Genomic DNA, 72,089 nt, shown 5'->3' with positions numbered 1-72,089 from the left:
GTGAATTTCTATGTCGAGTTTTGCCCAGTGCTGTCTAGAATTGTATTATGCATTACAAAGGCGAACCACGTGATTCCCAGTCCCCGGCTCACACCCTCTCAACATCTGTTTTTCTGGGTGTTTACAGTAAGGCTTTGCTTTGTTACCTGCTACACAGTGTCATGATTTCCTGTTCTCAGTTTTCCTCTTGGACTGAATTTTAATCACGTGTGTGTGCAGGTGTGTGCATGTAGTCATGGATCCATGTGTGTATGTTTAAATGAGCTTCACTAGCTTCAAAGCCATAGGAAATACTGTTCCATGGATAAAATGGTTTTATTCACCATGAACAGAAGAGAAAATGGTAAGAATTAGATAACTGAACTGGGCACAAAACTGTAGTGAAAAGGTAACTATAGAGACAGGGATTTCCCCTTGTAAAGAGGAAATAAATTACCAATAAAACTGGGCAAAGGTTCCAGACTAGGATTAATTTCTAAGGTCCCTGTCTACAAGACTTTTAATTGACAGGCTGGTGGTTTCCTGCATGATCTCACCTCCAAACACAAGAGATATAGCAGTAAAATGAGTGGTATAAAATACAGATGGATTCATCCATGGAGGAAGTCTGGCAAGGAGGGATTTTGACTATTTGCTTCTGTAATTAAGATGACAAATTAAGTCTTGCATCAGGAAATCCAAGGTACTCTGTGTCTTCTGAACATCTAAGGAGAGATACTTCACTCTCATAGCCTCCATTAAAGCCCTAAATCCAGGTTTTGGCCCCTGTAGAAAGTTTCTCCTTTCAGTTATTGCAGGGATTATAGCTGAGACAAGCACTGGCTGCTATGGAAGGTGTGAGAGGCAGACAGAAAGCATCCTGAGAGCTCACCACAGAGCCATAAACCTATCTGAGCAGAGACTCTCACAGTGAACAGCAGCTTGAGCCAATGTGTCTGAAAGAGAAGATTGTCATGTAAAAGGAGAACATGAAGTAGCCTTATTTTTGTTACCTGGAGGTGAGGCCCAGGGAAAGACTAACAAGGTTGTTAAGGAAGGCTACCCAAAAGTGGTCAGAATCTGAATTTCCTACCAACTATTACAGCTTTTGTGTTATTGCCCCTCATTGCTGTCAGTGTGACCCAGGGGCTGAGCATTTTGGAGGTGAAGATTTGGCATACTTGTGGAGGTGTCACTTTCTTCCTTAGAGCTTTCAGAAAGACATGAGATTTGCAGGATCTGTTGGATCCATTAGAGAACATGTCTAGTAGCCCTCTGCCAGGAAATCCAGATAAGTAATGGCACAAGTTGCACTCAATGCTGGACTCTTCTGATGGCAGGCTGGAGCCAGGGACAAGGCTGACAGGGAGGGAAGACTTTTTGTCCAGACTGGGCGGTGTTGGACCATTTTGCCAGCCTTCAGTTAGTTCACATTTATAATTCCTGTGGGGCACAAATGTCTTTAACATCAAATGCTTGCTGGATGGGTTTTACTGGATTCCCAGGGCTACAAAAGTGTGCATATCAATGGATAGCCAGGAGAAATACCGTCAAGACCCTTCTTCACGGCAGTTTCTTTTGACAAAGGATACCAGATTCCTAAGCTTGCTCCTCTGACTCATTTTGATTCCAGAAAGAGAATCAGTGCATGCATGCCATGCTCAAGTGAGCTGCTCCTGCAGAGAGGCTGTGTGTGCCTAGGTGGAGCCCCAGACCATCCTAACTACCTCACTCAGTAAACTGAACTGTGCTGGTACACTGGTGAGTGTTGAAATCAAACCCATCAAGGTGCAAAAATAGACGATCCCTACTCTAACCAAAAGAGTTAAAACAGGCAGTGCAAAAATACACCAATTCATACCATGCAACAGTTTGGCGGGGTTTTTTGTTTGTTGGTGGGGGTTTTTTTGGTTTGTTTTTTTTTTTTTTTCTGTAGAGCTGGCAGAGTGGCATGTCTTGAACTGTGAAGGAGTAGATGCAATTTAGAGATTTAGATGGTGACCTCAGTTATCCTGCTCAGTCTTCACACAGCTGTGCTTTGTCACTTGGAAGTGAAAGCTCAAAGGCAGGAACCAGGCATGAGACCAGTCAGGAGCAGCAACAAGTTTGACCATACTCAAAAAAAAAAAAAAAAAAAAGGTGGGTAACATTTGATTTTTCCAGTGTTGCAGCTGGAGATGGACATAGAAGTAATGCCACAGGTTTACTAAACCACATTTTGACAATTTGCCTCCTACTGCCTGTGTCAGTGATCAAAGCCCATCCTGTATCCCTGTGGGAGACCCTCAGTAGGGAGGTGGTGCTGTGTGACCCACCTCTGGGGGGCTCATGTGAGGAAAGGGCCCTGTGCGGACACTGACATCACATTCTCAGAGGCTGAGGTTTCAAAATCAGGACTTCAGGCTTTTCCACCAGTGTGAGTCAAAATCATCAGAAGCCTAGTCCTTTTTTTTTTTTTTAGGTATCTGCTCATTGCCCAGGTTTAATTGACATAGAGCTGAACTGGTAACTCTGGTGCACAGTTCACAGACTTGCAGGTTCACAGAAGGGGTGAGGCTGGAATGGCCCCCACAGTGTGTCACCCGGCTCGAGATTCCTGCTCAGACAGTACCATGCTGGAGCACGTTGCTCAGATGTGCTACCATTTATTTGGTGATATCTTTTACTGCTTTGAGGAATGAAAACGAAGTTGTCACTATGAGCTGCAATGGCAGTGCCGCAATGGCAGTGGTGCAATGTTGTTTACTGATGTTTGTGCTCCAGTGCAGCCTTGAAAATCCCTCACTGACAGTCGTGATGCTCCCTATCCAAGTGAGGTAAATCTGATGAGATGGGGCAGTTCGTGCGTGAGACCCGTGCTCTGAGGTGTCTCTACGCGGCAGAAGGAGTGCCAGCGGCCAGGCGGAGGGCTGTAGACTCCCGGGTGGGTCCCGGTTTTCCCCTGGGAATCCCTGGATCCCGTTTTCTCACGGGAATCCATGGATTCCCACCCGCGCGGGGCGGGCAGCCCTTCACGGCGGGCCGCCAGGGGGCGCCAGAGCGCCGCGGGAGCGCCCGGCGAGTCCCGGCGACTCACGATCCCTCGGGATCGCAGCTCCGGCTGCTGCCCGGGGGTGCTGCCCGGGGGTGCTGCCCGGGGGTGCTGCCCGGGGCTCCTGCCAGCGCGTGCTGCCCGGGGCTCCCCGCGCTCCCCGGGGACTCGCCGCCCAGCCCCGGCCCATGCAGGGGGGCAGGCTGCCGGCCAGCAGAGGGCGGTCTTGCCCGGCGGCGGGAGCCGCTCCGCCGGCTCGGGACGCCCCGGCGCTCCCGAGGGCGCCGCACCGGGAGGGGTCGGGCCGGTCCCAGACACGCTCCCCTGCCGCTGTACAGGCCTCGGAGCATCCTGCTGGAAGTGCCCTCCCCGCTGCCCCCGGGCTGTTCGCCCACACCCCTCCGCTGGTATCAGCAATTTTACACTCCTGTTTATTGACTTCAGACATCTTTTTAGTAGGTTTTGTTTCGGACAGAGGTTTTCTGTGTATTTATTGCCTCTTCTAAACCAAGTGCTGTGCGTAATATTCAGATACACTGTGAATAAGCAGGATTTGTTAGCCTGTTAAAATTAAGTGATTCCTAGTTAGCACAGGGTATATCCTATACTTTGGCTTCTGACTCACATTTATTTGGCAGCACAACTTTTTACCTTGGCCACACGCTTCCAAAGTAGTGTTGGAGGTGAGACACCGCGTTGCTGCTGGCAAGAAAAGCTTGCTTTTGTAGTAGTAGTGACTAATTTACACGCCTGCCCCCGCTCTCTTTCTAGCCTTCTATTCATAAGCAATATATCAAGGGTGGACGAATGCCAGCAGAACAGTCTGTCTTCAGAAAAGATACTAGCTTTTTTTTCACCCTTGCTTGACTCTCTACTTGTGCTGGCACAGAAAGTCTGTCAGTACAACCTCCATCGTTACCTTGTTTTTCCCTGTTTCCTTTCCTCCTACTCCAGTTCTCTCCAACCCTTCAACTTCTTCCTGATAAATATCTTGATGCTGAGGAAGGTGCTAACAGGAGTTTGTGTGTGTGTGTTTTAGTTTAGAAGTAATTCTTTCTGAGATTGATTTCGAGGAACCAAAAGTCCCTTTGTAACTGTCACCTGAATATTTCACATCTGATACAAGTGCCTTCTCTGTTTTGCTCAAGTTTATTACAAGCTGCTCTGTAGCCACAAAAGTCTTGCTGAAATTGCACTCAGCCATCTCTTCCCGCAAGAAGAGGGAGAAAGGAGATCCACAAGAGTTCACATTAGTAATGACTCTAAATGCCCATTTCCCACACATCTTCGCTAGCACAAACAACAAAAATAGTCCACTTGCAGAGAATCTGATTCAGCTTTCTTGCATTCCGCAATAACAGATGGACAGCTAGACTGTTTACTGTTGCTTCCCACAAACTTCCTGTTAGTAAACTCCTGTATTATTTATGAAACAAAAAAATTACAAAGAAGTATCTTAGCTGATTACTGCCTGCTGGTGAACCACTGCCAGAGGAACTTTTTATACAAATATGTGCATGGGAGCAAAGTTCACTCCCGCTGCAGTTGGTGGGGTGTTATTTTTACAATTGTTTGTTTCACAATATTCTGTGACCCTGTTGTGCTGTGCTCTGGAGCAGGTATTTCCTGCACTTGGACATTGAGAGTTGAGATACCTGTGAATACGTGGAGGAATGAGGAGGGAGAAAAAAGCAGCACATGTGCATGTTGCAGAGATCAGCTATGAACAAAAAATGCTTAAAACCTTTCTGGTTTACATTGACAATAATGAATGAGACGTTACCAATGTGATATTAATCTCTGGTGACTCAGCTTAGAAAGCCGACTATCGTGGAGATTTTGGCAGAAAACGGGGAACAGTGCTGTACTGATCAGCCTTCATGCTACCTCTGACATAAGTAGGTACAAATGTGAGAGAAACTTTATTTTCCTCTCAGATTGGCAGTTAAACTTCACAAAACACAGGAGCAGAGAAGAGCACTTTGTTTGTACTGCATGCTGTAGGTTAGCCTGATTTCTGACTCTCAGTGATGTGAGAGAGGAGGCCAGCCTGAAATCTGTTTGTATAATATTATCAACAGAGCTAGTGAATTTTAAAAATAATCTGTAATAAAAAAGAACAGAATTTAATGCAGAAATATAAATTTTGTATATTACCAAAAGCTCTTTTAGTGTTTTTAAAAATAACATTTGACCTAACATAGTAATTCTGTTTTTTAAATAGTTGCTATTATATTTCATTGAGATTATGTTCTATTTATGTATTCTGTATGAATGGATTGGCTGCTTCACCTGATATTTATGATTGTAGTCATGCATTATATACACACACAGAAACAAAATGAAATTTTTCCTGATCTGAGACACAGATAATTCTTCCTCACGATTTTTTATTTCATTCCCTAAACCAAAATCGAAACTCAAAACAGCACTGCAGATCAAGCACTTTCTCATGTCAGCCCTGCTACACGGATCATTGATTGCATGAAGTTTAACAAAAAAAAGCTGTTGTGCATTGTAGGCAACTGCAGGATGCTGATTAAATCATCATAAACCTTTATAAGATCTGCATTTGCAAAGAACTTGTATGAGACGGATCTGGGAATTTGCTGATACTGGGGCAGAGCTCATTTCTAAGTGTTTGTGTGAGACAGCGTCACGTAACCGATCACTCGTTTTGAGGAATAGTAAGAATATGTCTTGTCTAAGCAAACTCTTTACCTCTTTAAACACTCTCACTCAGCGCTCCTACTCTGTCTGATTCTGACAGAATCAGAATTCAACACTATTAAGGCAGATGATCAACGGCAGAATCTCCTGATGCTTCCAATCCACCAACAAGAATCTTGTGACAGATGTTTCTGTGCTTTATGCAAATAGGAACTTCATGGATCAGTTTTCTTTTCCTCCGTGGAATATAGGCAGCTGGAAAATAGAAATCCAGCTCCCTGGCATGAAGTGGGAAAAAAAAAAAATCATGCCACTGACCAAACAGGCAGCTGAGAGAAAGCAAGCTGTAGATGTGAAATCAATCAATTAAACTGCTGGTCCTTAGGATCACTTCTGGGCTTAATCACGCGGTGTACGCGGTGGTTTTGTGGGCTCTCTGCAGCAACACTGTCTCTCACAAGTTGTTTCTGAAACGGGGGGAAAAAAATCTTTCCTTGTTTTTACTGTTTTTTATATGCTGTTCTCATTCTCATGGTTGTTGTGAATAGCTGTATTAGATGTGATGCATAAATGTATTAAAATTAGGGAAGTTGTGTTTGCACATGAAGAAAGGATTTCAGCTTCTTATGTGTAATAAATCTGGTATAGACATTTATGTAAACTGTGTGGATTTAGTTGTGTTCATTGTAACAGCACAAAAACCCGGACATGTAAAATGACTGATGAAAAGAAAAAAGATAATTTCCTTCCTATATATTTAATAGAAAAAATAACTCTTAAACTTAGTGAATTAGAGGAAGTTTTAAGGAAAGTTTTATAAATTATTGTATAATATATAAATGAACATCTGTATTTATTAATTTCTGTAATATTATGCAATAAGAAAAAGTTGTAGAAACCACCTATTTTAACCCTAGAAAATCATGAAACATGGTCATCCTAAAAAAGCTATTTTTAAAAAAGCTATTTTTATTACTATTAATAAATAAAATCAATACCATTATTTTAGACTGTTTTGTTCTTTTTCTAGTTTTATGTAGTTCTTAAAAGATTTCTGTGAAACTATTTTTTATCATCAGATGTCAGAAAAAGTCTCATGAGTTGCTAATCAACATGTCTGTATCTTATTTTCTCAGCGAGGTTTTTGTTAATTTTGTATATTTTAGGTGGTTTAAAATCTCTTGTGGGCCATAGATTTTTTTCAATATTTCCATTTAGAACTTAATTCAGAGCCTGTATCTGGTACTGTGTAAACATTGAGTCAGGATCTATGATAAATTTTCATTATATATACACAAAACCTGGTTTTGTATCATGGTATTGTCTAGAATCTTGTCTTCATTTTGTGACTAGTCAAACGCTGGGAAGAGATCTTTATTCAATTCAGATGTACTATGTAATTTTGTTCGAAAGCCCCTTTATGTACTTCTTTTCTTCTAGTTAAATTTATAACAAACATTAGTGATCTTATGAAGATTTATTTTAATTGAGTTTCATTTAAAAAAACCCAGATATGAAATCAACACCCAAAGATGTAGTGCCACTCTTAGGAAAACAGGAAAGAAAGGGACTACATGTGTAAGTGACAATCATGTTACACTGAATCTAATTCAGATATCAGCAAATAATTGGCAATATATTGTACTTACTATATCATGTCTGTTAGTGCAAATACCTGTGCAGCTAGTGATGTTCTGCAGGTAAGGTACAGTTTGAGCTGACCTGTGACTGAAGAGTCAAATACAATCCTAGACTCAAGTATTAATAGAATAAACTTAGGGGGTTTTTTAGGTGCAGCTGCATTTTCTATTTAATTATAGGCTCCCACAGTAGTAATTTTTCCGTGACCTACTCAATCTCAAAAGTCAGAAAATTGCTTCTTTTTTAAAGCTGACAATAGCACGGTATGTTTCCAAAGGAAAAAGACAAATTACAGCAAATCATTACTTTAAGCATATTTAAATAGCCAGGAAGAAATCCTAATTGAAAAGTTTGCTAAAATGTGAAAGTTAACAGTGCTTTAAAAAAAATATTCTCATGTTTGTAACATTACAAGCTTCTTATGATATGATGCCTTTTATTTCTCTGCTCGCCCTCTAACGCCTTTCCATCCTTTCTGATAAGGTTAGACAAAACATCTTTAGGAATGAAAAATTGTAACTGGAGAGAAATTAGTCTGTAGATGTGTTTAATAATATAAGTTGATTATTCCTCTTGAGATGATACAAATAAAATGGGAATCTTTGTACTTCTTTGCATGGGCTCCAGAGCAGTCTGTGAGGCTTTATTACACAGTAGTAGCTAATTTCCCCTAATATTTTAAAAGAATTCTGTAGCCATATAATTATCATGATATATGTACAGGTGATATAGTAGTATATTTATGTTAAACTTTAACATAATTCAAGTCAATAATTGACCTAGAAATGAGCAGCATTTGAGTAATCTTAAATAAGTATGTGTTTAATGGAGTCACTTGGCTCGTGGGGTGGAGTGTGAGTGGCAGGGCTGGGGCTGCCAGGCAGAGCTGGGAGGATCGTGCAGGGGAGCTCCTCCCGCATCCCCACCAGCCGTGTTTGGGGGCACGGGTGACTCGTGAACGCTGTTTGCAGAGGAGTTAGGCAGTGTTGGGAGGTGTGGGGGATCTGTGAAGAGTTAGGCAGTGTTGGGAGGATTGCCACACTGTTGTTTGCAGGTGGGGAGCTCTGCAATGAGGGGGTGAGGTGGGGGTGACTTTTGGTGGCCAGTCCCTGTTTCATCCCCGTTGCTGCCCCCTGAAGGTGGTGTCTGGGCAAAGCCATCTGCCACAGGGCATGGGGTGCACCCTGTGGTAGGCAGGGCCAGGGCCACCTCCATGGCTCCTCGTCTCTCTGTGGCCCCCACCATTCTGGCCAAATGCCCACACAACTGCCCATTCCTTGTCATTGACTGCATTGCTGCCAATGAGGGTATTTCTAACCACAAATGTTCAGAAAGAACAATAAAGGATATCATAAAATAGACTTGACAGTCATGAAGTGCACCCCTGTCCTCCCAGAAACCTCCTCCCCAGTAAAACTGTGCTCTTCCCTCATTCTCTCTTGTTCTCCCATTGTTTCCTACCTCTGAGCTTTCCAGGGCCCAGGCCCTTTCCCTGATATCCTCCTGCAACAGTGGCAGCTCAACTCGAGTACCTGCAGCAGACCAGCTCCCACAGGGCAGAGGCAGGGCAGCTCCAGGCCCACAGAGGATTTTGGAAATGCTAGTGGGTACAGGCACCGTGGGAGAAGGTCAGCTGGCCAGCAGGAACCACTGCTGACATCTTCTCTTGAAAGAGAGAAGAAAAAGAAAGCTGGTACCAGGGTCCCTTCTGCTGCCACAAAATACCTGGAAAGAAGAGTTGTCTGCCAAGGTAGGTAGTCATGGCAATGTGCATTCAGCAGTTTCCCCAGGGGAGCACACAGAAGAAGGACTTGCTCTCCTATATCTGCTGAAGTACTTGAGCTCTTCCCCGTCCCTGTGTTCTCTGTTTTCTATCTCTAAATGATCAGAACTCTTAAAATTAGGTCCAGGTCCTGTGAAAGAAAGCAGTGATTAGTGTGATTCTTCCCGCAACAAAGAGACCCATTAGAAGAGGAATTTGCTGTGTTTTTGGCTTATTTTCCACCAACCACCAGCATGTGGGTCTCAATGTAAGACACACAGAATGAGTTCAGGACAGTATTGTTGCCTCCAGAAGAATGCTGGAAGAGCTCCATGGCAGTAAGAACGGTTGTAACTTTATCAAAACCCATTCCAAGTTCCACCCCGTGATGCAATGATCTGATCCAAGCCATTTCTGCATGAGGCACTTCAGATATACTTGTTAGTTTAAAAAATTTAAAAAGTTTAAATCTAAATTTAAGCAAATGCTTCAGGTTTTGACCCTGGTTAATCATCCAGTACATGAGACAGAAAATAGTCTTTTCAGTTACTTGGTTAATCTAGCCCTTGGACCTAGAGCAGTGCAAAGGGACAGTGAACGAGCTGGTTTGCAGTGTAAGGGGCAGCTTGAAGCGAGGGAAGGACTGTATCCTCCCTTTAGAGTCGTGCTGGCCTTGTTGTCCTGCATCTGTTTAGAGCTGGGATCCCTTGATTGGTCTGTTCTCTTTCCCTGTGCTACTCTTCTGGTTTGTACGTCAGAGGAGCTGTGTGCAAAACCAATCGGCATCCAAGGATTTTTTTTGGCCAGCACTGTTTTTCATTTAAGTCAAATGAAAAATGAGGTAAAGTTTGTCATACTTGCCTAATACTTTTTCTTTCTGCCACTTTGTTTTAATTAGCTGGTGTGAAAAAAAAAGGGAGCTTAAGTATGTAGGATGTGGATTTTTCTTGCCTTTTTTTTTTGTCTTATTTTTCAGTCATTTATCAGACTATACTGTTGTGTTTTCTGACCTGCCTGATCCCAGACCATGCTGATCTAGAGAGTCTCGTTTTCATGACAGCTGGCTGATCACCAGCATAGCTGAGTTGGGGGACTCAATGGAAGGACCTTGACCCCCCAGCCAGCATTTCTCGGGGAATTCTCTTTGTTGAGTGCTTTCAGCTGAGGCCTCCCCCAAAGTCGAAGGTGATTTCTATTTGCCAAAGTGGGAAGACAACAGGAGGAAAAATAAAGATGGAAATCTAAGCAGTCAGTTGAACTTGTTCATCCTGATACCAGCCTGCGGTATTCAGGCGGCAGCTAACCCAAGGTTTCCCTAACCTTGGTAGAAGTGCAGGAAATAGTTGCAGTAGGATGAAGTGTTCTTGAACTGTTTCTCCAATGTATCAAGCACAAGCAGGCTATTCTTCAATATTAAGCATGTGCCTCTCTTTTCTTCCCCTTTAAAGAAACTTTTTATTGTAGATTATAAAAGAGGAAAAAAAAAAATCAATCAACCTCTGTTTGTGGACCCCTGTGCTGCATCTATTCTATCCAAGGACAAAGATGCAAATCGGGACCTCCCCTGCATAATAGAATTTATAAGGCAAATTTCCTGCTAAAGTCTTATAGCAAAAGAAATAGCTGTGCTCAAGTGTAATTTTAAACAAAAAGGAAAAAAAAATAATTAACCACATTCTTAAAAACATCAGCTTCCCTGATTGGATCAGAAACAACATTCCAGATAAAAGCAGCATGATGTGAAAAGACCTGATCAGCAACAGATTGATGTCTGGGCTGGGGGACTAATGTAAGAACTTAAAGACTTGGCTAGAGAATATATCTTGAGAAGCATAAACATATAAGAGGATGCCAAACCATGAAAGGCTTCTTTTGCACTGAGAATTCAGAAATCAGCATGTTGACAAGCAGAGAAGCCAATGCTGCTAGCAAAGCACATAGGGCCATGAATAAACTCAGCCTTTGGGAGCCTAGGATGAGATCTAGAAAGAGGCCAACAAATTTAGCCATGATTTTAAGTTTCTACACCCAGTATTTAGGTGCTGTCAAGCCTCAGACCACTCTGTCCAGCTGCCAATGATGACGTTTCACAGACTGGGGCAGTCAGCTTTGAATCAGAAAGTGTGAGCTAGTTTTCAGTTTTCAGAGGGGATGGAGAGACTTCTAGACACTGATGGCACATGGCTGATTTGAGCCATTCGTTGAGGCTATGGGCAAGTCAGGTTTAATTTCCTGCTCAAATGCGCTGCATTTTCTGGCCACCGCTTAGCAGTAATCTCCTGGTGCCAGATATACCTCTTCCTGGGTGCTGGTTGAGACTTTGGAGACTGGGTGTGCTCTAAGCTGTTCTTTGGCTGGCACAGCATGTCCGAGGCAGATGTATGCCTCTGTAACTGTGATATCCCACTAGCCTCTGTGGAGCTACTGCAGTGTAAATACTAGCTTTAAACACTTGAGCAATGAGCAAAGTAAGCAAACAGATATGGCTTATGCTGTTCTTAAAAGTGAGACCTGGTCACCCTTTATTAACTGGGGTAGTCTCTCTGGAGTGCTAGAAGAGAAGTGATATTCTTCTCTTGTGAGGAAAAAAATGCAGTTTTCCTCTAGCTATGTTTCAAACTGGATAGTTCAATAATTAGCCTAGAATTACATATGACCAAGATAGCTGTGTAAAGGTAGTTATGAGGGAGTTAAATAGGTACTAGCTAATGTGCGGTCTGATTTTTGATGGATAAGCTAAGTTTGAAAGCTATATTCTAAGGACAATAGACATATCTGCAAAAATATGGGATGTGCATATGATGGGAAAAATAAGCCCTTTACCCAAAAGAGCAACTTGAGAGGGCAATCCATAGGAGAAAACACTAATGGCTTCATCTTTTGCAAGCCAACCATGCAACCATGCATCTTTTCTGGTTTGGAAAAGATCTTGAATGTCCTTCAAACTTGTTGACTTGCTCCACTTTTGCCAGGCCTTCCTGGTAAGCACACTGATCCAAACGCAATCATCCCTTGAGACTACTCATGTTATTGTCAGGTATGTCCTGGGGGCTGAGCACCTACCCTGAGAGAATGCTGGTAAGTACTGCAGGCACCTCTTCTTTCAGCAAAGCGATCAGCAACTATGCAGCTGATGGCTCTTGTTCTTGTTTGGTTGGCAGGGATGGTGTCACTAAACTTGAGCTCACTTGTCACAATGGAATTTAATTATCTGCTGGAGAGAAGCCCTGACAGCTGTGGCGTAGGTTTTTCAATGTGGATGTTGCCTGGATCGCAAGAAAAACATCAAGGGCTGGTGAGAACAGCCATGTTCTAAAAGCATCTCTGCCTGGGTTAGACCACTGCCTACCAAAGAGGTACGTGCGATTATCTTGAAGTTATTTATTGACTGTCATGTCAGATCATGGTTAAAGTTTATCTTTACTGAAAGTTGTCCTCAGGAATCCTTTTACTTCATCAAAAGTAACTTTTCTTTTCCAAGGCTTAGGTTGGAAGCACAGTGTTTGTTTACTGCATTGCCCTTGGGTTTGCCTCTGGCTTGTGCTTCCTGGGGGAAAGGCAGTGGGTCTGCTGCTGGTTCCTAAACCACTGTCAGTCTGTGATGGCCTTCCGGTAGTGAAACCATTTTGCTAGCAGCAGCATCAGGTAAGACCTCATCATTTTCTTATGATAATGATTATAATTGACAGACTAAGGAAATGTGGGTGACAAAAAGAGCGGGTGGTTTGTGTCTGTGCGTGTGTGCTTTTACTTGTTTCATGGTTTGTTTTTTTAATGGAACATTGTCTTACCTCATACACCAGAATACTGAGAAATTTTTATTTTTACCTTGTTTCTTTTTGTTGGCAAACAAGTACTCCTGCCAATAGCTCTTTAAGGTCACTGACACGCTCTGAGACACTTTTATAATAAACTCTGTTATACACTCGCACAAGTAAAGGACCTGTACTGTGAATAGGAAGGTGCCCCATTTGGCAATTGGTTGGCCCACTGCCAGCCTTGGAGGAGCACCCAACAGCCCAGATGCATACATACCTTTAGGAGCCCTAAAGGCAGACCAGGATTCATCCCCTGACTTGCATCCCTGAATCCGCCTATCTCCCAGCATCAAGAAACATTGTCCCTCAAAAAAAGGAGCCTCCTTTCTGTGGGAAATTTGTGGGTGTCAAGTTACACCCATGGTCCTATTTTCCCTTTCACATGCCAGAGGTTGCCAAGCATGCCTCCTGGGACCTCCTGCCATGTACCCTGAGCTTAGGGTGAGCTCACCCTAAATCCTGGAGTCCTGTCCTTCGCCTCCTGGGACTGCAGCAGAAAGCACACTTCCAGTGTGGAGGGGAGGCACTCCATAAGCTCCATTTAGAAGGATGAGGCCTTTTTGGCCCCAAAGATGTTCTTCTGTCTGAAGTTTTTCTCTATATTAAAGAACAGATGAATGGGAGTGTTGCTTTTGCATTCTTTAGGCCACTGTTAGATTAAACCATGCTTTGCACAAGCTGATGTTTCTCATGCCTGTCATCCTGGAGCTTTTTGGGCTAAGTTTGAAAGTTAAACCACACAGCTGTACTTCCCAGGACCAGGCAGGGGAAGGACATCCTTTGTCCATGCCCTGTCCAAGTGAGAGGAAAGGCACTTTTGTAAAGCTTTGTGCCGCTAACATGAGCTAAAAGGGACAACCTGTCTGTAGAGAGCTTTTGGGAAGGAGTTTCTTCTCCAAAAACTCCAAAAAGCGGGTGTGCTGTAATCTGTTTACTTTGTGTGCTGGCAGCTCTTGATGACTGCTGATAGGATTAGAAACAATTTGGAAATTTTGGAGTTAAAACTATGTGAGTTGCTTGAAGATAATACTTAATAAACATGAATACATGGTAGGATGTTTTTTTCTATCCTTTTAATACGACTTTTAGACTTACAAGCTTTTATCTTATTTTATGAGGCCATGTGAAATAAATTAAATGTAACACAAGATGCCGTTAAAAAAGATTTGATGACATCAAGAACTGATTCTATATTAGGACCAGATCCTACATAGGCTTATGGATGTGAGTAATTTTGCTCCCATAGATAAGCTATGGAGTCAGCTATGGCTAACCAGTTAAATGCTCAGAATCAGACCCTCATTTTGGACGCACTTCTCATTGTTAAATCAATGTGAAAGTGAAATCTGTCTCCTCTCAAAAGGAAATTGCCAAGACTTTCTACACTGAGATTTGGGATCTGTAGAAAATGAAGTCTTTTTATTTTTTCTTCCCTCCAATAATCTGTTCAGTGAACAAGCTGTGAAAAATAGTTCTATATTTTTTCCATGTGATGCAGCAGACGGTAAATTTCCATTTAAAAGAATGATCAGAGTAGCTGCTGGCACTGAACTCTGTTGTCTTAGTCAAATCTACTTACAAAGAGTTTACAGCAATACAATAGCTTATTATTTCACTCAACCAGAAATCAGATGAAAAAGGCAAAGGGGAAGCCTGAAGTAGGTTCATGGCCAGAATTCTTTTCTTTCTTAACATCTTGGGGTTTTTTAAATGCAGGAGTTGAGATCAGTAGTTTTATGTGTAAGGAGGAGAATATTTCTTTTCACCTCTACTTTTGTATGCTATGAAATAATCAGACTACACACTTCTATAGTGCCTTTCTTCTGGGGATCTAAAAGCACTTTACAAACATTAATTAAAGTCTCACAACACCCATGTGGAGGTAAAGGAGCATTGTTTGCGTATCTAATGCAGAAGGCTTAACCTGATTCTTTAAGTACTATACAAGAAAAGTAATGGACTAGCCAAAGCAAATTAATCTAACTGAATTGCTAGGACCATGTGTGTATATCTATATCTATATCTATATATATATATGTGTGTGTGTGTGTGTGTGTGTATGTGCATATGTATGTGTGTGTACGTGTGCAAGAGTGTGCCTGCAGATCTGTGTTGCTGTATGTCTTGGACTGCACTTCTGCCCTACATGTCCTGCCTGTTGTTGTCTCAGGGGATCTGATGTGTTCTGCTGCTTCTGTCTGCACAGCGCCTCAGGTCGGTTGACAAATGTGCATTTTCTAGGAAACCCAGGAAAATCTGTCATTGTCATTTATTAGGCTATGATTCCTGTAAAAAATTTAAAAGGCAGAAAAAGTCTTCTTTTTGATCACAAAATTTGTGAATGAAAATACTATGTGGGTGATGGGGACCCAGAAGGGGTCTTTCCACCTGAACTGGGGTGCCTGGACCTTCTCTGGTGGTGGTGCCAGGACCTCCCCTCTTTGATTGCCACTTGCTGTCTCTAGGCCAGGTGGCCTTGCCCTTGCTGCAGTTGTTTGAGCAGTCCCCCCCACACTGGGGAGTTTTGGGAGCAGCACTGCAGAGGGAGAGCTGCAGAGTGGGCTTGGCTCCTGCTGGGGCTGTCAGCTCCCCTCCGTGCCTGGAGGCTGAAGAGGAGCATCCTCCTACTGCAGCCTAATACTGGGCTTGTCTTGGCTACCCAAGGTAACAGTATCCACATTAAATTATTTTACTGACTTTATAGAAAGGGTGTTAACCCTCCTCCTTTTAGCATCATTCCTGCAGAAATGTATTCCTTGTACTTTGCTGGGTATGTGCCTGCCCCATGCCCTGAGCAAGTAAAGTTGTGCTGAGTATCTCCCTTTCTCCACCTTCACTGTTTTGATTTCCTGCTGCTGTGTCTCTTCAGGCCCAGCTAAAGGCCAGAGCCACCCCAGCCCAGTGTGTCTGACAGGGAAGGCTGATTCATTGTGGCTCTCTAGTTGCACTATCAGAAATGAAAATGAAGTGAGGGAATTAATCAAAATTACCCCAAGGAAACCCAAGCTGAAGGACCGAGCAATTCTTACTTCCCTTTTCAGTTCAGTGGTGCAGTACACAGGTCTTCCACTTGTGCAGCCCGGAAGACTGCACTGCTGAACTCTTGCAGCCTGACTTCTCCTTAGATAAATCAGGCAAAAAAGATATTTTTCTAGAGGTTACCGGATGCCATTATTTACTTTGTTTGGGTCAAAGCTGTGGAGAAATAGGTCCACATGAACACTGTGAGTCTGAAAGGAGATCAGATGGCTACTAAAAGCAAAATGGGCCCCGATGCCATGAGATTTCCTCAGCCCGAGTCCCAGGTGTTGTTACAATCTAAAAATGCTTTTGGGTCACCAGTATTAGATCCTTTTCTAAATCTTCATCATGTCTTCTTCCTTCTAACTTTGCTTTCTCTGTCTGACGTAGGCTGTAAGATCTTCAGTGTAAAGAGAGCATCTTTTATCTCTGTAGTGTCATGCAAACTTAGGGTGGTACGTAAATATTTAATAATAATATTAGTGATGGAGATTAGAGTCCTGGAGGAAAGTGTCTCCTTCCTTGCAGATGCAGAACACATAACAGGAATTTGTGTACGGTTTCATTTCCCTGGGGAGAATTTTTCCACTCACCTATTTTTCAATTGCCCTGTCATCATCTTGGTAAGGCTATGAGGGTACACTAATATTGACTGGGAATGGCTTAATTAGAACTAGGCAAATAACTGCTTTTTCACCTGAGACTTTGAAAGAAACTACCCTAAAACACAGGTTTCCTTTCATGTTAGAAAATCAGAAACTTGGGAAAAAGGGCATACCTTCTTGTATCTACCATCTTTATTCTGAAAAGGAAATGAAATGTGACTGCAAGTGATCTCCAAATCACATTTTAGAGCAGTAAATAGAAACTTTTAATTTACAAAATATCAGGAAAAAAACATACTGACTTTTCTGAGATGGTCACTTTTGGGCAATACCCTTTGCCTCATTCAGTTCCTATCTTTGCCTCGTTGTAGTACCCTGCCACCACCCCAAGGAGACAATGCAGAGCCTGACAACTGGCAGTGGTGTTCTGCAGTGCCCACTGGCCCTTTGGTGCCAGGAGCTGTGCCAGGGGGCCCTGCAGGCAGCTGGAGAGGGCTCCTCCAGGGAGGCACGGGGGCACCTCTGCAGGACATCACTCTGTTGCCTGCAGAGACTGGGCATGCAGTGCAACTCAGCCACCTCTGGGCAAACTGCTACACTGGAATGGCAGTTGTATAATACCTAAGAGCCATTCACAAAAATGTTTTCCTTTAGCAGGGATAAGCTGCATCTCTGAAGGGTCATTCAGGAGTAAAGGACTGGAAGAAAGCCACCTTTTTTTTTCAATAATGATCTTCTCATGACCATGCAGAGGAGGAACATCACAGCCTTCTGCTGGTGGTGCATGGCCTGATGGCATGCTGTCCCACTGCAAGGGCTGTGAGCAGTTGTGAGTCTGGGTTGGGTCTGGGTGGAAAACTATCTGGAGATGCCCAAAAAGGGGACACCTGTGAGCTCTCATGTTGCTGGAAGTGGCAGGAGAGAGGGTTGGTCTGTGCTCCCTGCCAGCAGTGGAGGGGCTTCAAGGTGCTCAAGCCTGGGGCAGCATCACAGGAGACAGGCTGTGAAGAGCTCGGAGCTGTCCTCTGCGCTCTTCAACTCTTCTTCTTTCTTCCTTTTCAGTAGTCTAAATGCTTTTAAAATAGTTTGGCTATTTAACTTGATTCACTTTATAAGAGTGAATGCTGCACCTTTCTTAAATCATAAATTTTCTAATGATTCTAGCCAATACCAATTAATTTGAAATAATTAAGACAAATATACACATTAAGTTGCCAAGTACCACATTTTTCTCATTCATTTATGGCTTAATAGATTTCATTGTATATGTTCACCCTTTACTAATTGCACAGTTGACAATTCTTTATGATTTTGAGGAGTTCAACATTTTCTGTCTTTACTGGCTGGATCCTCTTAGCGTAATCATAGTCTTAATTTTGTTTAACGTATGCTAAAGCAAAATATGAATCTAAACCACAGGAGACAAATAAAACATGTCATTGTACAGTTTGCTACATTTTATAAAACCATTTTACAGCTTGAACCATCCACCCGTTGTGTTCAATGGAGTAAATGGGATCTAACCATGCCTTAAAGACTGTGCTCATCTTTAAGCTGATTAGTTCCTATCCTTATTACAAAATGTAGGCATCTATACCAGGTCTAACGTCTAATTTTATATACAATTAAATGGGTAAGCCCTGATGCCTCCAGCATAATCATTTCATCATTGTTATTTACCTTGAGGTTCCCTGGGCAGTGTCTGGGACCCCCATCTCTCCCATGGCCATGCAGTGTGGGACAAGCCTTGGCAGGGAGGAAGCCCTTATGGTCCTGGCTGCTGCAGGCAGAAGGGATAGAGATGTGTAGGGTCAAGCTCATGGCTTGGCGTCAGTGGGAGATCAAAGAAGCCCGAGCCTCATGCCTGTTGCTGGTTGGGCAGCTGGGATAGGGTGGGAACGTGGAGGCAGGGGCTGGTGTGGTGCGGGGACTGTGGATGGCCATGTGCAGAGCAGTGCAGCAAGCTGTGCCTGCTCCACTGTGTGCCAGCTTTGGTGTGTGGTGGCCGTGCTCGAGACAGGACCCAACCAAAGGCTGTGTGGATGGGGTAGCAAAACCAAGCTGGTCCCTCATGGGCAGCTTCTGGAGGTGTGTCAAGTGGGGATGAGTGATGAATACTTCAGGGGATGCTGTGAAGATGCAGCTCTGTGGGCACAGCCAGGAGCATTCTCCTGCCCAGGGCACCGACACAGCGATGCATCTTCCCTGCTCTGCACCCGGAGCAGGGAAAGCAAAGAGTGCCTTAACCAAAGATTAATGCTTAAAAAAATCACCCAGACTCTCTCAGATTTTTTTTCCCCTCTCCCCAGGTAGAAGTGCCCAGCATTAATGTTCGAGCCAGCATCGTGCTGGGGTTGATGCCCCCGTTGTCCAGAAAGCTCCAGGGCAAGGAGGAGACTGGTGGGTCTGGCAGCAGCGCAGCAGCGGGGGCTGAAGGACGGCCGGAGCCCATTTGCTCATAGCGGCGCCTGGTTAACCCCAGCCTGCACGTGGCTTTAACCGAGAGCGGTGCAGCGACGCGAGGGAGGGGCTGCCTTTGGCATGAGGGCTCTGTTCGGCCCCGTAATGGGAGAGGAAAGCTGTAACTTCCACTGGCAGACAGGTTGTCTTCTCTATTGCTTACTCTTCTTCTTCTTCTTCTTTTTTTTTTTTTTTTTTTTTTTTTTGGAAATCGTGTTTAACACTTGTTCAATTTGGTGAAATTACAAGCCCATGATGACAGAGGGAGAAGCCAGTCTGTTTAAAAAATAAAAAGAGGACATGATTACTTTGCTGAAGCTGTACTTTCTATTTTCTCTTCCAAAAGAGACAAAGGGAATAAATACTTAAAACCCAGTGGTGACGACAGTGAAGCAATCATGCAGTTGCTGGATACCTTTGTCTCAGGGAAGCATGTAGTCATTTTTACATGTCTGCCACTGGGTGTCAAACCTTTCTTTTCTTCCCCTTTCCATTTTGGATGGCCAAACTGATTATCTAAAATAGAAAATTAGCACACAATGGCTTTACTCTGTGATACCCCTTATGCAACTAATGGGCAAAGCTTGTTAATTGGTTGTAAATGCCAGCAGGTTGCCAAGATAATACTTCAGAAATAAGCGGGTATTCTGATAATTACAGCAATCTTCATCTATAAAAGCTTAAGTAGATGAAGTACTGGCTGGCTTAAAACCAAGATTTATCCCGCTGCACTCACATTAAAAGAAAAAATAAGATGAAAACAATAATGTAGCAAAACAATTATATAGCAGGAAGCGTTGTAGGTTTTAGAGATTGTGAAAACTCAGAAAGTAAAACAGTGCTGTAATAACCAGTTATGGAAAAATAGGCCATTTACATTTGTGTATAATTAAATAGTAGGCTATGCAATTTCACTTTTTAAAGTAAACTGCCTTTCCCTTTTTTTATAGGGCAACGTAGCCATAATTGCTGCATTAAAGCTTTAATGAAAGAAAAAAGCAGCAGATCAAGATGACATGTAACATCCACATTTGTACTGTGGTGTTCTGCTTGTTTAGTAATGGGAAGCTACTGAGGAGATTAAAATTGCAGAATTCTTCATAGTTTTTTTTCCCTGAAAATTGCTATAGGAAGATCATTCAAAGTCTAAAATACATACAATTTATTTTTCTACCTTCAATCCACAAGGATTTAATGACTTTCTTAACTCTCAGAGTGTCTGAAAAAACACTTTCTTGAAAAACGGGGGATATTATTTCAGCTCATCAAAATTATCAAAAGTAAGCAGCTCACGAAGCATAGAAGTCTCACCTCTTGTTTTAGACTGTTATTGCAAATGCTGAACAGTATTTTTTAACTCAGGTCTGCTTTTCAGTTTTCCTGTCAGAATTATCAACAGGTTGATATATAATCTCGTTACTTGTCACTTTGATATGTTTTCTTTTTTAAAAAACAAATTGCAAAGCGCGGTAAATCCAGGCTCAGCTGTGTTAAAGCTCCGAAATACTAGTGTGAGCTTTCAAACCAAATTTCTGTCTATGATAGCCTAATAATACAAGAGTTGATATCGGGGAAGGAGAAAGACTTTTTTTTTTTTTTAAATGGTCTTAGGTGCATCTTATAGACTGCTTTTAAACATCAATGCCTCCTGTGTTTGGGAACGTTTTAGCAGGAGATGCTCAGAGGCAGGAGGAGCACAGGGGAGTAGTGAGGAGCAGCTTTGCTCAGGCTTTGCGGGAAAAGGCAACACCAAACTGAGACACCCGTCCTACTGGGTGTCTGGGGGGTCCATGTTGCTGGTTTACACAGAACAGGAGCCCGCCCCTGGTTTACTGCTGCTCTGCCAGAGCACTCACAAATCCTCATTGCCTCCTCCCAGCAGCGTGAGACCACTCAGAGGCACAGGGACTGCAGAGAGCCCTTCCCTGGTGGCTGAACGCGCGTGTCTGGTGTGGCCCTGGGTGCAAGAAACTGGCACAAGAGCAGCTCATGCTGGATTTTCCCACATATGGAAAATAGGCTGTGATGTGCCCTGCAGTAGGGTCAGCCTGGTGGAACACTGGTGGATATGCTGGAAATAAGGCACACCACGCTGTGGAAAGTTAGATATGGATGTGTGCATTGTCTCACATTAGTTGGCTTATCAAATATTTGATGGAGATGCCTTTCCTGTGTGTAGTCATGCAACATCACCCTGAAATGTTTTTGCACACATTATACATAAAAAATATAAAAAGAGCCTAGTGGGCAAGCAGGAACAATGTGCTGTCCTGACTAACCCCTTGAATTTTGACAAATAAAAAGGTGCACCATGTCACGTAACCCCTCTGGGAAAACAAGGTATGAGGGCACAGGGGCTGCCAGAGGAGTGGGGTGCAAGGCCAGCCCCACCACTTGCCAGCCCAAGGCCCGATGCCACATAATGGACTTTCCTAGTTAGTACATAATATATGGCACTTGTCCGAAGTGTGGCTGCAGGAACCAGCGGAGGAAGAAATAACTTGACGAGATCCTTTAATGGATCTGTCTGCCTTGTTTTCCAGGAACAAAATAAATAGGAGACTTTTTCAACCGGCCTGTATTTCCATTTATGCTTTAAAAATTCATGAGAATAGGTTTCATATGATGGTGTAGTTACTATGGTAATTGTTTATTAATCTGGAGGAGCTTGGTAATTACCACAGTACAGTTTATATAACTCGAACTCGGAGTTAAAGTACGGTATGATTTCTTTGCACATCCATCTTTTAGACACTTTTTCAACTTTTTTTTTTTATTGAACAGAATATGCATTTTCCCCTCTCAGTTCTACTTTTATCCAAGTGCGTACATTTCTGGAAGTGTAGAGAGAGTGTAAAAACGAAAGAGAAAAGCTTGCTCAGAGTTGGCAGGCCAGGACAGCCAGGAAAAAATGTGCAGAGTTAAGTAGCAGGTGGACATTTTTTTAATTAAAAAAATTATGTCTTTCTCTTTTCCCTGAAAGATAGCTTATTTGTGGGAGGACAGCAAGGGGGAGGGGAAAGAAGGTGACAAAGTGGGGATGTTGCAGAAGGCCATGTGTCCAGTCTGGGACTGTCCTGCAGGCTGAATGTGAGGCTGAGGGATGTGGGACTATGGGAAGATGTGTCTGCACACAAGAGTAAAACACAAGAACTGGGCTAAGGATGAATGTCTGGCTGGCTTTGGCCTTTGGTTTTTTTTCAGGTTTATATATGGTTTTGCTAATGGAGAATGCAAGAGTGGTAAGGTGCCCACCAGGTACACCATGACCCTTCAGAAAATGCTGCTGCCAGCTCTTCTCAGCCCTGACAGTCTCCCAGGGCCATGTGCTCACCTTTCCTGGAGGAACTTCATTTAAAATCAAGTTTGTTAGTTCAAAAAAATTCTTTTTTCACATAGGCACCACTAATCTTATCACTGCAGCGATGCCCACCACAAACCCAGAAAACAGAAAATCACGTGAATATTTTTCATTGAGGTTTTTTTCATTTACCCAAAAGCTCCTTTCTCCCAGAGATAGAAAAATTTTGCCCACTAAGAATCTTATTCCTGTGTTGATTCCAGTTGAGAGACTATTAATTTCCTAAAGTTCACTCTGTGATGACCCACAAGCAACCAGGAGCAGCCCTGTTGGTGGGTGACCCCTCCTTGCCCATCCCCACTGTGTCCTGCCGGATATCTTGCGTGGCTGGCAGGCTGCAGAAACCCCCTGGTCGGCCTGGCTTCATTGCTGAGAGATTCACATTATTTATATGGAAAAAGTGCAGGATGCCATCTCCTCGCTCGCTCTGCCTGCATAAATTGCGCGTGTTTATTATTCATCGTAACACAGCACATTCTCTGTTTCTGTGTCACTTGTCACTAATCACTTATGCATCTGATGTGCAGATCCAGAGCAGGTTCTTAAGCATTCTTGGCTTCAAAACATAAGATATGCATGGGTAAGAGTTTATCCCACCCCCAAAATAACAACTTTGATACATTTTCAAAAGGGAAAGTGCATATGTTACAGTACTCAGGAGCAGCAATAACCAAACTAGCTGAGAAGTGACATGGACTTGGGTTATTTTCTTGTTGCTTTCTTTTTTCTTTTTCTTTTTTTTTTTTTTTTGTTTCTCTTTAGTATTTCATGAAAGTGTGTAAAAATCTTAACATTTGAATGCCACACGCTTCGTTCTGCCTGTGAGATAAAGGACATTTCTCTAAAAGAAACATACGCTCCTTGTTCCTTGTTTTGATTCCCTGTACAGCTTGTCACAATGCATTTACATTTTGCCCATACATTTGGATTTGCAACCCGAGCTGTGCTTTTGAGGAAGGGATGCAAACTCTTTTCTTCCACTTTTGGGTGGCAGCTGGGCACAGAGGACGCAGGCTGCCTGCACAAACCTTCCAGCCTCTACTGCAACCCCGCACCCCAAGCCCCAGCGGCTCCTTCATGAGGGGCTGCCAGTCCTGTTTGCCATCACCTGCGGGAGTGCTCTTTGCTTTTCTCTCCTGTCCCGCCTCAGTCCCTGTCCAGCCTGTCTCCTAATCTGTGGAAGCCAACTGCCAAACCTCAATGGACAGTGACACTGTGTCTCCATCACATTTTTCTACCCATATTTCTTCATCCTGTCTCTTGTAGACTCTGGGAAATGCCAGAAATTGCCCTTTCCATGTCTGCATCTGCTCTGGGAAGCACTGTGGAAATGCTGGCAACCCCAGACACCTTGTGTTTAAGAAAATGCCTTCCCCCCCCACCTCCTCCCCCCTTCTCATGGCTGAACAGCAGTAACAGCAGTAACAGTATGAGGCTGAGGATGGAGAGAAAGACCAAACAGCCTCAGTGGGGATACCATTGGTCTGCAGTCTTCTGGAGTTTGGGTATCACAGTGAATAAGGGTCATTCAACTGGGCAAATGCCATCTATCAGATTGAGAATATGGAAAACATTCTTGCATTTTCTGGTAGTTGACCTGATCCCTCTGTAACTGTGCAAACTTGGCAAGCACAGCCAGTAATGGTTGGTCTTCAGGTCTAAAGAGGGTGAGCTTGTCCATCAGACACCTGCAATAGATGGATATGTCATACCTACATTGGTCTGTGGCTCACCTGTACTGTGGTAACCTGCAGTAGAAAATCAGTGATATTGCCCTGGCCTCGTGGAAGGGCAACATGCAGACCAGCTGGCAGAAGAGCAGCCTGAATGATCCCTATTTCATTTCACAGAATCATAGAATGGTTTGGGTTGGAAGGAACCTTCCAACCTCCTTGCCATTCTTTTTTTAACCAAACATCTGCAGGGTAAAAAGTATTGACTGGAAATACTGAAAAAGTCACAAATCTGGTCAAACATTTTTTCCTCCAGTGCTATTGAAATAGAGGACTGCTTACTGACTTTCCCAGCTGGAAACACAGGGAATTTATCTAAGGAAATAATTTTAATTGTTCCTTGCTCTGCTGATATCTGATGGGAACAATCTTATTAATGACCTCCAATTGTAAGTCCTCCTTGACTCTGAAGTGAAGTCAGCCCTACAATAACACCAGAGAGGCAACTTGAAATTAGGATACAGAAAATTGATGCCAAAAATATGTCAGCTTGGAAGGTCATTAAGAATTATCCATTTGTGCATGTTCACATGCCAACAGTACCTTAAGTGATTACCTTAGAGGGATAGATTTGTCTAATGAACTTATGAATTAACAATATAAAATTGTGATTGATAAATCAAATAAGAATTTAGAATTTGCCAATGAATCTAACTGGAATGGAGTTTCACTGGATGTGAATATGAGAGGAGCTGTTGGTGTTCTCTGCTAAAAATTACTCTCAGTGGTATTTTTCCACTTCATGACACCACAGTTGTAGGTGACTGATCTAAAAACCAGCGTGCCTGTACCTCAGGCAGAGACAAGTTGTTCCAAAAATCTTGGCTCACCATTTCCAGTAGTTATTTTTTAAACCTCTCCACCTACACCTTTATTGATCTTTTCTTTTTTTGATTTTTTAATTTTTTTTTTAAGTTCAGTGTAGAAATTAACCTAGACTGGTACTGGCAGACAAACAATGGGCTTTTATTTAATAGCTGGTAGAATTCTGTTTAAGTGTTTTTAAATTTAGGCACTCAGATAAAAGCAGCTGATATTTAATTCTGCTTTTCTCATGGACATAGCTCAGAAAAGAAGTTTTGATTTTTTTCTCTGAAACATAGATTACATTAGTAGTTTCCTGAGTTGTGGATTATACCTCCTTTACAAAGAGTTTTAGAAGCCTAAAAGAGCAAGATGTTTAGGTTTAAACACATGTACACATGGGCATTTTTTTTCTTTTCCTTCTGAAGCTCTACCCTTGTAGTGGCTAAGAGCAATGCAATCTACACACTGTTTTTTTTTAAAATAAGCTCTTACTGGCAGATATGCTTCATTTGACATTTATGATAAACTTTTAGTGATTCCTTTTACTGCATGTTCACCTTTTTGGCTTGTGCCATTTTGGGTTTGGGGCACTTTTAATGCACAAGTGAGCACCAGCTCTACAAAATGCTGCTAATCTAGCTCTTGTGAAATTGCATATTAAAGACCCAGATAATAAGAAAGTACCAAAGGAGCTGTTACTTTTCATTACTCTGTGTCATTAATGCCTTCTAATGTGCTAATGAACCAAAGCTAGATCATAAATATCTTTGAAATAAAAGATTATTGAAGGTTTCTTTGACTTGACATAAAGGGGCAGCTTCAGCCTGTTGTGTCTGCAGTGCTCTGAGTACCACTTTTGCAAAGCTAAAACTGCCACGGTAAAATCTACTTTTTAGTTGAGGTGAAAATTTCAGGGGATATTTATGTTGGATTTTGCTGTTTTTTATAGTTTGGGTAATGATAAAATGTGCAAAATTAGTTACTGGAACCCTGCACATCATGTGACCTGACAGAAATGGTGTTGATTAGGGGCCCTTCAGCGTGTCTCTGGCTGTAGAGCACTGCATTAGGGCATCCAAGGTACACACACACACACTGGGAGCAGCACCTCTATTTGTTACTAACATTATTGGATGTCCCAAGAGGCTCCTAGGGGGGACACTAGATGGAAAAGGACCTCTTGACTCATAGCACTCCTTTCTGTTTTCTTCTCTCCTTTACCTAACAGCTCTTGATATGATTCTTTTGAACCAGTTTTTTGTCCCAGATCTGTGGCACTTTTTGCGTAATTTATCACATGTAGTTTTTAAAGTGAGAAAATGCCACAAATGTAAAAATTGTAGTAAGTACATGAAGATGAAAACATTGATGCTTGCTCCTATAACCAGAAAACAGGGCTCTGGGACTCACTGTGTGCTTAACTGATGTTGTGCCTATGGACAGTATGGATAACATAGCAGCCAAGCTGCATTGTACAGCAGGGTGCCCAGGAAAGGGAAGGGGAGAGGGAACCCTTCAGAACTGCTTCATCACAGCCAGGGCCTGAAGGTCCACAGGGTCACAGGCCACAAACAGATTCCCTCTCACTGGAAAGGGCAAGATTTGTAACATACTGTGTAAGCTGAAAACGCCAGGAGCGTGGTTGTGAGCTGCTGTGTGTTGGAGCGGCACAGGCTTCCTCGCATGAGAAGGAGCTGGAGGAGGCTGCACGGAGCTGCAGTGCCGCGCCTCGGAACGTCCCGGGGAAGCTGCGCAGAGGAGCATGACACAAGCCTTGAAACATTTAGGGAGGGGGCATGTTATTTTAATATCCTTTTTTGTGCTTAATAGAAAAGGGGTTTGTGGTTAATTCTTTATTATCTCTGACAGCAGTTCTCGCTTCGGCTCCTCTTTCTTTAACTGCCAAGCTAGCATTTTCCTTTTTTATTGCTCCTTTCTTCGAGGTTTGCTTTGGAATAGTGCCAGTTATCATTTCCCATTAGGGCAAATATTGCATCAAACTCATGATTAGGGATTTGAAGGCTTGGGAATATCATTCTCTAACATTTGTCTTTCATTTCCTACGTCTTTTTTTCTCTCTTTGTACGCACACATATGCACACATGCTTGCATATCTGTGGATATACATATGTGTATATATATTTATACAGAAGAAGACAAAGTGAACTGCATGTGCCTGATTACATGTGTAGGTTTACATGTATGTGAATGTCTGTATATAAAGTTTAAACCTCTACTAGACAAAGGAAAAAGGAAGAGCCTTCTTCTCATGTGCGATTTCAGAGGACTCAGAAGGTTAATAAAGGAGAAGAATAACAGATTTGTTTGTATGTTTTGGGTTAAATACTTCAGTTTTGCAGTGAAGGAAGGTGTTAAGAACACACACTGTGAGTGTGGAGATGAAGACACTGCTAGGAAGCTGCTATCAGTTTTACCGACCCTACAAAACACTGCCTATTTTTGAGTGTGCCTTTTATGGTATCTTTTTTATTACCTGTAGCTGTCCATATACAGCCACCATGTCTAGCACATTCCTTGAATAAAGTGGCAATAAATATTACATTCCTAGAAATCAACTATTCTTCTGTATTAACATATGCTACACTCCCTATACTGAAGAACTATATAGATACTTAGGTTCTAATTTGAGCATCCTGAATTGCTCTTGAAAGGTGCTCATTTCTGTTGGTTAAGCAAATAGGCCTAAACGTCCCAAGGCAGACAAGAGGCTGTGCTGGGCATGTGCACAGATCTAGGCTTCAAGGTCTCTGGATTCCAGCTTAATCTATCTTTTCCCTTGCTTACCTCCCAACTCTTAGGCGTTGCTGGGACGTTCAAAAATCTTTCCAGCTGCCACTTATTACTGGTGCTGGCTCACAAAACCCAACACCCACTTTCAGTACCTAATTTTAGGAGGATTTTTTGAAGAATATGTTTTTCCTTCTGGTAAAACTTTGCTTATGCCTGGTCTGGGGGAAAGCGCATCGCAGGTGTTTGGTCTCCCTGCCTAGGTGCCCTCATGGGAATGGGGATTGATGCGGGACTGGGACTGGTGATGCTGACCGGGGCCATGGTAACCCATCCCCACCCCCCTCCCGAAAAAGGGCTCCCGAGAGCCAGCACCATCCTACTTCACACCCGGCAAATCACTTAACCTCTCAGCACGTCGGCTTTCGCAGCTGTTAACACGGGGAATGGTTTTATTTCGCCTCCTCTTGTAAAGAGCATTGCGGCTCTGATCGACCAGAGGCCAAGCATTATTTCCACTTACAGATAAGTTAGATTTTGGCAGCTGCTGAGAGGGAGGCAAACTCATTCATCTGGGTAAAATCCCCTGACTGGAGAAATAGCCAACGGGGAAGTTTTATAAGGCAGGCACAAAGCAATATCAGCAATATCCAAAGCAAATCTTGTATTGGAGTTGTCATTTTTGCTCTGATCTGGCTGTGGTTGGCTGGGGATTTGCAGGGTCTGTGGGGAGGCTGCAGCAGGCGAGTTGTGGAGCGGTGCTGGCCGGCTCAGCTGGGGTGGTGCTGACACTCACAGCACTCGACAGGTTCCTAAATACATATATTTCCAGGCAGCCAATTTGCCTCCAAAAAATTTATTCTTCAAGGCTTGTTCCCATCTGCCAAAAGAAAACATGTCATTTACAAAAAAACAGAAAACCCCCTAACATTGACACACAGGAGAGGGTTGTTGAGCTACAGCCCTCTGCTTTTACCTGAGCCAGGCGCAGGAACTGCGTGGTGAGACAGCCCTGTGTCCCACTTGCTTTATTAACAGTCAGTTTTTAATTGTGCTTCTCCCTGGCAAGTCAACAAATATTTTTCCCTTTACTCACAGTTCACCCTTTCTTTTTGCCAACAAATACTGCACTTACTTCACTTAAATTTGTGTAAAAATGAATCCAGGGTAAGTGACTCAATCATTCTGCAGATTAAATACCATGTCACCTCTTTTTCTGCTTCTAATACAGTGGCTATAAATTAAAATTATTACAGTAAATTTAGTAATGTATGCTGTAATTTCCACTGATAAACTTGCCTCTGCATTTCTAGCTCTGCCCTGCTTCTTCTACCCTCCCCTCCTGAAAACAATGTCATGGTTCCCACATGGGAAGGCTTCAAGTCAAGGGAAGGTACAGTAAGCTCTTAGTTATTTTAGAAATCTTTAAGTGATTAAGTCAAAAGGATGGTTAATTATAATATTCTAAAAACACAGCTGCTAAAAAAAAGTTTCAAGCAGCCACCAACTTATTATTTTGTCATCATCTGAGACATACATATGACATATGGGAAAAATAAAAGATTAAATCTCCATCCCCAAACTGCCCCCACAGCAGCACAGTCCTGGAACAACCAACAGCTTCTGAAAGAAGGAGGCTTGGCCTGACTTCATGCCAGTGTGAGCAGGGGCGGGTTCCAGCCCTGCATTCACTTTCACAGCCTTGAAAGCTGAATCTTCTGCTGGGTTTGCAAAACATCAGCTGGGAAAACTGTGGCTAAATCAAGAGCAACCACGGTTTGCCAGGGAACAAATACCCCAGCTTTGGCTATACCAGTCTTCTGTGCACTCCTGCTCATGTTTTCATTTCTCACACACCATGGAAAGGCAAAAGTCTTTGCTGGTATTGCCAGGGGGCTGAATTATGGAGCCCCATAAACATATTTACTCTGCCTCAGTAAACAGCAACAGCCTGCATTGTTGAGGCTACCTCAAAAATAAATATGCCTACAAGAGGAAACCACAGTATTTTTCCCAGATGCAGATGATGCCTTGGGTGGGGAAAAGGTCTTGTATCACCAATCTGTCCATGTGCTGAGGCCAAAGCAAGTAAGAAGCCCCTTGGTGTGGCATCTCACCTAGGCAATTCAGTGGCTATGGGTGATGATGTGCTTTAAAAAAACACCCTCTTTATTTTAAAAATAGAGATCAAGCAGGGTGACTTCTAACTAATGGTCAAGGTGGAAACTGCTGAGGAAACTAAAGGCACTCAAATGAAAAGTAGATGTTGCTGTGAACGCTAATCAGAAGCTGTGTCTGCATCAGTGGCGTAGCAGTGTCTGCAGTGGCTTGGTGAGGAGACCAGACTTTCTGTGAGTAAGGTCTGACCATGCCCTCGTCACAACCAAGCCATAAGCAGCTAAGGAACACAAGATTAACCTTTGTGGTGCAGTGATGTACAAGTTGTACATACTGCAATATGGTTTTTTTAGTTACACAGGAAGACAGAAACCATGGCTGTGATGTTGTTTGTACAATGTCCTGATAAAAGAAACCATCCACACTAGGAGCATAGCAGAGTGTCCTTCATTTCCCAGTGTGAGCATCAACTCTTCTGATGTGGGAGGAAAGAAGGCATGCCAGCCCAATACAGAAACATTTTCAGCTCTTTGTAGAAAAATGTCATTGAAGGTTTGGGAAAATACCGGTCCATGTTGGTCCCAAAACTTTTCAGGTCTGTCTGTAGCACATCACAGAGCACTGGCATTGCTTGGCATTGCTGGTTCTACACAGGTGCTGCTGGGTGCCAGGGCTGTGACTGGCTCTCACAACACCCCGAAATCCAGGACCTGCCTGTGTATGCTCTTCTCCCAGCTGTTGTTTTCTGCAGACTCCCATCACCACATGCTGATTGCTCACGAATAGAGATGCTGGTGCTTGTCAGCGAGATGTGCAAATTGAGTCTTAGGGCTAAATGGAAGAGTTTGGGCATCTGACAGATTACACCCATCTTGAAGTGAAACATCTGCAAATATTTGAGGTGTGCATGTAATGGATATTTACGGGCTCCTGTATGTGGATATGTACATACCAGAGGTACCTGACCCAATTCGTGTAATGCAGAAAACCTCTATCTTACAGTATCACAGTTACAGAAGACCACCCCCAAAGTTTGCAAGGAAATGTACCCAGGAGGATGTGAAGTACAAACTGGGGTCAGCAGCAGAATGAGGAGCAGTAACCTGCCTTCACTGCCCATGTGTTTTTTTCTCTCACCTGTGGAGCATCTGGGATGCCATTCCCAGGCACCAAGCTACCAATGTGTAAACACCTGGTACCACAGCAATGGCAGCAGTGCCACTGCCTTGTTACCTGCTGGCCACCTGCAGGGAGCTGAAAACCAGCTACACTGGCACTAATTCCCTAGGGTAGGAAAGCATCTGACCTCTCTTCTCCATTCTCTGCCAGCCACTTGCTTCACAAAAATTACACAGCAAAGTGGCTGTAGCAGCAGGGTGGGATGGTGCCTCCCCCAAAACTCACTCAGGCCAGTGCAGGTGGTGTCCCTGACTCTGGAGGCTCTGGGACACCCCGTAACATCATCAGAATTGTTCCCCTGGGCTTACAGGACTGCAGCTCCCACCAGCCATCACCTTCAGCCCCACACCAGTACAGGGAAAGCCGTGCTGACTTCTGCGCCTTGAAAACACACCTGTCTGCAGTCAGGAGGTTTTCCTACTACTTCTCATGAAAGGCTCATCCAAATACCTTTACTATCATTATAGCTTGTGTTAGCTCGGTATAACACAGACCAGCTCAAGTTTATAGTGCTGTTTTTTATAGAGGAGCATTTATTTCTTGTACCAACTCTCAAGGATGTTTTATCTGTTTTATATCCCATTGAATCCTTTGTGAAACTGCACTAGTTTACAATAATTTTATTACTTTATTAATTAAACGTTTTCCAACAAGCTAGCTATGGCATTTCTTATCATCAAGGGTTCCATTAGTTTTTAATGGTGTGAGACAAAATTACCATTTACCCACATGCAATTTAAGAAGCATCATTAACACAGAGAAAGCACCAGGTGGGATTTCTAATAGTTACTGTTTCTCATTTTTGTTTTTATTTAAAAGGAATAACTGGTTTTGAGGGTTTTGCTGCAAGGTTGCCAAATCCTCACTTTGTTTTTTATGTTCAAGATAATTTAAAATAATGATCTTCTATCTCCTTAGGCTCTTCTCCACACTATTTCCCTTATCAGCACATTGCTTGGTGCGTACGCAGTGTCTCGGTGCAGCCGGGTGAGTGTGTTGTCTGCACAGTAATCACCAAGAACAAAGACTCATCTGCACGGTCAGTGAGCAGGGCGGGAGGGCTGTGTGTGGACACATGTGTGACTGAGCCACTGCCTGGGTTTGCAGGGCTGGGAGGGAGCTGAGCCGCCGCAAGCCCCAAACCACTTGCAGCTCCCACCTTGTGTGGCTCTGGGTCCCGCAGGGCCCATCCCAAGCACAGGAGATGGGCAGTGCTCCTCGGCCATGCTCACCCATGGCACTGGGGACCAGTAACACAAGGACAGAGGGTGACACCTGCTTTTTTAAAGTTCTTTGATACTTTGACAGAGGTTGTCTGCATGGATACTGGCATTCCATGCAAAAGACAATGGAAATCCCATGATTGTAGTAAATATTTACCTTAAACAAAATGGCAATAATTAAATAGCAATTTCATTACTACATTCTATTCAATTATGCTGACTGTTGACTAATTGCTGACTCAGTCCATTTACATGTTAATAAATATCTGTGTTTAAGGTCCTCCTTGGTTAATTTCTAGGTTTAACAACATGAAGTGGAGTTCCTGGGCTTTAATTTTTTTCCATCATAAACTTACTGCTTTTGCTTAACTCCGTGACTGTTTTCTGCTATGCATGGCTGTGGATGGTGCAGACCTGCCAGTGGCCATGGGGCATGCGGTGGGTCCGAGCTGGAGCCTCGCCATCGAGATGTAGCGCAAGGGTCCAGATGGTGCACGATCCCGTGAACTGCTGAGCGTGAAGCGCGCAGGAGGGTGTTAGGGATATTTAGTGGGATGTGTTTGACAAGGTGTTTCCTTATTTAAAGGGGAGGGGAGGAAGAGGCAGATGGTGTGGCTGTTTCTAATGACATTCCCTGGCTGGGTTTTTTAACAGCAGACATAAGAGGGGCACAAGCACCTGACGCGCCTGTCTGCTTGGCTGCTGGGAGGGAAGGGGACGCTAACAAAACAGGTCCCACAGCCACCCTGCTACCTGTTCTACCTACTGATTTAATATACTAGGGAGCCTCATGAGACTGATGGAGGGCTCTGCCCTGGGCCAGAATCCCCAGAGCCACTGGTCCCTGCCCTGGTGCAGTGTTCACCGTGTCACTGTGCCTTGGCACAGTCATGTAGCTTGGAGAAAACAGCTCTTTTCCCCAGAACCCCACCATCCCTGCTTGCCTTCCCTGCACCCCTCTTTCTCCAGCCTCATCCTGTCTTATTTTCCTGCTCTCTCACAGCCTCTGCTCACCCAGATGGCTGTGCTGTCACTGCCAGTGCTGTGCAGGTCTGTCCTGCTGCAGGTTGGTGCTGCCACCTGCCCAGTGGCCTCCTGGAAACACTGGGGTCGTGACCTGGGTAGGAGAAGAAGGCTTATTAGTGATGTTTTCCTCTCAGAGGTTTTTAAGTACACAGCAATCAGAAAGTGGTCTGTTGTTTTTTTTTTTTTAATGGTTTGGAGCGTCTATTAAAATAGAAACAAATTTTGAATTTCCTAAATGAGCAGATAATTGTTCCATGACGGAAAGCAAATACATGCACAGGGATGGGTCTGCCTTAAATGTACACCATACTGAACTTCTGGTCAGATAAATTTCTAATTAATTTGCCTGTGCAAGCCACGGAACAAAAGCTCTAATCATATATTAGAGCAAGAGATGAAAAAAATCTTCTTGCAAGCTTCCATATTATCCTATTTCTTGCCTGCAAAGGGGCTCTGGCTTATCCATCCTGGGGGCAATGCCCCTGCAAGCCCCAGTGGGAGTCACCAAAGTACCCTGACCCACCTCGGCATCCCCATGTGGTGGGACAGACCCTGCCACCCCTGTGCCAGCCTGTGGCAGGAAGCCTCCTGCCTGTGCCGGCGGCCGGCTGGGTGGGTTTGGCAGCGGTGCCAGGCGGGCAGGCGGGCAGCGCAGAGCTGTGACTGGCACTTTATGCTAATGGCTCAGTCATTATTTATTCCTTTGGAATTCATTACAATGGCATTATTTGCGATCGGCATATTTAGTGCCACAAATGCATCCACAGGATTTTTTTTATTGTGACCTAATTAATAATGAATGATTCTACTTTGAATCACCGCCTTACGCTGGGTTCTAAGGCAGGTGTAAGAGTTACAGCAAACGATGCTGAAGGGGCTCGGCTGCTCCTTACAGCGCAGTGGGAAATGTGCAAGGGAATTCTGCTCAGCCACCGTGGCCCCACGGGCAGAGGCCAAGCCCAGGGCTGTGCTGGCAGGGCATGGCCAGCAGTCCTAAGCCCAGGCGTTTTATGCAGCTGCAGCTCCAGATTTCTATCGATTCAGAGTACCTTTTTTTTTGCAAGCTCACTTTTCTACCAAAACCAAGCTGACTCCTGACCTTGTCTAAAGCAAGAAAAAACTTCAACAATATTTTGGGAAAATTCTATCTCAGTTTTTGTTGACCAGCAATGTATTTGGGTACTGTAAAGCTGTGCAGAAAAAGAAAATCTTCACTGACAGCAATCTTATTTTACTTAAAAGTAAATACTTTCTTTGAACATGGTATTCTCAAGAAAAAAACAAACCAAACCCCTTAAATTTTTTTACATGAAATTTCCAGGAATACTTAAAAAGTAATTTTATTTCGAAAGCACTGAAGTGACATCGGCTTTTCTAAATTTTTTTTCTCCTCAGTGCAAGAACCTTGGCAATGCCCAAAAGAATGTACTTTTTTTTTTTCCAAGAAAGGTCTCACCCAAATCTGTTATCAAGACCCATTTTTAGGTGAATGCATACCATCCATCAGCCCTGTTTCACACTGACCTCCAGCCTGGGTAAATGTAGCACCATAGCATGGGAATGGCTTCACCTTTCCCTACTCAACACCTCCTTGCTAAAAACATTTCAATTCAGCAGCAGGGATGTCAGCTCACACTGATGTCTGAGCTAAATTTGTTCCTGAAGGAGTGGGGCAAGGAAGTCCCTGTCCCCTGCAAACCCATCCAATCTGAGCAGGTTGATCTGCACTGTATTTTTTTATTTTCACAAAGTCACATCATGCTAAATCTGCCTGCAGACCACTGAGCACATTTTACAAATGTTTGTGAAAGTCTATAAACAGTTTCAATGACGCAAATAATATTTTCATGAATGCAAACCTACCCCCCTGTGTCCCACAGGCACAGCGATTTACATGCGGGAATGGCTCGGCAGGTCTGGTTTCAGATACATGGAAACATTCACTGGGAAGCAACATATGCTCCTTTCCTCCTACCCACGGTGTGCCCACACCCTTCTGCAGCATTCAAGGGGGCTCACCTCCTTCTAGGGTGGTGGGAACTGGGCATAGCCAAGGCGGTGGCTGCCACCTTGGCTTCGGTTTTGCATCAGAAGCCTTGCTGCTCCCAACCACCCCAGCAAGTGATGGCTCTGCTGCCCCTTGGGTTAGCACCCAGACCCACATGGCAGGGCAAAACTCATCAGTGAGGTTCATACCTTTGACACAAGTACTGTAGATGACCTCATTTCAGATTGTTAAGGCTAACCAAATGACCTTGTTTCATTTTGTTACAATAAATAATTCAGGGAATCGACCTGAAGTAACAGTAAAAACTCCCTGGTTGTAAAGCAATTTATATGTATTGCTGATGTAGTGATATGTTATGAATTTTCTTCTATTCAGCCATTGTTGGCATTGAGAATGACCCTCCTGTTCACCTCTGATGACAGTTTCAGGTTGGCATAAGACCTTAAATTCTCTGCAAATAGCTGCAAGATAAACATATGAAGTATTTGCTAACATAAAGTAATAGAATACCTTCAAGACCACATTTCCTAAAAAACCCCAAAAAGTTACAGCAAAGAAGGTTTGTTAGAAATCTGTTTTCGCTCAAGGTGTGAATAGCTTGAGGACGGGCTCTTATTCCACTTCCTTTGCAAAACCTCACAGATGTGCCATACCACTTCCAGGTGGGAAGTCCTCCTGGGCAAGCAGGACCTCCTGCTTGTGCTGGCACATGGTGCTGCAGGGCTGGACTCCCCTCCCACATTACTACTGGCTTTAGGTTCTTGCAAAGCAGAAGCTCTTTAAGGCTACAAGTAAAAGCCTCTTGTGTCAGAAAGCATGTGGTGGAAACCTATAAATTAGCTCATGTCTGTGCATCTTGCTGTGTTTGGCCAAAGAATTCCTCTTATCAGGTATAATCCACTTAGGATGGTCCCCAGTAGCATTTATGTGTAGAAGATGAGTGCCCTTGGAGCACAGTAATTTTCAGGAAAAGAAAGAAATAACTGAAGGCCTGAACCTTTCCTTCAGTGCATGAGAAGGTCAAGCAAGTGGTTAGGAGCATCATTGTCCCACCAGTGCACACAGGAGCTGCCTGTCCCTGCTGGAGGGGACATGACAAAGATAAATGCATGTTCACAGGGTGCCTTCAAGCCCTCAGATGGAAACCAACAACCACGGTCACTGTAGAGGTGTGGTATGACTCTGGGAGCGTAGTGTTTGGAAGATCATGAGGTCTTCTCTGGTGGGACCACCTGAAGGGCTGCACATCTCTTATCCTTTTATCTTTCCAAATAAAAGGAAATAAGCTGCTCTGACTGGTATGTAAAACCACATAACACACATGTTTGTTGGCAGACGAGTCAAGTAATATCTTCATTGTGCATACATAGATACACACATATACATCTATACACACCCATTTCATTGTTTTATTGGCAGGTACATGAAGGTGGTGTGTGTAGGGAGTGCATGTGTTCTGTTCACTTGTGTGAACACTGCAGCAAACCCCACATTAAACAGGGAATTGGAGACTGTGTTTCTATATATGAAATCCAGCTTGATTTCAGAGCAAATACTGCTACCAAAGGCGCTGCCAGAGTCTGCATTGCACAACTCCAGACAGCATCTTTCATAAAACAATTACATTTTTTCTAGATGTAGTGAAAGCCTTGAAAAAGTTTACTTGATGTCTAACCAAGCAATGCTGCATCTTCAAATTTGAAGGAGAGCTCAGAAAGTTAGTTTTTTATTATTCTTCATTTAAGTATTATTTTTTAATTGCAGCGTATTAAACATAAAATCTGGTACAATCTTTAAAAATAAATAGGACCTAACTATAAATGGGCCCTGTTGTGTTTTTATCTTTGACAAGCAAGTAATTGCTTCTCAAATTTATCAGTTTGTTTATGCAAAAACCATTTACCAAGCCTAGCTCAAAAGCATCAATTTCATCATTATCATCTTATTAATTTAGCCAAGCTATAACACAGCTGATTATTCCTGAGTAATATCCTCTGCAGCACATCATGTGTGGCAAAACCATCTGTACAGTACCTATTTAATAAATAAACCCTCGGCTAAATGTCTCTGTTTATTGAGAACTAATGTTTATAGAAAATATAATGGAACTCAATAAATAACTCAGCTTCATCAACCTGCATATGAATCAGTATGAAGAACGCTGACATCATCACCTTTCAAGTACCAGAGAAAGCAAAATTACCCAAAAGAGCTATAGAGTCAATATTAAGGCATTAAAACTGCAATGAAGGCATATTAATGCTTAAAACTTCATTGTTGGCAGTAGAATTGCCACCACGGACATATTTTATAACTCTAAGAATACTTAGGCTTTATGACTGTTTCTTTGTTGAGTGCCTTGCACTTAATGTAGTTTTCCACTTTAAATAAAAAAAAAGCCTCAAGATCTTCAAAAAAAAAGGGAAAAAGAAAATTGCTGATTCCAAGCATTCATTTTTAAAATAATGCAAACTGCTGATTCCAATTGTTCAGATGGAGGAAAAGGCAAACTTACTTAACTCCATGCTTCCTGAGCTTCTGGCAGCAGGCGTGGGGTGTGCTGAAGTGAAGATGCCTTGGCAGCACTGCACAAAGATTACGGAGCAGCCCATGCTCAGTTGAAGACATTATTAATATAATTCCTGGGTTTAGGGGAAAGAAAAATGAATGGAGTTGCTGCAGTCATTGGGATACTTATTGATCGCTGGTTGTTCCTACAACAGCAGCTCTCACTAGTTGATTTGATTTGGTGCTTTACAACTGTTTCTCTGTCATGAATCAGGCATTTAAACCATACATCCACACCATCAGCAAATAGTAACAGATTAATTTCTTACAACTCCTTTCCTGGGGCCCTTTGAGAACTATTTGTTTGTTTATATTTTGCTGTCTTTATTTCCAAGGAAAATTGCTCTGTACATGCAATTTAAGTGAGGGCACTGCATGGCTGCAGGCATGGATGGACAACTAGTCAGCATCACCTTCTGTAGCCCCCACAAAGAACCTCCAACAGGTCACAATTCCATAGGAAGCAACTCTCTCTTGACAAATGCAAAATCCTGTGACATTTCATAAGTAATGCAGTAGTCCCAGATCTCAGGAGGAATCAAGGACACAGTGCAGACACAGTGCACGTTCTTACGACTTCTCACAGCACTCCCCTGCCTGCAGGCAGGGCCAGCCTCCCTGCGGTCCCTTCTGGTGGGAGAGAGCTGGGTTCAGAAGGACCAAGTGTAAGGCACATAAAACATATTTCATAACCCCCTCATTAGCACACACATGATGGGAAACACTTAGGGGTGTGAATATTTTTAACACTGTATGTGTTTACATAAAAAATATGATTTACACAAATCTTCATTTGCTACGCTGTATAAACTTGCTACATGGATTAAAACTGGTCTGTCATGCTTTCCGGGGAGAGAAAAGGGCCACTGAGGTACTGCTGCTTTGCTTTCTGTGTCCAAAATAGATTGAAAAAATTAAGAAAAAGTGAATGTGCTTCTAGGTTATTAAAAAAATATGCATTCCCAATACTTGAAATATTTTGACCAGATAACTACAGAAACACACAAGCAATACACAAAAAATCCCTAGTGACAGCAAATGAAAGAATTGAAGAGAGATTTTTCCTGATTTTCTTCAATGGGAGAAAATCTGGGGGAGCCCTCAGTCATCTCTCTCAGCTTGCAGACTGTCTTGGAACCCTGAGGTCCAGCTGTCCTCCAGTGCAGGGGCTTGAACTTGGGGTGGCCTCAGCCCCCACCCTGCAGGCAGCAGCAATCAGTGCAAAATGGCTCTGCAGCCTCCTTTGGTCACTCTTGTTTAGCAAGGGGAGCAGTTGGCCCCTTGGCCTGAGGAGCTGTTCAGCAGAGACAAACCTCAGCACACTGGCCAGATGTCCTGCCAAAGTGGGTCACCTGCAGCACCCAAGTCCACCTTTCCAAGGACTTTTAGGCTGGGAAAGGGCAGGAGCATCACCAGCCAGAGCATCACTGGTTGGATCATGCTGATCTCTGCTAGTGACAAGGCTGACGGAAACAAGCTGGGAGCAATCCCACATTAAATCATCACGTCCGAGCATCTCAGGCACTCTGCAAGTGCCTTGAGTTTTTCCCATTCTCCTCAACTTATGTTGCACATATGCAGCTCTTGTTTGCCTTCCTGGATAAAATAGCAGATCCACAGTGCTTCGCCGCCTAATGAAACTGAACATATTTAGAACATATGTGAGCCCGCTCGTCGCGAAAAGAACCATTTGTGGTTAACGAAGAAAGTATTCATGGTTTTGCTGCTAATTGCAGGGCGGTCTGCGTTTTCTTTCTGAGAAGAGAAAAAGGTAGCGCCGCAGTTGTAAGCACACAATAGAAGCCTGGCGCCTTTTTTTTTTGCTGAGTTTTGATGCCGTTGGATAAGTGAGTAGACCCATGGGTCAGGCACATGGACAGGGATAAACTTTACATGGCTGTACATCAGCTGAAAACCCATATGTTTCTTTTAATTATTACTCAAACTCCACATGAAAAGACAGGATATTTTTTCACTCAGAGTCAATGGAGGTTTGCCATTTATTATAATCTAGCAGGATCTGCCCACTGCCAGAGCTGGAGATCGGCAGCTCCCAGCAGCTCCTAGGCAGAGCACTGCCTACCACAGCCTCATGACCAGGGCTCCGTCATGGCTCAGAGGCCAGCAGAGTCCTCCTCCCTTTCTGGCCTCCAATAGGCTATTTCTTGGCCTTTAAGCGTTGCTGGGAAATCAAACTCCTCATGACAAATATTACAAAGGTGATATATTATGCAATTTACTGAAAGTATAAGGCATTATTTTTAACCACTATGTTTCAATCTACTGCTCTGTGGCAGGCATCAAATCTCCATTAATTCTGGAGTATTATTTTGTATCAACACAAATTGTTCTAGCCAATATAATTTTTTTTTAAATTTCAATTAATTAAATTGTCTTGTTATGTGCTCCTCTCAAAATTACCACTGAACGGACTTTTTCCTCTAAAGATAAATAATGTTTTTTTCTTTCAAACAGAGAATTAAAACGGTGATTAAGATCTTCCGAAGTATGAACTACTATGTCTACACATTGTGAAAAAAATCTTTTGACACTATCTTTACCAAATTTAGAACTTCATTATAATCTATGGCTTGGGAATGTATATTAGTAAGTGAACGAACAGTTATCGAATGATCACAGAACTGACAAGTCCCAAATGAACCCTGAATTAGAAGCATGTAAACCATCAAGGCACTTGAACAGCCCAGCAAGCATTTTAGCAGACAAAAATCAGGATCAAAATATGAGATAAATGCTGCAGGGCAGAACATACAATTTCAAAGGCTTATTCATATGTTATACAGAGAGCTGAGCTGATGTTACACAGTGCTAATGTATCTGCTTGAGTGGGAGGCAGACGATTTAATTCAGAGAAAGAATTTGAGTTTTGAATGAGATCGCACATGTATAGAGAGTTGCAAGTACTGAGGAAAATGGCTTAGTGAACTAGTGTTACAGAGGGTTGAAGTTCTAATACATTGACTTGGTGTTCCTGGCTGCTGGTAAGATTGGAATTGCTGCAGAGGGGCACTTGTCACACCCCTGCACTCAAATGTCATGTCATGACACTAGTCCCTGAAAATGCAGGATTGAAAGAGGAAATAGGAAAAAGGATTCCATGGAGAAATCCTGCTGTTCATGTTAATACTGCACTACAAACAGAAGGGTTTGAAAGCAGAACTAACAGTGGTGCCCAGGCAGCCAGGACAGCAAATTTTCATCTTACTTTTGAACCAGTGGTCTAGTGTAGACTGCCCATGCTCAGCTCAGGAGCAGACATGGATGCAGGAGTGTGCTGCTGGGTGGGTGCTGGGGTCCTCACTGCTTGTCCAAAGCCCAGGCTCCTGCCTCCTTGCCCGGACTTGGCAAGGGCCAGACAGTGTGCTGGAACCAAGACAGCAGCACCATGGCAGCCTTGGGATGCAGGCAATGGCATTTTGTCTGGTTATGTGAGACTTCTGCCAGAGCCTTTGGATTTATGGCAATGAACACTTTCCCAAAGGGTGCTTGAATTGACAAAATCCTAGTGGTTGCAGGTAAATAAGGTGCAGAGTTCATGGTCAGTGGAAAGGAAAGGGAGCAACTGAGATACAAAATACAGACAAGATATTAATTTTTGCCTCTAATATTTTATGAAGAGGAAAGATTCCCTTTACAGCCACCTGGTTGCTTTTAAAGAGTACCCCAAAGGGATATATTCCTGATTATGTCCTTCTGCCCCACTGCTCTGACAGTCAAGTATTGCTCTGCAGACCAAACCCAAACTAATGCAAATACCTTAAAATAAAGTTCATCCTATTTTATGTTTACAAATTGTGATTTAAGGTGTATTATCACCAAAACCAGGAGTATGCCATGTAGCAACACTGTGGCAAAGTACAGCCAGTGTAGGAAAAAAGTTCAGGGCTTGGGCTGCAGTAAAACCATCAGCAGGACACTGCTGTGGGGAAAACCTGGCTGAGATGAAAACTGGGCTTTCCACCTTCTGCACTCACTTTTCAGAGGGACATGAAATTCCAGTATGCTTATGCTTGGTATGATGGCCTCACAGCAATTGTGAAAGAAGTTAAGGTGATCATCTGAGCAGATAATTGCAATGAAGCAAAACTAATGCAGCAGCCCTTCTGCAGCTGAAGTCTCTGACCATCAACGTGCCCTGCCAGGCTCTCATCCTGCTGTCCCTTGCACCGATTGCTGGCCAAGGCGGTAGGGAGCGCCGTGCCACCATCGGAGCACGAATCCCGAAATAGCCTCGGCAAGGCTATTAAGAAACTAAATTACATCCTTGATGTCTGCTGACTTCCAGAGGGTTGGTTTTGTTTACAGGATGGGTAAGCACCAGTGGACTCAGCTCAGCAAGAATAGAAACCCCTCCATTACAGCGAGGCCGGACAGGAGATGGCGGGAAGGTCACGGCTGGGTTTGTAACCACAGGGCAACCAAATGCTGACCGGGCCTTTGGGGGCATACAGGCTCAGCTAGCAGGTCCCCAGTCACCCTGTTACAGGGGTCATTTTGGATGTACCTCTCTCCACCACCCTGCTGATGAGGTGGTGGCTCAGGGCACCCGGGGGTGCAGGTGGCATATAGGGCTGTCAGCACTGGCTTCCACCCACGCTACAGCAGGTGAGAGATGCTCGCAGGAAGCCCATGAGGTCAGGAACTGGTCCTCTGGGCTATTTCAGGTTGGTTATTGCAGGTTATGGCTTTTTCTTCCCTCTGCCATTTGGCTCTAATGTGGTTTGACGGTGAGAGCAGCCAAGGGTGAGGAAAGACTAAGGTTGTTCTGGGGTCAGGCTCATTTGCAGTGGTAAAGGCCACACATAATTTCATCGGGAAGGTGGATGATTATCTACCAGCTTGACATCAAACTGAATGGTTCTTCTCAGTGCTGCTTCTGCTGGGGCTACCTGGACCAATACACCCCATCACTGCTTTCCCACTTCACATGGCCACCTCCCAGCTGAGGCTCATGGTTTACCCAGAGCTTGATTAATTCAGCCAGGTCTTTCAGCCCCTGTGTACTTCCTGACCAATGTGCTCCCAGATAACAACAAAAGTAATTAAGAGTTCCCAAGTGCATGACTTTTGCTTGTTTTTCCAAGCAGCACTGTGCCTATGGCCATCCAGCTGTTCCAGTACCACACCCCACTCTGCTCTCCCCAGCAAATTTCATCAGGACAGTACCACATTTATGTCAAGGTAAATGGTTAAATTACAGAGAAAGGCCGGTCCCAAGAAGGGTGCTTGAGAAACTGAACAAGTAACTACCCTCTCATGCTACACATGCCCATGAAGTGTAAAAAATCTCTGCTCTGAGAATCACTGTCTCTGCTCTCCTCACTGTCCATGCCCACCCTGCAGCTCCTGTACCAGTCCCAGCATCGTGTGTTTAGCTCATAATTTCCCACCGGATGTTGTATGAAATGGAATGGATGACATTACTTTGGAGAAATCATTCACTAAATAAGCAAACAAGATTAGTCTGATATCAAGTGCCTTTGGTAAGCCCATTCTACATTTTATTGCATTTACCATTTACCTTCAACATTATTTCTGGAAAAATATGTTTGGTACTATTCAGCCCCAGCTGTTTTGCTCTCTGCTGTCTGGTGCAGGGGTTGAGCACTGTGAGGTGTGTGCTGCTGCTGCCAGTGTGGATGTGGGGATTGCTGCCTCTGTGTGGTACCACCCATGAGCTCTCACTCCCTGACTCCCCTCCTGCCTGCAGCACCACCATCACCAGGGAAAATGGGGGCAATTATTTTGAGGCCACTCCAAAATTACCCTTAATCCTTGGTACACTGTGCCCTCGCTTTTCGCCCCTCTTTGTTTTCTATTTCTTCGTTCTGATAAAGAACTGTGGTTTATTTCATTTTCCTTTGCAAGGTCTACTGCAGCTGCTATAGAAGCTACACTTACCTTTGCATGATGCTTTGTAAAAGACAGTAGCTCTTGAACATGGAGTGAGCCAGAGAGCATTATTTCCAAGGTACCTCAGTAATAATGCACACACTGTCTTCCACAAATAAGAAAATAATGTCATTGCCAGGTTAGCTGTTGCTTGAGAAATACAGCTGGAGGCAGCTCTCTGTTTCATTGAGGAGCACACAATGCTGTGGCTAAAGAAACTGAAGCTCCAGGCTGCAGCTTTGCTGGAGAGCTCTGATGGTGTAGAGGCCAGCCCTCCTTCTGCCCAGCTCCAGCTGGAGCAGAAGCATCTGTCATTAGCTCCCTCTTCCTAGCAGGTATCTGGGATGCCCAAGGTGCAGTGGGGCTGCACTGTAGTCCAGCCATCTGTGATACTTTACATCCCAGCACTGCTGAGCTCCAGTAAGGGTGTTACATTCTGACCCACAATTACCCTTTTGGGTTTGGCCACACTGGCAAAACTTTTCCATGGAAAACAATAGGGTCCTCTGCTAGCCAGAAGTAGAAGTCACTTCTATTGAAAGGCACTTGACAGGAATGTAAATAAATAGAGATACCTTGTAACAGAAACATCGGATGAAGGTTAATTTCTGAAATCTGTAAATCAGATGTCAGATCAGATTTGTGTAGGAGTGAAGAACGTAAACAAGTAGATGAGAAGACTGTGATTAATGAAAATCAATTAACTATGTAAGAGGGGCTTTCACAATCTGAAAGATAAAACCCAGGGAGCAGACCTCTGCCAGGTGCTCTTGGTGGGGCAGCCAGGTGGGAGCCAAGGGTGTCTGGGGGCCAGGCCTCTTTCACCCTTCCCTCTGGGGATGCAGGAGCTGTGCCAGGTGCTATGCCAGGGACATACCAGGCTTATGCCCTATCCTGGGGTTCTGGGAGGACTGCTGGCTCCCAGGGCATGTGGCTGACACCTGGCTGGGGGTTCCCCTTCCAGCCCCCCTTGTTGTAGCACCAGCTGTTCACCAACATGGTCAGCCCTTCTCCCCAGCCTCAGTTCCAGCTCACACCAGAGCAGCACAGCTGCAGCCAGAGAGAAAGGAAGTGTCCCTCAATGCAGGAAGATGCTTAAAAATATAATCTAAACCTCTAACACTTAAAAATAATAAAAAAATGGCCTGAGCATGGCACCATACACAGTCATCTCCTCTTGCCTGTGGCCTCAGGTGCTTTGGTGTGCTGCAGAGCAGCCTTGGGGCTGGTCCACGTGCCAGGTCCCTGGTGCACCATGGAGGGGTTGCCTGGCCGGTGTGGCACAGGCCATGGGCTGACCCTGCTGGGATGCGGCATGGCTTGGCCCCACCACACCCACTGGTTGGGGCAAGAGTTGTGCCACGCTGCAATTGGGTTTCCTCTGTCCTGTGGCTATAATTAGATTTTTTAGTGTTAATACGTTGAATTAAACACCTACCTCTGGGAGAAGAGAAAAACAGAGGGCTGTATTTTTTTTCCTCTCTGAGTAAGCAATTTGCTGCGTGCTGTAATTTGTCTGCATGCTGTCCTCTTTTTTTTTGGGACACATGTAATTTTGCTTTGATGAATGACACACATTAGTGATAGCTCTCCATGCTGGCCAGGCCGGGAAAGGAGGCAGTGACAGCCCACGGGACGCTTACAAAGAAACTTTGTCAGCAACCGCAGGAGCCATGGCCTTTCCAAAGAAAACAAGTTGGGAGAAGGGGGTTACGGAGGGCCTGTGCTGATGGCAGGTCAACAGCAATGCTTTGCAGATGAGGAAACCTGAAGGGGAGTAGAATCTCAGCAAGCCATGATTTTGATGGGATTTACCCCACAGCCCCCATTTTATGTCAGAGACAAGGAGGAGTGGAAGGGGGGTTCTGGGGGAGCAGAGTCTCAGCAAAGGCAGCCATCTGATGGAGAGGAGGCGTCAGGGGCAGAGTGATGCCTGCAGAGGGGGCCGACCCCCTGGCAGGCGTCACTCTCCCCTGACACCCACCCATAAGGGCTGCCATATGGGCAGAAAATAAACCACTTGCCATATCTCTTCTAATAGGGGCCGGTTGATGGGTGGCAGGAGCTGGAAGTGGTGGTTTGCTGCACAGCCTGCCAGTGAATTCATGACTCCCATCCAAGCCCTGGAGAAGCGACTGGCATGGGGGAAAGACCTTATGGCATGCAACAATATTTAGAAAACATTTTTTTTAAAACCTCAGGGGAGAGAAGACTAAACATCTGAGTTTTCTGTTAATAAGCTCTCTTAAATGATGAGCTTCAGCTCTCCTAACACCGGTGTGCTGCATGGGATGGACTTTCCTCAGTGAAACCAAGACCAAGGGCTTGGACACTGAAGCACGAATCAAAGGCAGATAGCCCTCAGTGCTGCTAGTAGAGTAGTGCTGTCTCTCTCGTTGTGCAAAATGCTGGGAAGAAAGTGTGTATTTACTCTGTAACTAATGGAGTTAAATTATAAATGATGCAGTGCTGCCTGAGTACAGGTGAAGTGTGCACTAGGAATTGGGGAGGAATTCCTGAACCCATGGGATGCTTTGCTCCCAAGTTCTTGCAAACAGAGCACAATTTTGGCCCTCCAACTGAAGGAAAGAGGCTCTCCCTGAGTACATGAGAGACACAAGTATGAGCAATTGCTTGCCAAGCGGAGATGATCATCTCTCCGACTTTCAGTTTTAAGGAAGGTTGGCTGCCTCTCCTCTGTGAGGCAGTTCCCCTCCCTCCCACACAGGCACCGCACGGCTGCTGCCTCTGAGAGCCTCTCAAATTGTGATTGTCAGTGTTGGAGTGCACTTAACCTCTCCCAAACAAAGCCAGCCTGTATCCAGATGGGCTCTTCAGCAAGGGTTGCCTGTCCCCCAGTTCATGCAGCTTCCACCAAGCTATCAGGCAGCATGAGTTACTGCATTGTGAACTTACCACAGTTCTCATTTAATTGGTAAAATCAAAGATACTAAATCAAAGATCCCACAGTTCACTGCTCTGTGACTTAATTTTGAAAAAGTGACTTTCACAGAGATAGAGGCAAATAAACATTTAAAAGTCAGAATACAAAGCAGGTTACTGGCTTGTGAGAAAGTTTTGACGTTTGAAGATAGAATCTGACCCGATTTGCTAAGTGGTTCCTGCTGCAGGGAGAGTTTGCAGGTTGGGTCAATCCTGCTGCCAGTGCATTTGTAAAAACCCACATTCTCACTATGGTCTCCTTCTCTTTGATGTTGGGATCATAAATTTCCAATCTGACAATTAAACCTGTGCAATTCCTTGTATGGCACATGGGCTGCTCCTACATCTGGGAATGGCTGGCTCAGATCCTGCAAGGCCTCAGATGGGCAGAAGGCAGGCAGCTGCTGCGGAGGAAGCAGGATGCACCCAAAAACATGGTCTGCTATGTGCAGCTTGGTCTATGCTGGGGTAACCCAACTGCTGGACCAGCTTTAATCGTGCCATGGACATAACATTTTGGGTGCAGAGCAGCAGGGGACTTCAAGAAGCAGGCAGAACTGGAGACAAAACCCCAACAGACCAGCTGGACGCAGCCACTTGTGCACACCAGCATGTTGGGGATGGGAGGGCACTGCTAGTGCTGTGGGGTGCCAGGGCCCAGAGCTTTCCAGCGTGATGGGTGGTTTGAGGTGATTGAGTCTGCAGTGCTTTATAAAGCCTCTCAGGGACTGGACCTGCGGTCCCAGGGACAGGGGGCACTGGAAACACTGAAAGGGGACAGTGTCAGGGCCCACAGGAACAGTAAACATGGGCAGGGCATAAACAAATCCCATTCAGCTCAAGGGTAAATGCTATCTGAAAAACAGCTGGGAAAAACTAATCCAAAACACACATGTTTTTTATCTGCCTGAGTGTTCAGGAAGGCGTGTTCATTCCTACAAACGTGTGTCAGTGCAGGGAGGGACCTGTGCCCTTGTGAGGCTGCTGCAGCCTGGGGACAGGGACTGGCCACCACTGCAGAGGGCACGGGACAGCCCAAACAGCACGTATGTACCCCAAAACATGCTGGCAATACACCTGAGCATGAGCAAGGAGAAGAGAAATTGGGAAGAGGGTAGCCTAAAGAGACAGACATGCTGTTGGGGATGCTACAGTAGCAGCTCCAGGGGCCAGAGGAGCCTCTGCAGCTGTGAGCATCTTGGGGCAAAAATGCTGCAGTGGTTTTAGTAGTGTCTTTGCAGCATCAAGAAACAAGGAGAAGGGGCTCCCTCATGCAGAACCCAGGCAATGGCATCAGAAGAGGAGAGGGCTGATGACCCAAAGTGTTTACAATCCCAAAAAAGACATGTCAAACTGCTAGCATTCAACAAATCTGGTCGGTATCATTCCTTTCCCCTCAGGCAAGAGGAAAACCAGCTTTTTAAGACAGGACGCCTCTATGCAGCCAAACATAACACCCATGCCTGTGCAAAGCTTTACAGGAAAAGATTAAAACATCCTGTTGTTACCCAAGCCTGCTGCAAGCACTCTCCCCTAACAACACCATTGTTCCCCACTGGTACTGGGCAGTGCGCTTGGAGCTCCTGGTGGGGATGTTGGGATGAGGGGAAGGGTGAAGCATGAGACGCCTCAGTCATCCCAAAAATTCATCTTAGTGGAGGTGGTATCTGAATACTCCGGGGGCTGCATGGGGCAGCCTGGCATGCCATGAACTGCCAGGACACATGGTACAGGACTGAAGGGCCACTTTTGATATCAGCTGTGCATAGATGGTTTTTCTAGCAGGAAGAAAACATAAGGATAATGTCAGCCAAAAGCTGTGATTAGGTGCTCCCCAGGTGGCATGGGACTGGTATGAACATGTCAGTTACCCCAACACTTTTCCAGGCTCATTATTTCCCAGCAAAGCTCAGCCCAGGATTTTGACCTTGTCTCATGTTCACACATGGATGCCTCACCACAGCATCTCTTGGATCCTTCTGCGTAAAAATTCTAGTTTAAAAACATTTCAAGCTTCACTCTGAAAAATTCCAGGTGCATCAGTACTGGAATTCAGTAAGTTTAGTTTTCTTCCAGTTTCTGTGTGCAAGACCTTCAGTATGAGATGTGCTGAGGGCAAGAACTTTAACTGGCTGAAATTGAATCAAACTGTAGGAGAAAATTTAACTAGGAATGTGATCATATCTGGTATGCTACAAGTGCTCATATGCTTCAATTTCTTCATATCACCAGGCTCTCTGAGTAAAACCTGGTCCTTGCTGCACCCAAGGACAGAAGTGTCAGAGGATCATCATGGCATGGAGCTGGCACTGGGTGAGTGGGCACAGAGCTGCGCTCAGGCAACGGGCTGCACTGATGACTGCAGTAAGGACCATTTGCAAGGGCAGCAGGAAAATCTCACCCATTTTTCTCTACCTGTCTGGATAAAAGAGTTGTGATGGAAAGAGAAGATGCCAGCTGGTGGTGGGGGTGAGAGGGGGGTCATGCTTTGCTGGGCTCATGTCCAGCAGTTGGCCCCTCTGTTGGGGCACCAGTGTCCAGAAGGCAGGAGCCTGGGCTGTCTCCTTCCTCACTTTGCCAGAGCTCAGTAACGCAGGTCGCCAGAAACATGCCGAGTTGCTCTGTCCCCCTACCTTCTGCAGGACAGGGGAAAGTAATTTATCTTCTCATTGCCAAGATTTAGATATTTACTGCCAGCTTACCTGGCTGGTTGCCTCCAAGCATGGAGCTAGAGGGATAGCAGCCTGCCGGGCATTGTGGTCGGCTTTAGTGAATGGCAAGAAATGCTTCAAGACAATGGAAATAAAAGCATCAAGGGAGCACTGGATGAGAAAGCTGGAGAAGCCCCATATTGTTCCTGAGTCCCTAAAATATCTTCCTGGATAACACAATTGTATCTAAGAATGAGAAATAGAGGGCAAAGATTATTTTGAAGTGTGAAATTAACAGACTCTTCACCTCCCACCTGGGGAAAACTTTCAAGGCTTCCGAGGATAAAGAAAAGGACCCAAGGACCTGAGCCACCCGAGATCTGCTGACGCCACTGCTCTGCTGATGCTGGAGACCTTGAAGTGAATAAGTAGGGACTCAACAACACCATCAAGGGACAGGGACACAGAATCCTTTTACAAAACACTGAGGTGCCATTGATTGCCAAGACAATGCCTGAAAAAGCTTCACAGCAGGTGGGAAATAATTGAGAGGCACTGAGGGGTCTGGTCCTCCCAGCTTGTGGAACTGGAGAGAGGCCAGGGGCTTCCCCGTGGCTGTAACCCTTGGGCATATCGTCAAGGAGCTGTGGACAAGTAAAAATAGATGGAGCACAGACACCAGTGATGCACAGTGTAGAGCAACTACCCACTGTCCTTGCAGCAGAGAGAGAGGAGAGCGGCTGAAAAATCAAAGGGGAGAAAGACAGCTTCAAGACTCTACAAGAACTGGTCAGGTACACTGGGTAGCTCTGATCATATATTGCTCATGGATCTGCATAATTTAAGCCTGTAGGAAAATAGCTAGGAAGCTCATGAATAATCCTTAGAAACTCTTAAAAGGAGAACAAGGAAGAGGTGTGAGTATGGTAGCTTCAGAAATAAAGGTATGTTCCAAGAGAAAGGAGGAAGAAGGTGTCAGAAAGGGATTGAAAGATTTTTTTGAGTTTGAAGGAATTAGCATCCCTAAAGGCAGATAGGTGCAGAGGTAATGCTAAAAAAATTCAGCTTTTTATGGCTAGTTTGCTGTGGTGTTTTAATACCATTGTGGCACTGGTTCTTCATCCTAACAAATTGTCTCAGAGTTGTTTCTGAGTCCCCGGGCCAACAGACACTGTTCTGATGCCCTGCAGCTCATACCTGGGCTAAGCAGGTACCCAGATACCCCAGAAGTGTGTGCAGGGATGGGACTTGCCCAAGAACAAGAGCTGAATGAGACTGCATCTCCCTGCACTAAAAACGCTGTATTTTTTTTTATCAAGTTGTTCTTAAGTGAATACTGAGTGAGTGGGAACAAAAGATGAATTGTCAGAAGACCTTGATCTAGACAAACAACCAAAGCAGCTCCTGTCTCTGCTGCCCATGAAGCCTGACTGCATGCATGGGTGCCTGCACTGAACTCTTCCAAGATTCTAAAGCCAAGAGCTTGCCATCTTTGACCATGATGGAAGTCATTCCTAGCATGCCTAGGCTATGGACTCAAAGATGCTCATTTGCCCCTAAATTCATTCCCACTGAACTCAACAGGCAGTCCACTAGGCATTATTCAACAGCAGCATTGCAGTGGCCTCAGGAATCCCAGAACTCATTGTCAAATGCATTCAGATATGACTCAGGTATTTAGAGAGGTGCTCAAACCCAACCAGAACTCCTCAACAGATATCACTGGATTAACCTTTCCTTATGTGAAATTTGGCCCTCATACCAAACTCTGCAAACAGGAAAACCCTTAAGGGAGACACATAACTGCAAATCATGATGTTGAGCTTGCTGGTACACACAGTGAGGCTGAGAGGAAGGCAAGGTGAAGTAACAGCGAGAAAATACAAAACTAAAATGAAAATTAAGATGCTTATTTCTATTGCCCAGTTCATTTAGGGACTTTTTTATTCATTAAATAAAAATGACATGGACTGGAAGAAGTGAAATAGCAGATCAATGCAGTTCTGCCTGTTATAAGACACAGGCCTTCCACAAGGAGGCTGAACAGGGTTTGAAGCATTGAGGTGCTGGATTACCACTCCATCCCACTATGCAGCACCCAGTGTTCCTCCTATCCCAGCTGGCAAGGGTGATACAGAGCCATCCCACTGCTTGTCCACCACAGCAAGTATCCACAAGAATGGCTCTCAGCCCTGCCTCCATCAGATCCTGGCATTTGCACACATTCATTTTTCATACACTCACTACAGGGGATGAGCAATCCTGGGTCACAATGCATCCATATAGATATAGACATAAACTATGGGAACTGCTGCATTTGGGCCCCTAGAATCCTTGCAATATTCTTCAACCTTCCACTGCTGAGCCCTCTGCATGAGTGATTCCAGCTGAGGTGAAACAGCTGAAAAAACACCAGTCCCACAGTGGAGTGAAGAACCCTGGGAGGTCACCTAGGGTCAGTGCAGAAGCTTTTTTTACTAGGAAGGAAAGACATGAGAAGTAAAGCTATGTCTCAGAGGACAATGCCCTGGGGCATTAGCCAAAAGCTTGCTCTTATTAGGGCAAATAGAAATAGGGCAGAATCCAAAGCCCTGAAGTCAGTGGAAAGAGTCACTCTAATTCCAGTGGTCTATGAACCAGGCAAATGTGGATTTGGCTGAAAAAAATGTTTCATTTCATAGCACTGTATAATGGAGTCACTCCCAGTCAGCCCTTGATGGTTTATGGGACAACATTTCGGCGTAAGAAAAGCAAAGTGCAAAGATCGCCATCAACGGTGGGTTTGACAGACACTGGTTCCCCGCACTAATTAGAAAAAGTAGAAATGTGGGAGGATGACAGCTGCCTCTTCAGAGAATAGGAAACCTGTCTCTTTAAATGTGCTGGGGTTTTCCAGTGCAGACCAGGCAGGACTATAATCAGAGCAGCAGCGGGTCAGATTTAGGTTCAGTAAAGTATAATTCCATTGCAGGGACCATCCAAGAATACTTTGGCAAGCTCAAATATATTGAAATTGCCTTGGCTAGTGGCTTGCAAAATGGCTGTGGAAAGTCAAGATAATTAGAGTATTGTGGAGAGGAGAGACAGTAAAATAAAGGGTGGAAGTCAAAAGAAGACAAGCCAATAAAATAAAAGGATTGCAGACATGAACAAAGTTTCAGAACAGAATAATTGAAGGAAAAAGGCATAGCCAGCAGAATGGAGTCGTGCCATTTCTACATTAAAAAAAGGACATGGACCAAGGGAAAAAAGACCAACCTCTGAACAATTTGAGAGTAATAAATGAACTTAAAAGTGCCAAGAAAAACACAGCTGAGAATTACATACAGTTTCTGAATGGATTTAAGTCAGAAATCAAAGAGGAAGCATAAGAGAAGAGAGTAAGTACTTCTGGAAGTAAAATTTTGAGTTGATCCTTGCCTGTTTTGGCCTGATAGATATTAACAAAAATCAGTTGTGTAAACTGAGAAGCCTTTCACTGAAGCAGCACCACCTTAGTCACATTAGCCAGTCTGAGCCTTGTTCAGCCAGGTGCTTGAACCTACACCTAAACACATACATGGCACAGACCATCAACCCCTAGAATTACACACTTACGAGCCCTGTTTAGTACCATGTTCCTTGTTATGGGAAACCTGAGATGGCTATACATTGTAAAACACCCAGGCCAACAGGATTTTTTTCCAGCAACTACAATGGGATGAGTTCTACAGGCATCTATTCTATAAAAAAATAGATGCTGCACCAAAACTGGTGTGGTGACAATACTCCCCCGGTGCTCCCTATCTCCAGGGTTGTTCATCCTCCTGCATGAAAGCTAACCATGCATCAGTGCTGTATTTCTGCACACAGAGTGTGCACCTTGGCTCTGCCAGTTATGTTCTAGTTTCCGGATTCTGATTTATACTTGCTATTCATTTTGAGTTAATAGGTCCAGCAAAATGTGTTTGCATAAGAGTTTGGGTCTACACAAACACTGTAACAGAGATGTTTCTCTCCTACACAAACAGAATTATGCTCCTACATATTACTTACACATGTATACATAATTTATATGTATAGTTACTATAAACACAGAGATGTATATATAACTGTCCTTGTGCAGTTCTGTTTTCCACAGAGAAAACAACTTTTATGACTAATGAGTAACATTATTACCCATGTTGTCATGATCAATTATGAAAGCAGGAACGATAAAGAGTGTTTGAGCCCACCACTGCTGCCCAGCTTTGTGAGCCGACGGTGGCAGGTGGGGCTGTGGGAGCTGGCGTTGCTTTCAATAAACCCCAAGTCTCCCAGCCCTGAGCAGGGGAGACTGTCTGCGAGGCTGGACATCACTTGACATGAAGCACAGCTTCCTGCAGAGGCCTGGCAGCCGCTGCTCCCCTTTCATCTGCCACCAATAAGTTCTCTGCTTATACTGACTAACCAGTTGGGTTTTTTAAGGCTTGTGGGCCTGATTCTCAGCTGTGTAAACTGACACAGATGCAGTGGGATGGAACAGCATTCCTACATCACAGGGAAACTTTCAGTCTCTCAGGTTGGTGTTGCCCACTGGCTGACACAGCTACTGCAGTGGAGGATGTCAGCATGTTCCTCCTTGTGTCAGCCTTCCCAGCACTTTGCACCACTACCGCAAGATTTTTATTCACTAGTGCTAACCTTCACAGTAAATTAAAAAAGGGATTTGTAAAGAAATAACAAGTCAAGACAGTGTTCACTCTCAGGTGGGACATGCAGAGTGCATTGCCGCAGGTAGGGACCTCTCATGCCCTGGAAGATGAGAAAGCTGCTCATTTTTAGAGGTGCACTAACTTTTATTTCAAACGTGGCATTACACAATTCCCCTAATCTTTCTCTAAATCAAGGGCTTTTGCCATCGGTGGGGGCAGGCTGTGAGACCAGATAGACTGATGTTTTCTTCAGCATGGAGAGCACCACAGCCAAGAACTTCTCCCCAGCGTGGCATCCCATTCAGATGTCCAATCGATAGACAGTCAGTGTATGTAACAGCACAGCAGCAGTACTTTAGACGAAAACTACCTGTGTTCTGTGGCACAATGCAGCTAGCTTGAACTGGCATCACCAAAGAAGACACTAACTGCAGTAAATATCCTCTGGGTATAGAAGAGCAACTCATGGGCTACAGCCCTGTGCTGGAGCACAAGTTTGCAATTTAGCTAAGCCTGTCTGAAGAGGCATCTTTTGAACAGCAGCTAAGGCTGTCCTTAAGTAAGGCTCAAATATGTTGGGGCAAGAGGTGTAGAGCTTCTTCACAGCCCCACTGTCAGCTGCCCCTGCCCAGCCATTAACAAAATTATCTCTGCCAAATGGACACTGTATCTGCAGCAGCAGTGGCCCCAGCTCAGGCTGTCCCGTGGCTGTTTCATCTCACAGGCTGTGACAGACACAGGAACACGGAAAAATGTTTCTCACTTCCAACCACGACCCAGCTATAGCTTGTCCCAAAAGCTTAACACGTTAGCAGGGAGCACAATGAAAATTTCATCAGGCAGATGTTCCCTGTGGTCCTTGTGGGGACTTGTCCCAATCCTGCAGTTTTCCTTTGCCTGTGCCAGCAGGCTTGAGGTCCTGAGATGAATCGTTTTAATGTGCAACACGGAAAGAATATTACCTGGAAATGCCTGGACGTGCAGCTCCTGATGCTACAAGCATCAGCCCCACTCTCTTTTCATCCTCGTAGATGTGCTTCATTATTAACTTTTCATGTGACAACTGTTTGTGCATTAAGAGTGCTTCACAAAACAGAAATATTAGAAGTGAGGACTTGTAACAGCCTGTATTAGCGGGTCCAGTCTTTTAAATTATGGTGACTGGGAAACTGGAATGCAAGTCAAAGAGGTCTGTTCTGATCATCCTCCCCTTGTTTTCTATTCTTCAATTAAACCATTGCTTTTAGCTATTCATTTTTATCAGTATTATATAAAACTAGGACAGAGTAAATGAAAATTTATAATTTATAAACAATCTGGGGGAAAAAAAAATCACTGAATTATTTATGGCACTTTTGAAATATGTGTTTGTTACTTGTACAAAAATTAGTTGTTAGGTCTTAATCACAGAAGTGCCACAAATATGTTGGAAATTAGGACTTACAAACCTGCTTGTTTGGAAAGAAAAAAAACAACCTATAACTCTACCTACAATTGGAAAACCCAAACCAAACTGATCCTGAATGGTCTAGTCAAACAAGTGCCAATTATTGAATAATTCTCTGACCTAAACAGAAAGTTATTGTATACGGAAAGATTTTTTTTTCCCAGAGAGTGCTTTATACCAGATGCCCTTTTAAATTGTTTTGAATTCTCTGTAGGCAGTAGATAACTAAACCTACAGAATGTAGTAATGGCAAAAAGGAAGCAATCAAGTTGGCCACTTCTAGTTAAGAGTCATGGAAAAGGCATCTGTTCTATATGAATTGCAGACTATAGGAACTTTGACAGTTCATAGACCAGACTTAATTTATTAAACTAAGTTTCTAATATAAACAGTAATTCGTTTCAGGCACTGACACTGAAGGTCTGGATTATGTGAATAAAATATAGAGACCTCCACTGGCCTCCTGAAAAAAGGTAGCTTAACTGCATAGGAAGAAAATAACAGTGTGCGCCTTAGCAGCAGGCATCAGTGCTGAGGCCATGCCCTGTGTGCACTGAGGCGTGGGGTGCAACTCACCCTGCAGCCCTGGCCCAGCATAGGCAGTGCTGACAGGGTGTCCTGCTGGCATTCCTGCCCACATTCGGCAACACGGACGCAGGGCATCCTTGAGATCAAGGATGGCAGTTGTCAGACATGTTAGCAAAACTGCAGTTTGAAGTCTTCAGAGAGATGTTCATTTGCAAACAAAACTTTGACTAATAGGATGAACGTTGGGAAAAAATATTGAAAGAGGAAAGCCTTGATGCTGCATGCCTTCTGGTTACCCAGAAAGGCTGTTATCTCAGACTACACCAGGGCACAGACTTGTCAGGTGCCCACATGCCCAGCCACCGACATACCCACCCTGGCAGGATAGGGGACATGATGATGACTGGTGCCTGGAGTGTACATGCACACATGCATACAAAAATAATGTCTCAATGGCAGTTCTGCTGATGCAGAACACCAAATATTACTATGAAGTACCTGATCAAAATTAAATACTTAAAGCATGACTTAAGGGAGACCCTCACTTTTTTTGCTCCAACTTTCTCAAGGTCTGAGAGTAGCACAGACCAGGGGGTCTCAGGGCCTGATGTCAGCAAATGTTTATCTTGAAGCACTTTAGTAATTCAGGTGAATTCAGGAGGACTATTTCACTTCTTAAAATCAGGCAGGTAGCTAAACAATTTCCTGAATCAAGTTTACATTCATCTCAAGTTTCAAGCACTGGCTTTGCTGTAGCTTTGACCAAAAATTTGGTCATAACTCAGAAATCACACAACTATTTCCTTATGTCATCAGCCCTCAGCAAAGATTGAGTATGGAAAACGTCAGTTAGGGTTTTTTTGCTGCCAAAAGAAGTTATAAAAATGAGTAACGAGATGAAAGTGTTTTGCATTGGTTCTGATCAGTCCATAACTGTTGGTGAGAATAATGGACCAAAGTTTGTGGTGACCTGAATCTGAAAGCAGCTGCCCAGCCTCCCCTCCAAAAGCCAAATGTTAGCTCTTCATTGCCCCACACTCTGGCAGGAATCAAAAGGTAGCTTTTGTGCAGCACTTTGCTCAGACTGAACGCACTATGTTGCCAGCTCCAGCTAATTGTTTGATTCCTCATCTCATTTGCCTGAGAACGACTGAAAATGTGAGACAGCGCAGGGTCTATAAAATCATTAATTGAATTACTAGTGTGGAATAAGTAGTGCATCTATTTGAATTCACCATCATCCCCCTCCTCTCTTCCCCCGTGTTTTAGAGACCAATCCTACTGTTGATATGTGCACAGCTTTGGAAGGAGGCTCAATAAATAGATGTGCTATTCTAGCTAAACAAATTTATTTTTCCAGCTGTTCTACTGAATTAGTAAATTGTAATGTTGACTTCAGACTATCTTTCCCATAAAATATATGCTGGCCTGTATATTTTATTGACACTTCTTTTGTGACACCTCATTAAAGGCTGATCCAATCTGTATGCCATTCTATTGGAATTATGTTTTGACCCAAATGAGTTTTGGACCGGAATGCAATACTGACTCAATACCTATATTATATTTTATTGTTGCACCATTAGTGAGACTTTTGTATGCTCTCTCCCCTTACTTGGTTTTCTAAGAGATTTTAGGGCAATAATTGCAAGTACAAGTGGGCTTGGAGTTTTGTGCCAAATATACTGTCTTGAGCACATGTGGTTTCACTAGTACTTATTGATGACTGCTTGTCTGGGAAGAAATCAGGAATTTTTGACCAGCCTTGATATGGACAGTTCTCTTCAGTCTGCCTCTGCATTCAAATGGACTGAAAAGCTTTTATAATGTTTTTTTTGCCACTGTTTGGCAAAACAAATTACTAATGCATGGTAAACAAGAGTGTTAGTATGTCCCAAAACCAGCATTTTGATTCCTATGTTAATATAAATTAATTTGGGGCTACAGTTCAAATCACCATTTCAAGTCAGCATCACATTCCAGCTGCCAACAATCAGGTGAAGCTGACCCTGCTGGCCTTTGCCCCATAGTTCCATGCAGGACAGCTCACCAGCAAGCATGGTGACTTTGGGGCTTCCAGCTGGCTGGGGAGGACAATCTGCTGGGCAGGGACGAGTCTACAGGCATCCTGTCTCCAGGCTTTACCAGCCACTGAGTAGAGCCTGGGCAGGTTTGCCAGCCCTAGTGCAGAACAATCGACATGTCACTGGAATCTATTAGCTTTGGCAAATCACAAGATTCCTGTGAACAGTGGGTTTGGTGGCAGATTCCTTATGGGGTGATGCTGCGCAGCTCCATTCTGGCCAGTGGCAACCAGGGCTGCTTCTCATATGCTCCTAGACTGAAGCAGCTGCCATTTACAATGCTTGAGAGAAGCAAATGAAGACTAAAATATGTGTTGATATTGTCCCTCCCAACCTAAGAGGAAAATTAATATTTGTTGTAATGTCAATCAATACACACAGTCTTTCTCATCTGCACTTTTAACTTCTTTGAAATGTTTGGTTTCTCCCAGCATCACTAAAAGAGTCTTCAATAACAGGGAAATCAGCCTGAAGCCTAAACACAACGGCCTAAGTCCCGAAAGGATGAGCGGAGGGACAGAAGCAGCTCCCCTCACTGCCGGCACTGCGGGATGGGTGAGTGCGGGAGGATGGATGCGCGGCCCTTCTCCCGCCGGTGGAGCAGAGCGGGTGCGGCGGCAGCGCCTTCTCAGCAGGAGGGGGGAAGGACCTGAGAGGAGCGGGGCCCCGCCGAGGCCGAGGCGGCAGCGGGAGCTGCAAGGGGAACGGGAGCGGCAAGCGGCACAGGGAGCGGGCTCGGGCCGGGGCTCGGGCCGGGGCTCGGGCCGGCACAGGCAGCAGCAGGGACGGGCACGCTCTCGTCTCTGTTTCACGAAACCAGCCTCAAACAAAACCAGCGCCAAACTTAAAAAACAAACAAATAAAGAACAAATAACACGCTTTTAATGTCCTGATGCGAGAGGGATCTAATACCATTTCCACATCCATTAGGCAAAGGATTTTGCATGTTCCCTTGCGAAGAGTGAGCATCTTCAGCCACTTTCCCTTAAATTAAGATGACAGGTTACCACTGCAAGTGTCGTTAATCTTTTTCTAAAAGCTTAATGTTACTACTTAGTAGTTTACTAATAAATCTGAGAAAATATGCAATGTCATTTTGGTTTAGACATAGATGGATGACTTTTTACTATTTGTGAAGTTGTAAAACAGGTACTGCTACGGCACTCGGCAGAGGGAGCAGTACTTGCTGTGGTGACCGTATTCCTTTCTGCCCCGGGGCCACGGCGCATTACACCTTTCACGTGGTCAAAACCAATTTAATACTCTGTCACATATACTCCCTCAGTAACTGGTTTTCAGCTGTCTTTCATGCAAGAGGTATTAAGGATGGTTGTTAATGCCCATATACTTTCCATTACTTTGATACTAATTTTCATTATTTAGACCTTTTTTCACCTGAAAATATTCTGGTCATAAGCTTTTAGGATTTTACCTTTTCAAGCATTCATCAATGCTGTTGTGATCCTGCACTTGATTTTGCTGCTGAATTCTCTCTAGTTTATGAATTTACTGCTTTTGATGCCATACAAATGCATTTAAGTCAGTTGCTGAGATGTGACCACATCTTTCCCTTTTGTGTGCCATAGATGACAGGAGGCAATGCGTCTTCATGGGGTCATCCTTAGAGGCAGCCTAAGTGAATGAGGACTTGACTAGCTTTGTTATTGGGCAGTTTTACTTTACAGTCCAGGAAATGGCTGACAAAATTGTAAGCAAACAGAGCCACAGAGGGGAAGTGACCTTGCCTTTACAGTGGGACAGGCATCCCTCATGCACCCGTGAGAGGCTTGCCCTGAAATTCCAGTAGCACTAATCCTCCCTTTACTCGTAGGTCCGTCCTTGTGTGCATGGGGTAGGGCATCCCTAAGAATCAGCGTTCACCAGTGACCTGCAGCACTGGTGACCACATGCACAGCATCCCATTGGCAGTGCAAGGTGAGACTGCAAGGGCTGGCTGCTGCCTTATGCCATGATGGGTCCTGGAGATTTGGCCAGCAGGGGTGGGAGCAAGACCCTGAGAGAAACTCACAGGGTTCTAGTTTTGAAGCCAGATGATGTTTCTGAAAACCCAGACTCTCGGGATGGCCTTGGGCAAGAGTTCTCCCACCACTCTGGTATAAACCAGGAGTAACCCTGTTAACATAGGTGATAGTGTAAAACTAGTATGAGCAAGGGACAAAACACCTGTGATACAGCTGAAAAAATCCCATGGGGAAAAACCACTTGCCCCATAGCCTTTCTGGAGGCATTTTTGCCTAGTGACTGTCACTGTGGACAGCAGTAGCATCTTTTGACTCTCTGCACGAGTGGCACAACCCATTCTGCAGAAACACTGCCACTGGATAGATGAGGCAGTATCTAAGAGGGAGGGAGCAGAAAAGAAAACCTCCATTCTCATTCGGGTCATTGCCTGCTGCCACACAGGAACTGAGAGCAGTTGCCTTTCATAGGCTGTGCAGTGGAAGGGGGATGCAGGGACAGAGACAGGGAGCCCCTGCCTGGCTCCCCTGGGGTGGACATAAGCCCTGAACAGGGGAACAGGAGCTGGTGCCTACCCTGCTCAAGGCCCTGCATTGACTGGCCCCATGCAGGACCATCCAGGTGCTGGCCATCCAGGGAGCCAGGGGCTGCTTCCCCTTTATGGGGAATTTTTACAAGAAAAGCCTGGGCAGCCCATTTTATACTTTCTAACACCAGATCCTATCTATACTCTTACATGCTCCTAAGGCCTCCTAATTATTGCTTCCTGGTCAGTTTTACTTCTCCTTATTAACTTAATAGGTTCTGTGATGAGCAGAAGCAACTGCAAGCACCCAGGAGCCACCACCAAATGATCCTTCTCATTTAAACCAGAACTCACGATTTTATGCCACTCAACTATGCATTTTTTGCTGCACAATAGATGGCAGTAGAGAAAAAAGGCTGAGACTAGACAATTTATAATTTGGAATATGAAATGATTTTTTCCCCCCTCAAATCACCGTACGGTATTTGTTGCTTTCTTCTCAACAGAGAGTTTTCCTAGAAAAGGCAGTCTGGGGTGGGTGAGGCTAGATGAAATAAAAGATTCATGCATGAATAATTAACATATTGGAGGCCTCACTTGAACTTGTTGGCTTACCCAGATGAATGAGTTAACATGTTGGAGATTATTATAAAGAGGGACTATTCTGCTTCAGTAGATCAATTCAGCTGAAAATGATGAAATATCGACCCACATATAAATATATGCTTGGTACTTAAAAATAATCCTTCCAATAAGTATAGTCATATTGGAGTTCTGCTACGCTGACAGTCGCAGCGACAAGATAAAAAGATTTGGCATGAGTCATTCAGTTTGACTTTTGCACTGAAATGAGATGCAAGCCTGGGAACTCGCTTTATGTAGGGCAGCCGCCGCGCAGGCGGGCAGCTCCCACCTCCCCGGTTTTGCGGCGCGGGGGAAGAGTGGCGGCAAGTGGAGCAAAAGCACCTCCAACTTCCATACAAAGGCTGATGGATAAATGCACAGAGATCACCTGCTGCTTCCCTCCACCCTGGCTGCTGCCATGTGCAGGGGCTCACCCAACAGCTGAGATGGATGGCCAGCAGGGCATCACCTGGCAGCCACAGGGCCCAGCCCGCACAGGTGCTGGCAGAGAGCAGTGGAGTCTGCCACTGACCCCGCAGGGAGCAGAAAGTGCCCCTGAACTGCAAATAACCATGGTTTGCCAGTCTTTTTATTTTAGCAAATACTTTCCATCACTGCCTACTTCTTTGAAAGCTAATTGCTACAAAAAGGAGTCTTCCTTGTAAATTGACATCAAATTCACAGTAACCATGGGAGGGAGAGAAAATTTAATTACAAACTTTAATTTGTACCTCAGCTTTACCAATTTGTAATTGTGCCTAATAATAGTGAAAACTAAACTGTGAAAAATGCAGGAGGTTAAAATCTCTGCAAAGAAGTCGCTATATTTCCTATGCCAAAGTATGCCACAGCTTTCCTGCCTATCCATACCTCTCTATATCCCAGAGCCCTAATAGTAAAATAAGGTTGAGAAGTAAAACCGTATCATCACTTTTCCATGCCTCCATTAAATAAAACCTTTCTGATGCAGGTGCACAGAGCTGTGGTGAGACAGGGAGCTTGAGCCATGCATGTTGCTTGTGGTGTGCCCAGAGTGCAAAGGGATGGCAGCCACAGGCTGGTACTTAGCAGGGAGGGGGACTTGGCAAGGTGTTTGCAAACAGAGAGCAGCGCATCCTGTCCTAGTTGTGGCTCTCATTGCATTATCTCTGTAGGAATTATTCCAGAATAAAATAATTTTTCTTTCAGCCAAAGCTCCTGTAACACCATTGCAGCCACCTTTCCACCACACAGCATGTCACAGTGGCTGTAACCCTTGTGCCAGCCCTCGTGCTGAGCAGCAGCAGCACAAGGTTGCTCTGGCACTTGGCACCAAGCAGGCAATAGAGCCTTCCTATGTGGATTTTTTATTTTTCAGAGTTAAAGGTGTACCATTCCATGACACTACCCAGGACTGCTTGAAAAATAAAAGTAGATTGCAAGTATTTTGAAGATGTTTCTGTATATTATCTCTCCTCAGCCCAGTGCTGTCAAGCAAAACGTCTTCTTTCTTCAATCAGTGCAGAAACATAAACCAGATATAACAGGGCATGGAATTTGTGTATACAAAAATGTCTGATTTCTGTGTACAACTCTATTTTTGACAAACTTAAAGTTACCACTAGCAGCAGCCATGGGCAAAGCAGAGCTCCAGCAGTGAACCAGGGCTCAACAGAGGCCTGTGGCCAGACAGACCATGTTGATGACTGAACAGCACTTTTCTATACACAAGTCGCCCAGCTGTACACACATTAATAAGCTGATGCCCTTTGTTCACATCCACCTTCAGTAAATTGGTACTTCCCAAAATCTGGGCAGCAGCAGCACAGGGAATTAGTGTGTGCCTCTCAGCTATGGATGCATTCAGCTATCCCTAAGGTTACTCTTCAGCCTGGGTACAGGAGGGAAGCAATCCTTCCTGACACCAAGCACCATGCTTCAGAGGTTGCTTGCTGATGAAACCATCCTGTTCTGCAGACAGTTCGAGGATCCTGCAAGAAAACCTTCACCTGCTAACAATATTTCTCCACTTAGATCTGTTCCTAAAGCTTATTGCCACATCAAATCCCATTATAGAAAATAAGGAAATGTTAAAATTAAGAACTAATGTTCACATGAAAGAATTTTTTTTTACTATTTCCTTCAGCAAACCAATGAATGTTTAACAGTTGAAATTGCTTTGAAACAGCAATAAATTATTTCATGCATACATGCCAAATATTAAAACCAGAAGGTTTCTTAATATGAAGTCACTGGTATCAAGATTCATGTTTGTCTTTGTTAATTATCTACTTGTTTATTAGCTTAGTTTCACCAAGGAGCTGCTGATATCCCCGAGTTAAGGATTTTGGAGCTGTTCACAGGATGTAATAATACAATTTTATTGGGTGCCTGTTCAGAAAGCATTTTTACTTGTTTGCACTTAAGCTGTAAAACTGGCATTTTGCTCGGCCCAAAGCACCCTGCACAGGTCCCTGCTGGTCTGTGCCTCCCCAGGGCAGCCATGGTGCCTCACAGTGCCACAGGCATGGATGCTGAGGGAAGGTGGGATGCTGCCCTACCACTGCATCTCAAGCAGATCTTTTCCTTGAGCTACAACCAGCCCCAGCCAGGACAAGCCTGCCACAAGGCCATGCTCTCTGCAACCCAAGAGTTGCTGCTCAAAGTTATTTTCTGACTAGGCAAAACCAGAGACCCAAACTTTGCTGCTGATTTAATATTTAAAATTTGGGAAGATTTTTAATTATTCTGTTTTAATCAGAAGATTAAAAATTCTCTAGACAGCAAACTGTTCTAAGCTGCAAGCGTTCCTTCAGGAGGAAAAAGCAGTGACACAGACTCTGGGAATATATGTCATTGACTAAATAGTTTTGATTACTATCATTAAAGAGTTATTCCCTCAAGCATCACCTCCCAGAGCAGGGCCATTAAAGTCAACTTTAAAAATAAAGGTTTCCAGTTGTGCTGACTGCAAGGAAAGGCTTCAGGTACATTTGGGGTGAGAAAACAAATGCCTTCAAATCTCACCAGAAGCAAGACCTCATGGTGTTCAAGCCAGCTTAATCACTCTGGAGTACTTGATGTGCTCAGTACTGCCAACGTCCAAACCAAAACATGTCTTCCCATCCACCAACCTGCCTGAAGCACCCACTGCCTCCAAAGGGTCCTGCCCATCCTGCCTGCATGCTGTGAGTGCCTTTGTGCTCAGGGCAGCAGCACCAGAAGTGGGAGCAAGGAGTCCCAGAGCAATGTCCACCTTGCCTCAAGCAAACGTGGGGGTGCTCTGTTCGGGTGCCTGTCCCTGCACCATCTGGCAGCCCAGAGGACAGCACTAGTGACAGAGAAGGTTGCTGCTATGGCAAGGGCTGTGGCAGCACTTCCACAACTAAGCCCTGCTTGGGGGAATTTTTAAGTGTGACCATTAAGCTTTTGCCCTGAGATTTACATGTGGCTTTAAACCAAGGACTTGGCCTTTTTCTGAGCAAAACCACATTTTCTTCAAACTGAAGCCCTCTGAAAGAAAAGCACTATAGCCTTTCTTAAAGCAATGCCAGCACAATGGGTAAGATGGGACAGGTCTTAGATGTGGTGTAGTCAGCAGAGCACAGCCAGAGGACAGCATCAGTGCCACAGGAGAACATCTCCCCGATTCCCAGTGGATGCTGGGAGGCCCCATGGGCACAATGCACTGCATCTTGATGAGCTGCACAGACCCAAGGCAATGCCATGACAAGGTCACCAGAAGAGTGGCTGGGAAACACATCCTGGCTGTGGGCAGGCACCTCTGACCTCCTGAACAATACTGGGGTTTACACTGACTATGGATATGTTACATAGAACTTAGGGCAAAAGAATCCTTCCTTGAATCCAGCAAATTACCCTTCTCAAAACATTTGTAACACTTTTTTCAATGCGTCTTCAGAAAATATCATCTTTGTTTTTTAAAGTCTGTGGTATCTTGAAACTTAACGTTTCCTATTGCTGCTCAAAAGCCACAGAAGTTTAACACACTGAGAACGTCACAATTTTAAAAAGTCTATAAAGAATAAAACCCACATTTAACCTACTCTGGTGCTTCTCAAAGGCAACACAGGTCCTGGGCTGCAGCCCCTGGGGAGTGCACACTCCTTTGGCCTGTGACAATAACTCAGCTGCAGGTTACTACCAGACTTAGAGATGTGCTTTTCCAGAAAGATAATAATTTTTTGGACATGTGTGGCAGATGGGAATGTTAACTCATAGTGCTAGGAGTTAACCTGATTGCATTATAATGTGATAGCTCCACAGCTAATGCCCATCAGCACTGTGGGCCATTTACTTTATCATAAAATAAAATTAATTGAGTGAAAATAAATTGCAGGGAGATACAGAAGAATTTGAGACCATATACATGAAATACACAATAGCTTAAGTCTCCAGTGACACTTATCTTCATTAGGGAAGAAACAATTACTATTAATTCTCTCTTTAAAAATAAATATCCTGAAATGCACAAGATTTACCTCACAGATTGTGGATGCTGATATGGCTACACAAGCACTAAAATTTCTTTTCCTTCAAAGAAGGACTTTCAGACTCAGCAGAATGCTACAGTAAAGCTGGCTGCTGGTGCCCACATCCTGGTGAAGCCTGCCCAGAGCTCTCGGGGTGTGGGAAGGGACATGTGGGGGGGGTCCCTGGTGCTGCTGTGGGAGCAGCGCAGTGTATCCCCCTGGTCAGGTGAGCAGCTCAGGCACCAGAGTTAGCTACAGGCTGCAATATTTCTAATGGAGAATGTTTATTTGAGTGCATGCATGCATTTGCCAAGTATAGCGAGGTAATGACATTGAGGCTTATTGATAATACAGTTATAATTCCATGTAATGACCAACTGAGCAAAATGATACAACCATCACTCCTTCATCTATTATGCTGCTGTCCACAGAGATTTCTCAGTTAAGGGCTGTTTATTTCTGCAGTAAGACACAGACCAGATATGCAGAATATAAACCTCCTTATTAGGACTCACTAGTATATTTTTTTTCCTTCCAAGTCAATTAGTGGCATGCAATTTTGGGTATCAGCTTTCTAGTTATGTGTGAACTAGGAGTCAGAAACATAGCTATGACCATGGTGCCAAGTGAGAAGTAGCCACTCTGTCTGGTCCCAGCTGCAGACCTGTGCTCCCACTCAAGAGAAGCTTTTATTTCTCTTCTCATAAGCCAGTCACAAATTCTCATGAGAGGATTTCCATGTGTGTTAGTGATGGTGTTTTATATGTTACCATTAGTTAGTTTCCCTAAAAACAAGTAGGGCAAAAGGTTTTTTCTTTCGCTTTCTTTTTGTCATCTGTATGGTGGCAGTTCCTCAAGCTGTCTGGTGTCAGCTCCATGCTGAGGAGCAGCATGTGGGCAGCCTGTCTAGTGCTGGCACACACAGGTATCATTGGATGTGCCAAGAGCACTGCTCCTGACACAGATGCCCCAGTTCCCTGCCAGGTCTTGCCCTGGACCCCTTCTACTCCTCCACCAGGACCGAGGAATGCTCACAGGGCTGTTTCTGCAGACCCAGTCACCCTCTGGCTTTTACAGAGGTGCATTAAAATTCACATCTACTCACAGTAAACCACATCGGCAGCTTCTGCACCTACTGAGCAGTGCCTACAGGTGTAGGTGTGAGGCTTCACTTACAAAGCCACCCTGCTGAGTCCCCCCTAATGCTGCTTCCTCTGTTTAACTTGCACCAGGCACAGATTTGTCACCTCCAGGTGACATCTCCAGCCTGGCTGCTGAGAGGCTGAACAGTAATAAACCTCCTGAAGTGCTGGGTGACCAGGAGAGACCCTTTAAACTCACAGGCATTTTACTTCATTACCAAAGACTTCATATGCCTTTTACCTGATGAGTTTTGTTCCTGGCTCTCAGTTCTCCGTACTGCTCAAGGTTAATTGGATATACTTAATAGAAACAGACATGTTTGAAAGAGTTGCATGCATCTGCCTCTGTATTTATAGGAAGGGATAACCCTCAAGCATTTGTGTGTAATGTCTTCAGGTAGCAAGAACCTGAAATCAGATTATATCCCCCCACAATTTCATTAGGGCTGCCCAGCAACTGGGGTACAGGTAGCAGTTACTGGCCTGCAGCAGCACAAGGTGAATGCTTGGTAGAAACACAGTCTTTGGGCACTGCTCTGGACATGCAGGAAGACAGATAAGATGCAAGGGATGTGGTTTAATTAGGCCACAACTTTATTAAGTTAACTCATCTGGGATCTATCCAGCACAATTCTTTCTTTAATCACTCCCATATGGTGGAGAGTTGCCATTAGCCCTCCTGATCCCCACAGCTGGTAACCAGTCCTGTGCTGGGACTCAGCCACCCATCGCATGTACAAGGTTTAGGTCTTTGTTTTACAAGGGAAGAGGCACCATTGCTGCCATAGATGCCATACCCAGCCTCAGCTCAGCTTGGCAGCGAAGCCAGTGAAGCTCCCACAAGAACAGCCTGTGACACAGCACCTGTCCCTCTGTCACCCACTCCAGGGCCACAACAGCCCAAAGATGCTTCTGGCCCAGGGCAACAGAGCACAGATAAATGACCCCTAGGATGCAAAGGAGAATGAGCATCTTGGAAAACAATAATTTTTTTTAAATTGTATCTTTAACCCTGTAGGAAGAATGTAACAGCCAAGGTCTGTTTTAGTGAGGGAGATCTGTTTCCAAGGGTGAAAAGAGCTAGGCGTCTTCCAGATATTCTCTGCAGCCTTGCATAGCAGCCAATGATGTTTTTTTCCCCTCCTGATGAAATGCAGACTACCTTCCTGCATTAGAACATATTGCTGACTTTGATTACCCAGTTGTATGTGTTTGGGGCAGAGAGAGAGAAAGAGAGGGGGAGAGAAAGAGGAAGAGAGGAAGAGAGAGAGAGGGAGAGAGAATCCGGAATGCAGAGCAGACATTACTCTGCACTGCCAAGTCCAGCACTAGTAACTGAACTGCAATGAGGGGCTCTTCCCCTGTGCATGTGTCCGCACTGGCACCTTCCCACCACTGAGTCCCAGCCCAGCCGTGTCACTCATGCTTTGATGCAGAAATATTGCCTGCACATGGGTCAGGAGCAGCCAATTTTCCATTTCTCTAGGGACTGAGTTTGCCATTTTCCTGACCAAAATACAGCACAAAAAGCATCTTCTGAGGTCTATCTCCACATGCCAGAAGGACTGCACTCCTCAGCTGGGGTGGCATGGCACAGCTGCCAGGCAACACAACCTGCCTTGAGGTTGCTGACTGGTGTGCAATGTTTCCACAGTGTAACTTGAACTACTTTAATGTTTGTTGTGTCATGGATGCTCCCTTATTCTACAAAACATCAGGGGTCAGAGGAAAAGGGCATCATCTCTTGCATAACTTTGTTGTTATATGCTGGTTGCATTGGAAGCAGCAGCATCACGCCTAGGATCCACCGCAGCGCCATGTGCAAGGCTGTACTGCTATGCAATGGTAACTATTCCTCCTGCCACATGACCCTTGCTTTCTGCTTATTTCATACACAGCATTATGATTTCTTTGGTTTTTTGGCTTTCAGATTATTATAAGCCTTTATCTGGCTGCTGAAAACCAAGGTCTTAATCAAGTTCAAGGCTAAATTATGCTGGAAATCCTCTGAGGGAACAGATGTAGTGCCAAGCTGTGGGCTCCCGGATAGGGCCCAGTCTCTGACTCAGCAGCTGTGGGGCAATGTTTATTTTATTTTGATCTAAATATGTATATACATATAGAGACAGAGCATGCACGTGCATGAGAGAAAGCTGGGACAGTCAGCAACCCCATCCTAAGCACCAATACTGAGGCTGCTGTTGCTGGAGCAGCCAAGGTGTGCCTATGTTTCAGCATTTCAGTGTTTCAAAAGAGCAGAAACATATTTCTCCAAGTATATAAAAATCTTGCTCTACTTTCTTTCCATCTCTTTCTGTGGCATTGATTCTAGGTCCCTGCCAAAACAGTGGGAGTCATGAGCCTCCAAAAAAGGCTGCCCCCCAAATATGGCCTTTGGGACGGGGAGCCATCTCCTGTCTTCCCCATCATATCTCATGCTTTGAAGAACACAGGAGAAACCTTCAGCTGGGGGAAAGGCCCACAGTGACACGCTGTGCTCTTACTCCCCAAGCCCTGTGCAGAGTTGGTTTCTCCGCTGTGGACCATTCTTCTAACCCGAGCACTTGCCTCCAATCTGAGCACCACTCCTCTGCTGGTGGGAAGTATACTAGGAATGACCCACTAATGGGTAAAGGCAGACTGGTTTAACAACTACCAGAGGCTGTTAAAGCTAACCTGACACTGAATAGGACTCATATCCCAGAAACAATGCTATTGGACAAACAAGTTTCAGCACACAGCTGAAGACATCTCCAACTCTGAACAGCTTTTTATCAGATCAACACCTCCCCATGAAGGACAAGTTTTATTGTCATCTTCAAATCAACATCTCTGCTTGCTCCTTGTGTTTTACGCTGACTCCATTGATAGACATGAAGCATTTAAGCAATTTTTATGTTGTGAAGACCTGTCACTAGAAACTATCAACTCTTATGTTAAGGTGTATGCTGTGCATCTCTGCTTGTTGAGAGTCAACAAAATCACAAGAGACTAGCAGCATTATATCATGTCCTCCAGCCAGTTTCCTAGGACATCCAGTTGCTTGTGCACCTGATGATTTTGGGGCACTTCAGGCACAAGGCAGTTATACTAGGGACATCATCAAACCCCTGTCATGCCTTGTACTTCAGGCAAATCCCTGAACTCTCAGGCCAGATCCAAAAAGTTTTTATTCTCCAGCTTGAAAGCAATCTAAATGGAGGAAAGGAGGGAGGCAATAGTTGTGCTGCCTGTCTGCACCAATACTTAAGGTGCTCAAAGAATGTTGCTGTTCCTTGACTCTGAGCCTAAATTCCACCTAAATCTTTTCTGAGGGTTACTCCTCCAGTGCTGTCCTACTGCTAACTGTTCTCTCTTCCCCCAGATAAACTTCCCTGAGCTTTTGCTTGCTACCCTCTTTGGATTCACTGATCTGTAAAAGTCAATACAGCTGATCTCCCAAGGATATGAGCCTAGTTTGTATCTACTGCTGTCTCTAAAGAAAACACCTGTGTTTGACGAGGAAGCAGAAACATCAGAATGAGGATAGAAATTACACTCATATTTCCACTCATTGCTTCCTTTTATTTAACATGTAATGCCAGGGATACCTCTTACATCCCCAGTATACCATTTTCATCTCTAGTAGAACTATTATAGTATTACAGTCCGAGGCAAGATGACACTAATAGCACATGTGGTAACCACAAAAGCACACAGTCTCCTCTTCTCTTACAAGTCAGTCCATTCCACACACAGTTAAGATACCCTTGTATTTATGTTGCTTATATATTTTCCTTCTGTGTCCCTCAAATACAAGCTTTCCTCTCTACTGTAATAGAGCATTTGCTAAGAGGAAAATTAACCTTTCTCACAGAGCAGTTGGAGTTGTTCGGCTCTTCCAGACCACACACACATTGAAAGAGGACAATGTACTGGGGTTGACGGAGTGACACACCAGCTACAAAAACACTGAGAAGATCAAGATCTTGGAAAAATCACGATCTTAGCTCTCAAGTTCATTACTATTTTCTCTATAACACACAATGTAGCAGGTTTCAGCTTGAGATGCACAAAATAGACAAAGAGATGAACAAACACTGTGTTGGCTTTGGTCAGCATTGACGCACACTCCCTCAGAGCCAAGACCCATGCCACGTTTCCTTGTCCCTCCTTCCACTTTCCTCTTGCAGCTACTGATGGCATATCAGCAGCTTGTCATTATGCAGGGATTTAATCTCAGCTGGCTATTTTATAACCCTTGCTTTGTCCCATCTCTAAAATTAACATCTAGCATTAACAGTTTTGAGTGTGACTTTAAAGCTTTCAAGCAAATATAAGCAGAGAAAGACCTATATAAAATAGGTTTCCTTGGCATGCTGATAAGCCTTCTGAAATGGCAGTCATGCAGGCTGCCTCTCTTCATGGGGTACAGTACATGCTTTTGAACTGTTTGATAGTTTTAAAATATTTCTGATGCAATGGGTTATAATGCTTTCCAGATGTGTACATGCAGCGCAAAAGGTAATGGCACAGACACTTCACTCTTCTACCTCTCGTCCCCTTTCTGACAACATAGGGACAAACAGTCCCATCTTATCTCTAGTCTACCAGCAAATAGTTATTCACTTCCCCCACCCCAAACTGAAAAATTAAATGTACCATAAACAAAACTTATGAACTTTTTTTTATGTGATTAAAATGGTCATAACTATCTGATGTTTCTTGCTGATTGAATCTGCCACTTCCATTTACTAGGAAAATAAATAACACATGTTTGCTGTCTTTCTAAAAGGTTCTATTTATTCTGTGGTCATTTCCCACTTATGATATTTCCAGCTTAATTTCATAAAACAGCTTTTACATGGCTAAAAAAAAGGCTCTTATTGTACATTGTCTTCAAAATATTTTGCCTTTGAGCTGTGGGCTTTTATTTGTAGGAACAACCAACCACCCTCTTTGTGAGGCCTGTATTCCTCCAAATTAAAAAGAGAAACAGCTGTTTGTCTTATAAACGTCTGCAGAGCTCCAGTGAGATACTGCTGAATTGTTTGCTTCCCTATCTTCCTCCTAAATCCACTGCATGAGAGGAAAACGCAGGTAAAAGCCAAGCTAATGTTCCCCTCTGGGAACATGCTTGTATGCACAAATCATCCATCCATCTCCAGCAAAGCATTTACAGCTACTTTTTGGGATTTACAGATATAAAGATGAACACCAACAGTTTGATAAGAAGTGATGGACCAACACACATGTTGATTCCATTTTCTGAGTAAGGTCTGCCACACCTAATTTGTCAGTCATCAACACAACACTAATCACAGTCCACTCTCAGCATTTTATTGGAAGATTTTTTTCTTCAAATCCCA

The 72,089-nt window shown here is 44.2% G+C and overlaps 1 long non-coding RNA gene across 1 annotated transcript; it reads left to right on the top strand.

Moving 5' to 3' along the window:
• Nucleotides 1-12,555: 12,555 nt before the first annotated feature.
• Nucleotides 12,556-58,534, top strand: LOC139675198 (uncharacterized). The gene is made up of 3 exons (XR_011698449.1): nucleotides 12,556-12,728; nucleotides 48,847-48,927; nucleotides 58,456-58,534. It is a non-coding gene; the product is annotated as an uncharacterized lncRNA (long non-coding RNA).
• Nucleotides 58,535-72,089: the final 13,555 nt, after the last annotated feature.

Source organism: Pithys albifrons, chromosome 8, assembly GCF_047495875.1.
Source record: "Pithys albifrons albifrons isolate INPA30051 chromosome 8, PitAlb_v1, whole genome shotgun sequence".
NCBI classification, from domain to species: Eukaryota; Metazoa; Chordata; class Aves; order Passeriformes; family Thamnophilidae; genus Pithys; species Pithys albifrons.
Note: the sequence above shows the minus strand (reverse complement) of the source record. Positions and strands in the feature narration are given on the sequence as shown.